The following is a 60,948-nucleotide window of genomic DNA, read 5'->3' on the forward strand; positions in this document are numbered from 1 at the left end:
CTTCCTGGATTGACAGATGAGATTTCATGGAATCTCACGGGAATACAGTGGCAAGTTCACACTGAAACAGGAAATGTAAAATGTCAAACACTTCCTGGATTGACAGATGAGATTTCATGGAATCTCACGGGAATACAGTGGCAAGTTCACACTGAAACAGGAAATGTAAAATGTCAAACACTTCCTGGATTGACAGATGAGATTTCATGGAATCTCACGGGAATACAGTGGCAAGTTCACACTGAAACAGGAAATGTAAAATGTTAAACACTTCCTGGATCGACACTTCCTGGATTGACAGATGAGATTTCATGGAATCGATCCATCACTGTGGCTTAGCCAGATCCTGACCAGGAGCAGAGTCTTAATGATGTGAAGGCTGTCCGGCATACCCCGTGGTACTGATCCATGCGATGCCCCAGCATAAGAACATACAGCTTCACCACATATCCCACAGTTCTCTGTCACGCTGCCGCCATAATAAGGTCAGAGTCACCACAGAACCTGTAGCTACAGCTCCAGGCCCAAAAGCTTCTCCACTGCACTCCTTTTGCCTGCACTGAGAACGAGGGATTAAATATAATGCTCGCATGTCAAATCTGCAGCACGAGAGGGAGCGAGGAGGAAGGAATTTGTCAGAACTCCATAAACACATAGAAGGATTTGGTTCCCGATGGCAACGGTTGGAGCGGGGAGAACTTTCCAGAGGCTTGCGTTGCGACAGGGAGGCCAACGGTGAGAGAAAGCAGGGCTGCTGAGTGAACCCAGAGTTTACACAGAGGCCAGCCAAGCAGCAATGATACGCCGCAGTGAAAGGACACAAAGGAAGGGAAGGAGGAAAAGTGTCAGAAAGAGAAAGAAAAAGCCCTGAAAACTGAAATAGATACATGCAGTATCAAAGTGCGGCCCCAGCCTTTGTGTAAAGAAATACCTACAGAGAGAGAGAGAGAAGGAGGGTGGAAAGACGGAGGAATTAACAGGACATGCCCACTGAAATTTTCCAATGTCTGCCAGAGTACAAAAAAAAGAGGTCAGTCCAGATGCCGTTCACTGACTGTTCACGTGGTCCAAGTTCTCAGGAGCTGCAGAGATCGAGAGAGAAAAGAGCTGCTGAAGAAAGATGTAAGAGGAGGGATGTTACCAGGGTCTGGCAGGGCACAGCAGTGTGCTTCCACAAAAATATGTTTTAAGAGCTAAAAGTAGCACTTTAGGCAACTCAGGGGTGTCAGATTGGCAATCTGAGGGCCAGATGTGGTCCACAGTCCACCAGACTGTGTCGTGTTAGGTGCTATTAAATATGTCTTACAGTTGTGCATTTAAACATCAGACAGTCAAAGCAGTTGTTGCCAATTGCTTCTTTCAGCCATGCTTTTAATTTTTTTGGATGATGTGTACCTATTTAGGGCAGCATGGTGCCTTAGTGGTTAGCACTGCTGCCTCACAGCAAGAAGACCATGGGTTTGATTCCCATCTGTGGCCTTTCTGTGTGGAGTCTGCGTGTTCTCCCCGTGTTTGCGTGGGTTTCCTCCGGGTGCTCGGGCTTCCTCCCACATCCAAAGACATGCAGGTTAGGTGGACTGGAAACTTTAAATTGTCTGTAAGTGTGCGTGTGAATGTGTTCATTTGTCTGTATGTAGCCCTGGGACAGACTGGTGTCCTGTCCAGGGTGTACCTCACCTCATGATCTATGACTGCTGGGATAGGCTCCAGCTCCCCCGTGACCCTTAATTGGAGTAAGAGGTTGAAGATGAATGTGTGTGTGTGCACCTACGAGGTCTGTTAGAAAAGTGTCCGACCTTTTTATTTTTTTCAAAATCCATATGGATTTGAATCACGTGTGATTGCATCAGCCAAGCTTGAACCTTCGTGCGTATGCGTGAGTTTTTTCACGCCTGTCGGTTGCGTCATTCGCCTGTGAGCAGGCTTTGTGTGAGCACTGGTCCACCCCTCTCGTCTGATTTTTATTGCGAATAAATGTCTGAACGATATGGAGCTTTGCTGCATCATTTTTTTCCAGAAACTTTGAGAGACCTCCAGGTGGACACCATTCGGAAAATTCAAATGGTTTCAGGGACAATTTTATGTGGATCACACAGATTAAGGAGTGCTCCAGCCGGTTTAAAGACCACCCACAGCTGCTGAGAGCGCGCCACACTCTGAGTGCCGATCGACAGGCTCGAACCCCGCTGAAACAACCAGATCATTTCCAACGTGAAGACTTTGTTGATCCGGGACGTCGTCTGACTTACACAAAAATGGCAGGAGACGTGGACATCAGTACTTTTTCGGCACATTCCACTGTTACAGGAGTTGTTTTCATGGAAAGAAAAGCGGACGGATGCGCCACGGAGCCGTTCATGGTGCGGCACAAAACCACCTCGGTGTTGGTCTCACAGGACGGCTTTCAGACGGCTGTCGGTGGGTTTTCAGTCGTGTGACTAACAGAGAAATTGTGCCTGAGCTGGACATGCCCTAACATGTCCTGTGAGGCTTCATCACGGCATTGCTTTGTGCCATGCGGCTCCACCGCAACGCGTGGAATTCCTCCGCACGTCTGTCTCAATGTGCCGAAAAAGTGCTGAAGTCCACGTCTTCCGCAATTCCTGTGCTAGTCAGAGGACGTCCCGGATAAAACACAGCGTCCAGTTTGGAAATGAATGGCACATTCCACTGTTACAGGAGTTTTTGTCATGGAAAGAGGAGCAGAGGAATTCCGCGCGTCGCGGTGGAGCCGCATGGCGCAAAGCAACGCCGTGATGGAGCCTCACAGGACATGTTCTGGCATGTCCAGGCTCATCCACAATTTCCCGGATAGTCACATGACTGAAAAACCACTGAAAGCCATCTCAAAGCCTTCCTGTGAGACCAACACGGAGGTGGTTTTGTGCCGCGCCATGAACGGCTCCGTGGCGCATCCGTCCACTTTTCTTTCCATGAAAAAAACTCCTGTAACAGTGGAATGTGCCGAAAAAGTACTGATGTCCACGTCTCCTGCCATTTTTGTGTAAGTCAGACGACGTCCCGGATCAACAAAGCCTTCACATTGGAAATGATCTGGTTGTTTCAGTGGGGTTTGAGCCTGTCGATCGGCGCTCGGAGCGCGGCGCGCTCTCAGCAGCTGTGGGTGGTCTTTAAACTGGCTGGAGCACTCCTTAATCTGTGTAATCCCCATAAAATCGTCCCTGAAAGCCAACAGAATTTTCCGAATGGTGTCCACGTGGAGGTCTCTCACAGTTTCTGGAAAAAAATTGATGCAGCAAAGCTCCAAATCGTTCAGACATTTATTCGCAATAAAAATCCGACGAGAGGGGTGGACCAGTGCTCACACAAAGCCTGCTCACAGGCGAATGACGCAACCGACAGGCGTGAAAAAACTCACGCATGCGCATGAAGGTTCAAGCTTGGCTGATGCAATCACACGTGATTCAAATCCATATGGTTTTTGAAAAAAATAAAAAGGTCGGATACTTTTCTAACAGACCTCGTATTTAATAATATTAAAAAAACTTTTCTGAACTGCACGTCTGTTTGGTCACATGGGAATACATGCTGGAATCAATGACAACGATAAAACTCGAAAAAGTAAAAACAAGGGAAATATTAATCCATATAGTTAATTACCGGGTTTTTCCATCAGGATACATCAATAGAAAAAAATTATCTCATTGAAGTGCCCTTGAGCAAGGTCCAAGTGGCCTTGCATGGCAGCACCTTGACACTGGTGTGGCTGTTTTACTGGATGAATGTGAGGCAACACTGTAAAGCATGTTGAGTGTCTGTATCAGATGGAAAAAGCCTGGAAAAGTCTCCTCCGTTCAAACCTCAACCAAACCAGGTAACCACTAAGGGCTCTTGGGCAAGGTCCTTAATCCCCTAGTTGTTCCCAATGTGTAGTGTGCACCTCGCAGAGCACCCTGACATTGATGTTTGTGTGTGTGTGTGTGTGTGAGAGAGAGAGAATGGGTGAATGTGAGGCATCAGTGTAAAGTGCTTTGAACTTCTGATTCAGATGGAAAAAGCTCTATAAATGCAGTCCACTAGGAAATGCAAATTTTGCCAAACACTTCTTTATCCTTGGGAGACAGTAAAAGTATTTGAACTGTGACTTTATTATTATCATTATTATTATTTATGATTTTGCCTACATGCCACCAGAATGAAGTTGAAATAAGATGTGCTTGTAATGTCAACTTTCATTCATTTTCTGCTGCTTTTCTGGGTTTGGGTCACAGTGGCAGAAGACCAAGCAGCTCATCCCATACTTCCCTATCCATGGCCAAGCCCTCTAACTCTTGCTGAGGGATCCTGTTCTCAAGCCATCTGGGAGATATAATCCCTCCAGAGTGTTCTGGGTCTTCCCCGGGCCTCAGCCCAGTTGCATGTGCATGGAAGCCCTCCTTATAGGGAGACAACCAGGGGACATCATCACGAGATGCCCAAACCACCTCAACTGGCTTATTTTGATGTGACAAAGCAACGGCTCTGCTCCTAGTCCCTCTCGAATATTCAAGCAGTTTATTCTTAGAGTTTAAGGCCAGATACCTGACGGAGGAATCTCATTTCTGCCGCTTGTATCGGTGGCCTTCTTGTTTCAGTCATTATCTAAAGTTCATGACCATAGGTGAGGATAGGAGTGTAAATCGACTAGTAAATCAAGAGTCTCACCTTTTGGCTCTGCTCCTTCTTCACCATGATGGTCTGGTACATCATCTGAAAACATCAGATGTTCCTCCAATCCAGCTATCGATCTGGCACTTCCAATAAAGTTGGGATGTTGTGTGGAATGTAAATTAAAAATATAATGATCTGCAAATCCTCTTCAACTGATATTCAATTGAAAACATCACAAAGACAAGATATTTAATGTTCAAACTGATAAACTTTAATGTTTTTGTGTAAATATTTGCTCATTTTGAAATGGATGTCTGCAACACGGTTCAAAAAAGCTGGGACAGTGGCAACAAAAGACTGGAAAGTTGATGAATGCTCAAAGAACACCTGTTTGGACCATTCCACAGGTGAACAGGTTAATTGGAAAAAAGTGAGTTTCATGATTGGGTATAAAAGGAGCATCCTCAAAAGGCTCAGCCATTCACAAGCAAAGATGGGGCGAGGATCACCACTTTGTGAACAACTACATGAAAAAATAGTCCAACAGTTTCAACAGTTACAATGTTTCTCAATGTTCAATTGCAAGGAATTTGGGGATTCCATCATCTACATAATATAATCAGAAGATTCAGAGAATCTGGAGAACTTTCTATACGTAAACAGCAAGGCTGAAAACCAACATTGAATGCCCATGACCTTCGATCCCTCAGGTGTCACTGCATTAAAAAACAACATCATTTGTGTAAAGGATCTTACCGTGTGGGCTCAGGAACATTTCAGAAAACCATTGTCAGTTAACACAGTTTGTCGCTACATCTACAAGTGCAAGTTAAATCTCTACCATGCAAAGTGAAAGCCATACATCAAGAACATCCTTCTCTGGGCCTGAGCTCATTTGAAATGGACAGACGCAAAGTGGAAAAGTGTGCTGTGGTCTGATGAGTCCACATTTCAAATTGTTTTTGGAAATCATGGACATCGTGTCCTCCGGACAAAAAAGGAAGAAGACCATCCAGATTGTTACCAGCGCAAAATTCAAAAGCCAGCATCTATGATGGTATGGGGGTGTGTTTGTGCCCATGGCATGGGCAACTTACACATCTGTGATGGCACCATCAATACTGAAAGGTACATCTAGGTTTTGGAGCAACACATGCTGCTATCCAAGCAACGTCTTTTTCAGGGACGTCCCTGCTTATTTCAGTAAGACAATGCCAAGCCACATTCTGCACATGTTACAACAGCGTGGCTACGTAGTAAAAGAGTGCGGGTACTAGACTGGCTGCCTCCAGTCCAGACCTGTCGCCCATTGAAAATGTGTGGCGCATTATGAAGCACAAAATACGTCAACGGAGACCCCGGACTGTTGAACAACTGAATTCGTCCATCAAGCAAAAATGGGAAAGAATTCCACCTACAAAGCTTCAACAATTAGTGTCCTCAGTTCACAAATGCTTATTGAGTGTTGTTAGAAGGAAAGGTGATGTAACACAGTGGTAAACATACTACTGTCCCAGCTTTTTTTTTTACAGCTGGGGTACAGACAGTGTGAGAGGTGTAGTGTAGTACCTGAGCAGCGCACCACGCACATACAGAAATGTCCCCTCTGTCAAGGAAATAAAGTCTGACCATGTTCCATGTGGCAGAGGAGTCAGATGAGCCCAGTGGATAACATTTTCAGCACACACACACACACACACACACACACACACACACACACACACACACACACACACACACACACACACACACACACACACACACACACACACACACACACACACACACACACATATATATACAACCCCTGGCAAAAATTATGGAATCACCGGCCTCAGAGGATGTTCATTCTGTTGTTTAATTTTGTAGAAAAAAGCAGATCACAGACATGACACAAAATTAAAGTCATTTCAAATGGCAACTTTCTGGCTTTAAGAAACACTATAAGAAATCAAGAAAAAAAGATTGTGGCAGTCAGTAACGGTTACTTTTTAGACCAAGCAGAGGAAAAAAATATGGACTCACTCAATTCTGAGGAATAAATTATGGAATCACCCTGTAAATTTCCATCCCCAAAACTAACACCTGCATCAAATCACATCTGCTCGTTGACATTGACCCTATGTCATGAAATTGACCCTATATCTATATGTCTTTTTGCAAGGAATGTTTTCACAGTTTTTGCTCTATGGCAAGATGCATTATCTTCGTGAAAAATTATTTCATCATCCTTAAACATCAGAAAAGTGTCCTAAATATCACCGTAAACTTGTGCATTTATTGATGATGTAATGACAGCCATCTCCCCAGTGCCTTTACCTGACATGCAGCCCCATATCATCAATGACTGTGGAAATTTACATGTTCTCTTCAGGCAGTCATCTTTATAAATCTCATTGGAACGGCACCAAACAAAAGTTCCAGCATCATCACCTTGCCCAATGCAGATTCGAGATTCATCACTGAATATGACTTTCATCCAGTCATCCACAGTCCACAATTGCTTTTCCTTAGCCCATTGTAACCTTGTTTTTTTCTGTTTAGGTGTTTTTATGGCTTTCGTTTAGCTTTTCTGTATGTAAATCCCATTTCCTTTAGGCGGTTTCTTACAGTTCGGTCACAGACGTTGACTCCAGTTTCCTCCCATTCGTTCCTCATTTGTTTTGTTGTGCATTTTCGATTTTTGAGACATATTGCTTTAAGTTTTCTGTCTTGACGCTTTGATGTCTTCCTTGGTCTACCAGTATGTTTGCCTTTAACAACCTTCCCATGTTGTTTGTATTTGGTCCAGAGTTTAGACACAGCTGACTGTGAACAACCAACATCTTTTGCAACATTGCATGATGATTTACCCTCTTTTAAAAGTTTGATAATCCTCTCCTTTGTTTCAATTGACATCTCTCGTGTTGGAGCCATGATTCATATCAGTCCACTTGGTGCAACAGCTCTCCAAGGTGTGATCACTCCTTTTTAGATGCAGACTAACAAGCAGATGTGATTTGATGCAGGTGTTAGTTTTGGGGATGAAAATTTACAGGGTGATTCCATAATTTATTCCTCAGAATTGAGTGAGTCCATATTTTTTTTTCCTCTGCTTGGTCTAAAAAAGTAACCATTACTGACTGCCACAGTCTTTTTTCCTTGATTTCTTATAGTGTTTCTTAAAGCCAGAAAGTTGCCATTTGAAATGACTTTAGTTTTGTGTCATGTCTGTGATCTGCTTTTTTTCTACAAAATTAAACAACTGAATGAACATCCTCCGAGACCGGTGATTCCATAATTTTTGCCAGGGGTTGTGTATATATATATATATATACAGCTGCTAACATTAGCACAAGCTTTGGTGAGGACAGGGCAGTGCAGTCTTGTTTGAACCCTGCGTGATACTGCAGAATTTGACCACTTATGGCGTTAGCACGTTTAGCAGCCATCGGTAGCATCAGCCATTAGGTCCATTTAATGCACATTTATTGTGGAAAATAAGTGGCTCATAACTTTTTATATCCACACCAAAAGTAGACCCCCAAATACACTCAACAAAAATATAAATGCAACACTTTTGGTTTTGCTCCCATTTTGTATGAGATGAACTCAAAGATCTAAAACTTTTTCCACATACACAATATCACCATTTCCCTCAAATATTGTTCACACACCAGTCGAAATCTGTGATAGTGAGCACTTCTCCTTTGCTGAGATAATCCATCCCACCTCACAGGTGTGCCATACCAAGATGCTGATTATCAATCAATTCAATCAATTTTTTTATATAGCGCCAAATCACAACAAACAGTTGCCCCAAGGCGACACCATGATTAGTGCACAGGTGTGCCTTAGACTGCCCACAATAAAAGGCCACTCTGAAAGGTGCAGTTTTATCACACAGCACAATGCCACAGATGTCGCAAGATTTGAGGGAGCGTGCAATTGGCATGCTGACAGTAGGAATGTCAACCAGAGCTGTTGCTCGTGTATTGAATGTTCATTTCTCTACCATAAGCCGTTTCCAAAGGCGTTTCAGAGAATTTGGCAGTACATCCAACCAGCCTCACAACCTCAGACCACGTGTAACCACACCAGCCCAGGACCTCCACATCCAGCATGTTCACCTCCGAGATCGTCTGAGACCAGCCACTCGGACAGCTGCTGAAATAATCGGTTTGCATAACCAAAGAATTTCTGCACAAACTGTCAGAAACCGTCTCAGGGAAGCTCATCTGCATGGCTCGTCGTCCTCATCGGGGTCTAGACCTGACTCCAGTTGGTCGTCGTAACCGATTTGAGTGGGCAAATGCTCGCATTCGCCGGCGTTTGGCACGTTGGAGAGGTGTTCTCTTCACGGATGATGCGAAGGAGATGTGTTTCACTGCATGAGGCAAATGGTGGTCACACCAGATACTGACTGGTATCCCCCCCCAATAAAACAAAACTGCACCTTTCAGAGTGGCCTTTTATTGTGGGCAGTCTAAGGCACACCTGTGCACTAATCATTGTGTCTAATCAGCATCTTGATATGGCACACCTGTGAGGTGGGATGGATTATCTCAGCAAAGGAGAAGTGCTCACTATCACAGATTTCGACTGGTTTGTGAACAATATTTGAGGGAAATGGTGATATTGTGTATGTGGAAAAAGTTTTAGATCTTTGAGTTCATCTCATACAAAATGGGAGCAAAACCAAAAGTGTTGAGTTTATATTTTTGTTGGGTATATATGATTGTATAAGCAACCTGAACTGATGTTAGCCTCTTAGTTTAGCTGGTTCAGACTTGAAGAGAGGGGCGTGGTCAAGGTTCTTTTGTCAGACAATGGAGCTACCCATGCTCCACCTCTTTATCCATTTATGGGGTCACCGTGATATTGTCAGAGTCAGCAGTAACAGTGATGCCAACATGGCTATGCCCAGGTATGCGTCTTGTATCTGTTGTTCTGGGTCTCTATAGAAAACGTATGGGTGATGTTACGTAGTCTTTTCCTGCATATAAATACAATGCCCATAGGCTTGGACAGAATCCAGCAATAAACTGTGTGACATGTAAATGGTAGTTCATAATCTGGTTTGTCCTTCTTGCTGTAGAAAGCAGAAGGCTTAAAATTTTTACATTATGTACTGTAGCGGTGTGTGGCTGCAGCTCTCACAGCCAGCCGCGGTGGAATTTCGCATCACCCTCTCATTGAAAATATATATAAATCATATTTCATTTTTTGGAATTGTCTATCATCTTCACAGATAATAGAACTACAAGAATCAGCAACTGAGCTGTAACAATGACTTTGAGCAGGGCGTAAATGAAGATGGAAAACAGATTGCTATGAACCTATTGCTAGCATTTTCTTTTAACCTCAGAGATCTCGCAAGAGCCTGAGTGTATCAGTAGTTACTAAATTATGCACACAGACCCACAGAACCAGAGCAGTGTGTTTTCTGTGAACACATGAAATGAACCCTTCATAAGCATTTTAAGTGTCTTATCAAAAAAAAAATGACAAGAATCTTTTTCTGTTAAACCTATTAGCAAAATGCAGGCAAACACAAAAGCATTCCTGTCCGGCTCCAGCAGAGAAAAAGCTCTTTATTTTGATAGTTGTGCGATAGCTGAAATGTTTTATTGATGTTGCTGCCAGAAACGACTGCTTCTTGCAACTCAATGTGCCGAGCAGAGATAGAACCAAGCACCGCGCTGATAAGGAGGCGTCCCGGGCGGACTGAACCGTGGCGAGACCAAATCTGTCAGCTCTGACCTGCTGATAAAGAGTTCCGTCAGCCTCGGTCCTCCTCTTCACAGTGACCCACATTCAAGAATCGACAATGTATTGCCGGGAAGTCGTCGTTTTGTTTGTATTCAACACCTGTCACGACGTGTGTAAGCTAACATTTGGGAGAATGTCCATGTGGTGTGAGATCGTGAGGACTTTGAGGCCCAGGCTAGTGTCACGCTCACTGGCAGCTCGCTCTCACTCCTCCTGGATGAGCTTCAGAATAACTGAAGCTAACTTGAAACTGATAACCCATGTGCTATTTATACTTCATTTTAAATTAACAAATACTTAACCGTGGTGCTCCAGGCGGCTTAGCGGTGTCTGTCTGCATCACTGGCACTGGGCAGAGCAAGTAAGATAAATTGTCAGATAAATTGTCAATCTGAACAGTAGCTGTCCTTCACAAAGGACAAGCAAACTTTTTCTTTTTTGACATTTTGGTTGCCTGCTTTTTGAAACTTATTTTGACTGATTTACAAGAATAGACAAGTTTATTGGAGTCATATTCACAGTACCAGGTGTCTGTCATGACAGTCACGCTTTAAGCAGCAATCTCACGCTCTCACGCACAAGCAAGAAATGTCACACCAAAATAAAAATATCTGTTTATTTTCTGTTGATGACTACATTAGACCAGACCAGACCACAGCGCATTGTGTCTTAATGAAAGGAGTTTAAGCAAGACAGCTGTTAACATCTGCTGACAGCGTTCTCACTGCAGTATTCTGTGATCACTGATTCGCTGAAAACCGTGTTTAGAGAGAGTTGGAGAAAAGCTTCGGTGCTTATTTCAATTTCAATTTATTGTATAGCGCCAAATCAGAACAAGGTTGCCTCAAGGCGCTTCACACAAGTAAGGTCTATCCTTACCAACCCCCAGAGCAACAGTGGTAAGGAAAAACTCCCTCTGAGGAAGAAACCTCAAGCAGACCAGACTCAAAGGTGTGACCGTCTGCATAGGCCATGCTACAGACACAAAATACAAAACAATTCACAAAACGAACATACAGGAAATGTTGTCGATGCACAGGACAGTTTCTGGAACAGATACCACACCCATCTCTGGATGGAACCGCACCTCAAGCATCAGAAAGACAAATATAGTGCAATTTGTCAGCATTAAGCAACAAGAAAAACAGAAGAAATACTAAGGTGATCACTGGCCACTAGCCCTATGCTTCACTAAAAGACCAGAATTTAGATAAAGTTGAGGCTACAGCATGCTCTGTTTCCTAATAAAATGAATTAAAAGAGTAAAAAGCATAGAAACATACTATGACAGTATGCTAGCCATACGAAAGGGAAAATAAGCTTATGGTTCTGAGTCAGCCACTGATGTGGCCAGAAAGTTTTGGATAACAAGGTAAGCCCATCAAAAGCCTAAATTTGGGTCCCTTGCCACTACAGACGGAGCCTCGTCAATCTAATTGTGTGTTGAGAGAGTAGGCTATGGACTTCATTTGCAAACTAGGCAATTTAAAAGACACATGATACGCTATTTAATATCCTAGTTAGCAAGTATTTGTTGAGAAAGTGTAACGACACGGACCCACAACAGGGGGCGTAAATGAACGGACAATAGATGAGCCAAAATACAACACTTTACTGTTGTGAAATGTGCACAACGAGAATACAGACAAACACAGAATTTGGGTTACAATCAAAATGTACAAGGTGACGTGTGGGCAGGCTCGAGGGTAGGAGACGTCTGTCCCGAGAAGAACCGGATCCCACACGATTTCCACTGCCACCGAACCCGAAGGATACTGGAGCCGCCAAGTCCTGAGTACCCAGGTGGTCACTGTCTCCGACTGTCGGATCTGGTACTGCTGGCAGGAAGCAGAGAACAGATATAATGATAATAATAAATAATATAAACACACCCAGTAAACAGTCAGCTGGAACAATAGTTTCTGTTACGGTGGGAAAGACACCTCCACCTCAAGTACACAGTTTATGCAGAGTCTGTATTCCTACTTATTGAAGTTCGGAGTGAGGAGTGAAGTGCATCACTCCTCCACCATCCGCGAACCCAGCCTCCAGCTGAAAGTAGCGAGCAAGACACCTGCAAACAGTTCAACAAACACGAAAACAAGTAACGTGCGTCAGCACAACAACAGCTGAGAATTTACCTCGTAGGTAGACGATATCTCGGCGACGAGGTGGAGATGTCGTCCGGCTTTTGTAGGGTGGTTGACGACCTGATGATTGGTGACAGCTGTCATAGTTGATGAGTGACAGCTGTCACCCCCGGCTGTTCTTGTGAGGCGGCAGCGCCCTCTTGTGCCTGAAGCCCGCACTTCAGGCAGGGCGCCCTTTGGTAGTGGGCCAGCAGTACCTCCTCTTCAGCGGCCCACACAACAGTATTCATGATTTTAAGTCTATCTGTGCACATGCTCTGAAAACGTGGTTGCTGATGCATTTTATTGATAAATATTACTGACGAAGCTGAAGCGTTTTGAACCACTGAATCAATATGAAGCAACTGTGTTGAAATGGTTCATTGTTTGAAACATTTGATACAATTAAATATGGCAACATCTGCTGGCCAGTCTTTATCGTAGCACTCGCATGGAACAATTGATTGTTTGATTTTAATTCATATAAAATGTAAACATGCAAAAAATTAATTATATTAACTAAACACATAAATACATAAAAAACAGCATAACACAAAAAAGAAAAAGGATGCTTGTTTCCATTGTGGCCCAACAAAATACTCACAGGCAAACATACATACACACATAAAACCCATAACAGTTAATAAAATTAAAATGTGTAGTATTTTTTTTTTTTTCTCTGTATCGTTGAATGGTATGTTCCATCTTTCACCTCATGAAATATTTGTAAACTTAAACATTCATTATTTGTATACTGTATTGAGTTCATGGTACTGTGTTTCAGCCTCTGGCCAGACTTGGAGCGCACTGATGCCTATAACTGTCACAGTTCATGGTCGAGTGTGGCAGTGAGAAGCTTCTCGAACTCGTCGGGTGAAACACAATGCAAATTCTTCCCGTCATCCTTTGATAAAATCTCCTTAAACAGTGCAGAACTTTTCTTGATACTTTTCGCGGTAGTCTCACTGTCTTTCTTGGATAGAAGAGCGTTTATCCCATCAGTATCCACGGACGCAAACCTTCTGCTCTCCGCCATGATGTCGTCTGCGACACATCACCCCTGTGCGAAACATTGTTGCCCTGTTATGACAAAATAGGCCCACAATCGCTCATAATATTGCCCAACATGGTGCAGAATCAGTCAGTAATGTGGCTATTGTTAATTTTGGATGATTTATTGTGAAAAGCATTGCAATTATTACATGCAAATCTGCCAATCAGAACAAAGGATTTCAGTCAGATGAACATAAAATACTGTGTGTAATAGAGATATAAATTGTGAAATGTTTGTTCAACTATGGACTGTTATGACTATAGTTGTACAAAATGAAGGGGGTTTGGGGGCTTCAAAGGTTTATATTTAAAAACAAGATCATTTCAGGGGTGTTAAGCTTGAGTCTGTCGAAACGGAGGTGTTCCTTTGTCTCGCTTCCAAAGCGAATCGGTCTTTACGCGCGGCTTTCCATGACAAAATCTCTTGTTAAAAGTGAAATCTGCCGGAAAATGGCTGATGTCCAGCTCTTGTGATAACCAGAGAAAGAGCACACGACGGTCTCGTATCCACAGAGCCATCCGTTTAGAAATGGTCCGGTGGCTTGTGCCGCATCGTCGCAGCTCGGAGCGCGGTGCGCCGAGCGTCCTTAAAGGGGTCCTTAACGCTGTACTAACAGACCTTATTCTCTGTGAAGCCCGTAAAATTTTCACCGAAAGCCAGATAAATTTTTCAAATGGTTTCCAGGTGCCAGTCTCTAACAGCTTCTGAAAAAATTCTGATGGAAAAAAAGTCCTTTTCATTCCGCCATTTCCAGACAATGAAAATCTGACGAGGGGGCAGGACCACTCCTTCCCAAGGCGTGCTCACAGGCGAATGACGTCACCGACAAGCGTGGAAAAACTCACGCATGCACACGAGGGTTCAAGCATGTCTGACGTAAAAACATATGAATGAAATCCATATAGTTTTTGAAAAAAATAAAAAGGGCTGTTACTTTATTGACAGACCTTGTACATGTGTTTTGTTCATTTAGAAAAGGCCTACGACTTCTATGATTCTATTGGCCTCAGACAGTTGCCTCCAATGTGCAGATTTGAGGTGAATTTGATGTGGATAAACACATCCAAATCAGAGCCCACAGTCCTCATTTGGAAAAGGGTGGATTGTCCCCTCTGGGTCAGGGGACAGTTAAACATCCCACGTGGAGTTCAAGTACCTTGTATCTTCAACGATCTTGTTCAGGAGTGGGGATAAGATGTAATGTAAGATCGAGTAATGGATCAGTGCTGCGTCTGAGGTCATGTGGAAACTGTACCTGTGTTGCCGACTGAACGGTCTCTCCTAATAATTGCCCCCCCGCCTTCACTGTGCATGCGTCATTTTGGCGCGTCAGCAGCAATTCACCGATTATCGCCTCATTTCTGCTTTAAACTGACTTTAGAATGATTTAAGAGGTTTTACTTTGTTACCTGATGGTTAATAATCACATGATTCCCTTTGATCGCTTTGGGTGTAGAGCAGGGGTGGCCAAGTTCGGTCCTGGAGAGCCACCTTCCTGACACTCTTCCAATGAGATCATCCAATGAAAGACTTGTTAGTAGACTTTTAATGAGCCTTTCCTTGGATTCAGGTGTGTTGGAGCAGGGAGACAACTAAGAGTGTCAGGAATGTGGCTCTCCAGGACCGAACTTGGCCACCCCTGGTGAAGAAAGTCAGACTCTGCTTGTGCCACGATGCATTCTGGGAAGCGCAGGGGGATTATGGGAATCGTTAAAGTACCGAATTATGTGTATACTGTGAGGCTAACAGCAACACAGTGCCATGTCTTTAAAAAATGCACGTCTATTTCAGGTGATCAGCGTGGCTCCTTCATTTTACTCAGTGTCTTGCTTCTGTTGCCTGTTACAAAACGCTTCTCCATTTTTTGTGGGAACATTACAGTGGGCCACATACAGGTCTGGCATATAGTTTTCAGTGTTCCAGAGCTGACATAGGACATCATTAACCGGTTCAAAACAGGTAGTATTTTGTTCTAACCGTTTCAGGAATGTCAGTTTTGGGGTGGAACCAAAAACCGGAAATGTTAAAATACTGTTTCAGCCCGGAACAAACCAGTTGAGGAAAAAAAATGGTTTTAGTACATGTATAAGCTTAAGTAGGAGTCAGTCCCCAGTTTCCCTTCAAATGGGCACTGTGTGCATGTGCTTCCTCCCAAACTCAATATATTTGCCCCAATACTTTAAATCATCTGTAATTTTGTTATAAACCACAGAAATAAAAGTACTTTACAATACTTACACTATAATACGAAGTAGATTTTTGTTACTTTTAGGAATAACCAACTATTTACTGTACTAAAGTGTGATTTTCCTTTCTTTGGAAGAGCGGCACAGATAGTTACAAGAGTCACTGACTTTTTCATAAAAGCGTCAAACTTGGCCGGTGAAGACATCTAATGGACCTAAACAAATTCTGATATAATGCCAAGCTGAAAGTACCCCCTGAAGGCCACAATCCAAGATGGCTGACAGCCACCAATTCTCACACTTTTGTAGAAACATCAGTTCTTCTACAAATCATTGGCACAGGAAAGCTATAAAATTAAGATGTATTAAAGCACTCCTGGTAAATCAAAGATGGCTGTTGGTGGCCATGTTGAAAACTATAAGTCAGTCGGTGTTTTTTTTTTTTTTTTAATAACTATTTTGAACTCGTCAGATTCTTTTGATAGTTCTACATTTGGGGGTTGTTCAAGATGGCTACCAGGTCTAAATCTGGAAATTGTATTCATCTTGTATTCATGTTGACCCTGACTGGGGATGTTGTCGGGCGGTGGAAGGAATACTTCAAGGATCTCCTCAATCCCATCGTCACGTCTTCCGAAGAGGAAGCAGAGACTGGGGACTCAGAGGCAGACTCATCCATTACCCAGGCCGAAGTCACTGAGGTGGTTAGAAAGCTCCTCGGTGGCAAGGCTCCTGGGGTGGATGAAATCCGTCCTGAGTACCTTAAGTCTCTGGATGTTGTGGGAATGTCTTGGCTGACATGCCTCTGCAACATCGCGTGGCGATCGGGGACAGTGCCTCTGGATTGGCAGACCGGGGTGGTGGTCTCTCTGTTTAAGAAGGGGGATCGAAGGGTGTGTTCCAACTACAGGGGGATCACACTCCTCAGCCTCCCCGGTAAGGTCTATTCCAGGGTACTGGAAAGGAGCATTCGACCGATGGTCGAACCTCCGATTCAGGAGGAGCAGTGTAGTTTTCGTCCTGGTCGCGGCACACTGGACCAGCTCTACAAGCTTCATCTAGTGCTCGAGGGTTCATGGGAGTTTGTCCAACCAGTCCACATGTGTTTTGTGGATCTGGAGAAGGCGTTTGACCTTGTCCCTCGGGGCACCCTGTGGGGGGTGCTTTGGGAGTACGGGGTCCGGGGTCCTTTGCTAAGGGCTATCCGGTCCCTGTACAACCGCAGCAGGTTCGCATTGCCAGTAGTAAGTCAAACCTGTTTCCAGTGCACGTTGGCCTCTGCCAGGGCTGCCCTTTGTCACCGGTTGTTCATTATTTTTATGGACAGAATTTCTAGGCGCAGCTAGGGTGTAGAGGGGTCCTGGTTTGGGAACCACAGAATCTCGTTTCTGCTGTTTGCGGACGATGTGGTTCTGTTGGCTTCATCAAATCAGGACCTTCAGCGTGCACTGGGGCGGTTTGCAGCCGAGTGTGAAGCGTCCGGGATGAAAATCAGCACCTCCAAATCCGAGGCCATGGTTCTTGACCGGAAAAAGGTGCTTTGCCCTCTTCAGGTTGGTGGAGTGTCCTTGCCTCAAGTGGAGGAGTTTAAGTATCTCTGAGTCTTGTTCACGAGTGAGGGACGGATGGAGCGTGAGATTGATAGACGGATCGGTGCAGCATCTGCAGTGATGCAGTTGCTGTATCGGACCGTCGTGGTGAAGAGAGAGCTGAGTAGGGGGGCAAAGCTCTCGATTTACTGATCGATCTATGTTCCGATCCTCACCTATGGTCATGATATTTGGCTCATGACCGAAAGAACGAGATCGCGAGTACAAGCGGCCGAGATAAGTTTCCTCCGCAGGGTGGCTGGGCGCTCCCTTAGAGATAGGTGAGGAGCTCGGTCACTTGGGAGGAGCTCGGAGTCGAGCCGTTGCTCCTCCACGTCGAAAGGAGTCAGTTGAGGTGGCTCGGGCATCTTTTCCGGATGCCCACTGGACACCTCGCTGGAGAGGTGTTCCGGGCACATCCCATTGGGAGGAGGCCCCGGGGAAGACCCAGGACACGTTGGAGGGACTATATCTCTCGGCTGGCTTGGGAACGCCTTGGGGTTCCCCCAGAGGAGCTGGGGGAGGTGTGTGTGGATTGGGAGGTCTGGGTGGCTTTGCTTGAGCTGCTGCCCCCGCGACCCGACTCCGGCTAAAGCGGAAGAAAATGGATGGATGGATGTATTCATCTCATAGGTGCAGCATTTGTCATATATGCCTTCAGTCTACGTCCTTAAAATGTAATTTGCCTTTCATTAACATCCTTATTCCTTCAGCCAGATGTGTATCCAAGATGGCTGCTGGCGGCCATGTAGAGATGAAAAAAAGAAAAAAAAAAAAAAAAACAGAATCCAGGACCAGAATGCTGTACAGTGTATCTGTTCATGTAATATGTCTTGTTCAACTATTTTAGGTCCTCAATCAGTTATGGGTGATTCTTAGACTACGGGCACTTATTATGTCCTTTGATCATATTGTATGAAAAACAGAAAAAAGGGGAAATTTCACACTTTTATAGTTATCTTTACAATGAAAGTGTGTTAAGAAATTTGTTCTAGTAGTCTATGATGACTTTTTCACCTTTTTTCAGCATCATTATATGCAAATATTGCCTTTTGGTGCTTGTCCCACACCGACTTTTGATCTTCAATGATAAAAATGAATGGTAAAGAAACGTTTTTTCTAATGTTTTAAAATATCTCTGAATAAAATATCAGTAAAATAATCAAAACATAATTGGGGTATTCAATGTCATACAAATGTAGTTGTCCCACACTATTGCCGTAATTTCCAGCACAACACTGTAATGTCCCTAAACAGTTTGTATGAAAGATTGTTTGAGTAGTTTCTATGGAGATAAACAGTGACATCAGAGCACATGTATATAGCACCAAATCACAGCAAAGTTGCCCCAAGGCGCTTTATATTGTAAGGCAATGATGTGGTGGAAATTACATTTACAAGGCCAATAATGCCCGTAGTTAAAGAATCACCCATATAGCGCCAAATCACAACAAACAGTTGCCCCAAGGCGCTTTATACTGTAAGGCAATGGTGTGGTGGAAATTACATTTACAAGGCCAATAGTGCCCGTAATTAAAGAATCACCCTTATATCCTTTCACTATCTAACTGCTAAGAAGGCTTTCAAGATGATCTAAAGGAATCATATAATTCAAAAGTCAGCAATGTTAGAATGTGTTTGAACACTCTCATGGATTTCTTTTTGGAAATAATGACTTATGAACGGTGCATCCACAAAGTATTCACAGCGCTTCACTTTTTCCATTTTATGTTACAGCCTTATTCCAAAATAGAGTAAATTCATTGTTTTCCTCAAAATTCTACCCACATAATGACATGACAAGCATTTTTTATAAATACAAATTTATTGAAAAAAGAAAAAAATCACCTGTCTGTAAGTATTCACACCCTTTGCTCAATTGAGCACCGCAGTCTCGTTTGAGGACGCACACCAAAACGTAATTTCTCTACTTCCGTGGGAAAAAACCCCCAACAGCATTTTCTGAGTTTTCGGGCAAATTACATACAAAGTGACAATGCAAAGAAAAAAATGACAATGCGGTGGGAAAGTGGACATGTGTTGCGGTTTATGACAAAAAACAAACAAAAAAAACAAAACAAACAAACAAAAAAAACACAAAGATGTTGAAGCAGTTTTGCAGGCGAGAGAACGCAGCCACCCTGGTTAGCTGTGTAGGCTAACACTTACAGAAGCGATGAGTTCCATTTGCTTCATCTTCCTTTCTCCACAGGGAACCCCCCCCCCCCCCCCAAAAAAAATCCCCGACTGCTTCGGTGATTGCAGTCAAAAACAAAACAGTACACCATTTTTCCATGTGAAGTTATACTGTGTATATATTGCACAACGGGACTGGCTGTCCCCATACATGGTCAAATCCCACAATATCACACGGGGTTCAAACAAGACTGCGGTGCCCTATACTTTGTTGGCAAAAAGTGCTCTATAAAGTGAAGTCATTATTCTTATTATTATTACTATTAATCTCTCTGTACAAATAAAAATGAATATTAAAGACAAAATATATTTGATGGACATAGTACGAAAGCATATATGACAAACACTGCAATTCATTACACTATTTCCAGATTTGGACTTGACGGCCATCTTGAAAACCACCTTTGATGACCCCAAAATGCAAAAATATCAAGGGAATATGACTTGGGGACCACATGGCTGCCAGCAACCGAGTGCTTTGCTCCTGAAACTTCTGTGTTCCTGAACTCTTATGTAGTTATTAAAATTTAATAGTATGTTTCCTGTGTCAATGATTCATAAAACAACTTATGCTTCCACCCAAGTTTCATATTTGGTGGCTGTCGGCCATCTTGGATTGTGGCCTTCAGGGTGTATTTGTTTGGGTCCATTAGATGTCTTCACCTGCCATGTTTGATGCTTTTATGAAAGAGTGAATGATTTCAATCTTTTCTGGTTAATCATCCGTATGATATGAAGGCATGGACCTGAAAATGACAAAACAAACTTACTTCTGTTACAATCATGAACACACTGTAATCTTGTTAGCACAAGTAATCTTGTTAGCACAAAGTTGGTGAGGCAATCAAATTGACTGTGTCAACAGGAATTTCTGTTATCAGCTTAACACTGAGTAATTTGTATGCATGGGACTTAACACTGTTCTACCAGGGCTTTTAACAAGCCCAGTTCATACAGTTACACAAATACAAACATCCAGGTATTTTGTGTTGTTTCTTCCTCCCTTTCTAATGGTGGATTGCTGCCCGTTTGTACCGTGTCAATACTGTATAGGTAGTTGCCATCTAACTTCTCGACATACAGCTCTGTGGTCAGATACTCTTTGGGGGGAATACATTCAATAAAATTCTGTCTTCTACATGCTGAATATTTTCAGTTTTTTTTTTAAGTCTCACACAATAAATAAATATGTCATGAGAAACATAGTTGACTTGACATATTAGTTTTAAATGAAACAATGCTGAAATTAGGTTTGCAATAACCCACCACCCTGGTGATGTAAGTTAAATCAAACCAGATTCTGACCACTTCAAAATCTGAATATGGAGCAGAGGCACACGCACACTGCTTACACAAAAGAAAAACATACAACTGTGATTGTTACATCATGTACCAGTGTGGGTTACACTTACGGTTTTATTTGGAATTGTAAGACAATGAAGCAAAAGCCAAGCACCAAAAGTGACAACTACAAGTGTCGTATCATACGGCTCTTTAACATGAACAGGTTACACTGGAAAACTGTTTTTTTTTCTTCCCTCTTGCACAGTGAAGCGTACAGAGGACACTGAAATGTGAACACAATTATGCCATGTACATGCTCAAAAATCCTAACAGACACCAGTTTAATAATAAAAAAAAAAGGGGGGGGGGGGTGCTACAAAAAGCAAGATGAAAATGGAAGTGCGGCATTTTATGAGAGCCTCGTCTGCAGCCAAAGATTTTTTTTTTTGGGGGGGGGGGGGGGGGGGGGGAGCCTCTTGTGATTGGTGGGAATGAATAAGACAGTTTGGGAACATGGCGGTGCTGTCAAGTCCCGTTGCCTCAGTGCCCACATCCACACACACTAAGCAATGTGCACATACAGCATTAAAAGTGACGGACGACTGCAGCCATCATTACTCTGCACTGTTGCATATTAAGGAGACGCAAAAGCGAAAAATAGTTCTCTCATACATCTTTCTGTTTGCATATAGCACTGAACCCAGCTTTCTAAAATATATATTGGGAAATATGTACCCCTACCACCCCATTTATCCTCTTGGGGCTGAAACCACGCTGATGGGTGGGTGTTCCACATTCAGGGGCGTCTAATGAGAGCCAGCATCATCATGCCTCATCCAAACCACACCCAGCGGTTTCACGGCCCCCCCCCCAGAACATACCCATTCTTCCCTTCATGGGGGAGTCGCATAGGGAAGGTGGTGGTGGCGCAGGGTGCAGTAGTGCAGGTAGCAGAAATGTGTGCAATGCACATGTGAACCAGACAGAGAGTGGATCACAGGTGAATAAAACGTCTCTTTTTAAGTCTCCACTTATACATACAATGTTATTTGTCCCTAAATATACAGGTTATAGTTTTAAAAGTGTGCTATGTTTAATGTCATATTTCCCATGGGGAAAACGTGGAGGAGATGGCCCTGGGACTCGCCTGAGTATATGGGGGTGGGACGAGGGCAGAGGGACACTTCGTGTGTGTGTGTGTGGGGTGTCAATGTCATTGCCCCTCACCGCCTGCTCTGGACCACGCCCACAGGACACCACCATGCTATTCTGACCGTACACCAATACTCCAAAGCATACATACGCGCCACTGAATCTACATCATGGCAGACAAAAAAAAAAAACAAAAAAAACAAAACAAAACCCTACTGCATGGACACAAGTTGTGTAATGAATAAAAATGAAACCATTTAGGACCACTAGCTTTGTGTTTTAACACACTCACAGTCTCCCCATTTCAAGTCAACGTGCATACAGCTTCGTAATTTGGGGAAGTGACATCTTTATGTTTAGCGATATGGTTGTGTGCTGGATATGAAAGTTATTAACTGAGGCCATAGTGCTTCAATCTGAGGGTGTTCACAACCACAGTGTTGCACTTTTTGTGCTCACTTTTATTTCAGTGTTACAGCCTAAAACAATGGTTTTTTTTTGAAGGTCAAACATGAAAAAGTTCTGGATATCTGATATAAATGCAACAGAACATGTTGCGACTGCAGAAAAGAAGGGCACACGCTTAACAGAGTGTTACCAGAGACAAACCAAATTTCTTTATCTGTCCTGTAACTTTTGGTTTCCTAAAACATGAGGCCCTGAGAGAAACCAGGGGAGGGGAACTGGAAATCAAACCAACCTGACTTCATAGCTGGAGGAACATTCCATATATTGAAGCCCCTTTAAAAGAGGCTTTATGACTGGATAATGTGGCCTGGTGATATCAAGTCAACTTTTGTCTATTTTTCACTTCCTGCCCATTCATGGCTCACAGTGACAATCGATACGTTTTAAACACTTCAGTTTGTCACAAGTCTCCAGCAATAATTATAATTTTTCCCAAAACTTTGATAAATATAAGTTGATGATTAAATTTATATACAACATTCCAAAAATTCTGTGAATTTTTTTTTTATTGTTGCAGTGAAATAACTTGTAGCCTCACTACATTTAGCTTGAACAGAGAAATAAAACTGTAGGTCATTATGTAGTTTAATAAGTGTTTGTATATGTGGATGTTTGTTAAACTGAAGGGAGAACAGAAAAATTTCAAATCTATAGTACTGCAAAAAATACCTACGTCATCATTTGAACGGTATGTCAGACTGTGCATAAATAAAAAAGCTCATATTCATATGCCCCGACAGGATTTTGAGGAATGCTTCATCCCAGCATTTTTATCAATAACAACTGCTGTGCGTGAGTTTTGTTTCTGTGAGAATTAACAGCTAAAACATTTACAATACACATGGCAACAAAACTGCAGTGATAAAAAGCATGCACCTCACCAGCAGCATTTAGTCCATCCTATCTGCTCCCACAAACATACCGTTTTTAAAAGTCTTTATTGTGATGACAAAATGGCCAAATTTTGCCCCATTTGAATGGTTGCCTGAAAGGTGCTGCAGTGACGATACAGACTCCTTATTGAAAAGGTTAGAGACTTGTGCGAAGCAGCTGCCCAATGACAGAGCGCAATGAAAGAAATAAAGAAAGAGGTGCCAGATGGTTGCGGAGAGCTATATGTACATGGGCTCTGTACTCACAACAGCGGTTAGTTGAACAGACTGATCCATCAGAAATGGATTTTGCTTCTGATGGCACTTTGCCTCTGTACCCCCCCCTCCCCCCAAATTTTCTTGAATGTTTTCCCTCAAGCTGATCCAAGACATGAGGGTAAGATGTGAAGGGTCAGAATGTATGTTGTGTATAATAATAGTTTTAAAAAGGCTACAATTCCTACATTGCTGACCAATGTTTGATGTGAACACCCTCAAATAACAGCTCAGAGTTGCCACCAGCCATACTATCATTGGGTCAAATCCAATGTGCTCCAGGGTGGGGGGTGGTGGTGTTCACCAGCTAAGTACATTCAGACTGCACTGTGAAACTTAAATACAGAATTAAAGTGCTATTTAACAAACAGCTAGGCCCATCCGCAGGCACACTGTTGCTACAACAGGAAGACGGAGCATTCAGCGAGCCACTGTGTGATCCACCGCTCTTTTAAAAGGTCAACTTCAGTCTAAAGGAGGGTCAGACAGCGCAAGTTCACTGTGTATGAATTACTTCAGCATCGATAAAGCGAGAATTAGGATGCGGAGCAGTTGGACAGTGGCAACACGTCTTGGGTACCGAGAAAATGTTTGTCCCTACTTGGTAAAATTAGCCTACGCTGTGCCTGGACACCAGATTGGAGCACTTGTCAGGTGTTCTATGACTGTAGCAGGACAAATATGGCAGCAGGGGTTTTTAAACACATAATTCTGCTTGCCAACAGTGTGGATGCCATCAGTCGTGAAACATAAAAGTGCAAATGCAAGCGACTTAAATGTGAATTCGTCCCCATCTTTTTAACACTTATTGCTATTCTTTCAAACACAGAGACCATTGAAATGACATGTTCAAGTTTTCTGAGAACAGTAGAAAATGGTTTGGACTGTCAGGAAATGCTTGGTGAATTTTGACCAATTTAATGTGGACCAAGATGACATTGGCTTATACATTATCTAACGATGTACACATTAAACCAATAATCTATTAATATCTGCTCTCTGACTATGCACACCTACTACACGGCTCTGAATCGACCACACTACAGAACCACTCCATGTTCTGATTGGCAACCACACATGCAAAAAAGTAGAGCTCTGCTGCAACTAGGTGAGAGGTGGGTGTTCTGTTGGCATCCCATGGCTGTAATGACACACCTAAAATTACCTCTGAATTTGTAAAACCCCTTATCTCTTGATAGTTTCATTATATATTATATATATATATATTTAAACAAAATAAATTGTTAAGCTGCCTGCCTTTTAAACACAAAAACATGATTATGGTTTTGGCAGAGAGATGCCGAACACTGAATATCAGCTTAGCAAAGATGTGCAGCATAAGCTTTAAGGACCTGAAGTTTTTGTGAAGCTGAATGTATCTTAACACCACTGAAAAATTATGAGCCTACGAGTTAATAGAAGTAGCAGTGTGCAAGGGCTTTGGTCAAAGACAGATGTTGAAGAGCACAGCCTGCAATGACACTGGTTCTGGATTCATTCTAACATATGAAAACCAAATACCCTTCAACATACTGAAGGACAATGACAGATGCTCACACACAAACTAAAATAGTAACTAGATTGACGACTTCATAGAATAACCTTTCCAGTGATCTTGAACTCGTGTTTCAACTATAATACTTTAAACCAACACATTAGAGCGGGGTTTTCATAGACACTGCTCCCAGTGAACGTACTGTACATGTACAAACCCATCTAATCCTCCAATACTTTTGTACACAGCTTTCTTACAAACAAAATTCCATTTTAAAAGAGTCAGGTGATGTGATTTAATTAAACTGATAATTCGCTAAACTGGGCACTGCTATCAGTCACATGAGGAAAGAAAAAAAAAGTTCATTTATGAATTAATTTTCACTTGCTTTCATTAACAATCTACTGTCAAAATGCAGACTGTGCCCATGGGGGGTGTTACACATGTACAGGGTCAAGTATTACCAGCAACCTGCACTGACAAAGTTACAACTGGGCTGGAATTGGACCCATTAGAAACTTTTTTTAAGCTAATACACCAACAAGGTGGCTATGTTAAATGTATAACTTACAAACCAATAACCTGCCCTATTTAAAGCCAAAAGAGCACCGCTAAAATTTTATCCATTACTAAATCCAAAAAATAAAATAAAAAGATTTAATGTGCACCATAAACAAATGAGCTTTGCGCTCATGCACCTCTTCATTATTGTCTTCAGTCTCAATATTCAAGTGGACTGCACCGAAGCACCTACAGCTCCAGTTTGGCCTGAAAAGCAGCTGAGTATCACGCACCACAAACGGCTCTCTAAAAAGGCACACAGGTTACACTTCTTATCTCTTCACGATGTAAACAACTGAAATGACTGGCTCCCTGCCAGTGTTTGTGACATAAAAATCTTTTAGATTGCATAACAAAAACCTCTCAGAGATATCCCGGCCCTCTGGAGAGATGAGCGCCGCCTGCACTCAAATCACAAATGCAACAAACTGTAACAAGGGGATCTGCTGGCTTTACAAAAGCCAATGAGATCAATCCAGGTGTGTGTGTGTGTGTGGGGGGGTGGGGGTGGGAGGGGGGGGGCGCAGTATGAACTTCCAAGAAAAGGGCAATACAACATCACTTAGTTGTTGGCTGCACAGTGCTATTCTCTTTAAAAAAAAAAAAAAAAAAAAAAAAAAAACAGCTGTACACTGACAATTTTTTTTTAAAATATAGATTAAAGGAAAAACAAAACTCCAATTTATTTCTGGGAGCAGTTTCTTAATTTCACACATCAATTTTTCTTGGAACTATCATGTGAGGTTAGCTCCTAATTTTGACTGACTACAAGGAATCTTGCAGTACAATATCACACTCCCACACTGACAAAAAGGGAGTGCGGCATTTTGCGTTTTCATTATCCATCTTCACGTGTCACCTGCGCTGTGGAAGGACTCATTCAGGAGGCTGACTGTAATCAAAGTGTAAAGCTAGCCACATTATCTATGTGAAATGTCTTGTCATAAATCATATTTAAAAGAATCAAATCATCCAAAAATGAAATGACAACGGAACATTTTCACTCTCGGAAAACTACCACCATAGATGCCACAAATTCCTTAATGTAACACTGCAAACAGACTGCTCCTGTTACCTGAAGAAAAAGATTTATTTTAGAAAGAAAATGCATGCACTAAACCATGCCTGTGGCCAGCAAAGAATGACAGAAAGCTTAGAAAACTGTAAAACTGGCAAGAATTATCAGCTCATTTAGCTATGTTCTGTTCCCCCGTCTTACGAGCACACTCAGAAGGACACTGACAGAAGTGGTTTATCACCAGATAGGACACAGACATGATTTGGCATGTAGTGCTTATAGTCCAGTCAGGTTTTTTAAGGACCAATCTATAGTCCTCAGAAAAGGCATCTCTCCCTTGATATACTTTCCTGAAAACTGTAGACCCTCTCAAATCCCTCCCCCTCTCTTGTGTATTGATTTTGATGCGTGCAAAGAGACCGCTAACATATGGCTGCAACATACCAACAATACCCAAGATGCCCACTCAACCCACACACACCCACCCACACCCACCTTGGGACATACTCTTGGGAAGGTGCATCACTGGATGCTTTGTCAAAAAAAAAATAAAAAATAAATAAATAAATAAAAGGAAGAAAAATCTGATGAGGCAAATACTGTACAATGTGGCCATGTTGGGTTTAACAGCAATTTGTGATGAACAGGGACGCATGCAGGCAGGGCGATGATGTGGGATCAGGCAGACATTTAGCACAAAGACAAAGCACCTGATATTTGTGCCTTCCCACTTTCAAAAAACAAACAAACAAAAACACATACAAACATGTGCTTGCCAAACAGCTTTACGCTAACTATAACCATGTTTTTTTTTCCTGTAAGTAATAACTAAAAGATTAGAATGAATTCTGTATAGCTTGTTACATTTAAATTACATCCCCTATCAGAAAGACAGCCATGTCATCATAGCCTCTAACTAACTAATGAGAAATTTTTCAAGTTCTGTAGTTCTACTGTAGTATCCTCTAGAGTTCATGGGAGCGCCATATCTATTTGACTTTTGGTGGCGGTTCCCTCTCCAGCCAGCGAACTCGTACTTTTTGTTTATAATGATACTCCTTAAGGAAGTCTTGCATGGCAGGGGGCAGGGGCAGTGCACCAATACCATCATAAGTGGTCCAGCGACAAATGGCGGCTCGTGCCAGGTGTTGCAGGCCAAAGGGGAAGGTCCGATGGAGGGGTGATGTAAGCAGCGGTTCAAAAAACATACAGGCGCTGGGGTCTTTATAGTGTTCCAGCAGTCCTGTGATCGTGGACGAGTGGAAAACGCAAGGGTCATGAGCATCAAAGCTGAAGTTGTGGTTCCATTGCTCAATGCGGGCGTGGAGTGAGCGGTTGTAACGGCGGAAGCTAACTGAGAAGAGGTAGTCCTCTTGGGCTGAGTCACGCAGCAAAAAGGTACCTTCTGGCCGTCCATCTAGTAATGCCTCAGCCTCATAGCGGTCCATCACACCCCAGTAGCAGGGCAGAGCTGTGATCTGTAACAGGTCCGGCACCAAACAGTGGATGTAGTCAATCTGCGTATGAACTTTCCAGGGTCCAGGTTGCTGTCGACTCTGGTGACCATCCCCAGATGCGTGCCTCTGCTTTGGTCTCCTGGCTTGTAGACAGAGGGTGGTTGAGTCCTCTTCAGAATCACAGTCCTGTGCTGATACTGCAGTCCCTAGCACATTCCCACAGGCTCCTGATGACCCAACACCAACAGAAGTGCTGGGGACTGAGGCCCAGCCCTCCCCAGAGGCCTCTCCCATGCCAGGAGCCATCTTTGGTCCCAGTTTGTAGAGAGAGGAACCTGGCACTGAGGCTTCTAGAGTGTGAATCTGCGCGTTCGGTGGTGGGTCCACACCCTCCTCAATGCTAAGCCTGCGGCGCTCACGCAGACGTTCCTCCTCATCCTCAGGAGAAGGCTGAGCTGAGTCAAAGGCATCCAAAAGAGCAGTGGAGGAATGTGGGCTGACTGGTGCTGTGTGTTGTTTGATCAAGTGCCACTTGTGTGCAAGGTCTGAGCCTGGTGGAAATGGGCAAGTCTCTAACATGAGCTCTGTTAAGTGGATTTTACGTTTGGGGGTAACAGGAGTCTTAGATGAATTTGAGCGTCTGCGTGCTGGCAAGGGTAAGCATAGACCTACTGTGTCACTTAGCCGCTGGCGTAAAGACCGAGCACTGAGACTACGTCCTCCAGACACAGAATCATTCATCTCTTGGATGGAGGTGACTCCATATCGTCTGTCCCTTCGGTTCCCACAACCACGCATGCGCCCAGACCGTCTATCTGCCTCCAAAGAGCTCTGGGTTTTGGTGGAACAAGAGTGTTTTTTCTTGCCACCCCATGGAGCATGGCGAGAATAAGAGTCCCTCCGTGTAAGGAGAACACTGCCTGCGCCTCCCCACACATCGTCAGGGTCCTTGTCCACTGTAATCTCTACTATTTGAGGGATATCCGACACACAGTTGTGATGACGGCGTCCTGCACTTACAAATGGCACTGGTGAGAGGTTTCTTGAAGGTGTGGAGGTTCCAGATGACGGGGTCTCACCTGAGTCACCACCCTGGCCAACCTCCACCACACAGTGGAGGACATCTGACTCAACACTGCTGTCACTGGGCCCAGAACTGTTGTTGTTATTGTTGTGGTGGAAGAGTGTTTGGCATTTGCTCTTCAGGTTACTCCACATGTTGCCCACCTTTCACAGGAGCCTCTGGGACCTGCAGACAACGATTAGAGTACAGGTCACAAGAAGTATAACAGAGCTGACTTAAAGCTACATGCACAATGTATCACTTACTACATTACTGTGCATCTAATAATTTGACATGCTGTTGGCATAACATGGCAAATGTGTCTGCGAGGTGTGAGAGTTTGAGTAACTGGAACAGCAGTTAGGAGTTGCCAGGCAGACATGCAGCGACACAAGGCCACAGCTATAAATGAACCAAAGGATCTGCTCACAGCTGATCTGCTGCTATGTACTGTATTACAGAGCCAGTCTAGACCTGACCAAAAGCATTCCCTGTAACAGCAGCACAGAGGGCATAGTTGCATTCACATACAGTCAATTCATCACAACAGTGTCAAGCAAATAGCTGTATGCAACTTACATACACTTTATAGTAAATCACACATAGAATGTAGGGCTGACACAGTTAGATGAGTAACTTGAATAATTCGATTACAAAAAATGTTCAAGGCAAATTCTGTGCCTAGAAGCGCCGTTTAAGGTTGTAGTACATATGCCAGGCCTGTGTGTAGTGCTGTAATGTCCCCAGAAAAAAAACCCCAGAAGACTAGAGCATGCACATAAGCCGTGTAAGAGCTAATCTGTAGCACCAAAAGCTACAGCTTTCCAACACGACAACAAAGAATAAAATAAAGCCTTTTAAGAGAGAGAGGGTCCATGGTGATCATCTGAAATAGACTTACTGTGCATTTAAAGCGAAACTGACTCAAAATATGACTAAATGAAGTACTTTTATTTATTTTCGGAAATGCGCTCCATTCTCAAAACAGTACATGAAAAAAAAGCAACCGGCGCTCGCCTTTGCAGACGTACAGTGGGATGCACACTGCTGCCTCGTCAGGACTCGTAACATCAGATCTGAAAGTTCAGAGTCCGCTGTATGCCCCCCCCCCCCAAAAAAATTGCCAGTACTCACAAACGTACTTAAACATCCCTTGTTTATTGTTTCAGCATTCTAAAGACACAGCGAGACGGAGGGATTGCGAGAGGGAGCGAGAGAGCGCAAGAGCTTCATGGACTGTTTTGAGAACGGAGCGCATTTCTGAAAATAAATAAAAGTACTTCAGTTAGTCATTTGGAGTCAGTTTGAGTAAATTGTTGGAGTCAGTTTGGGTAAATCGTCTCACCCCTCCCAGAGAGCACTTTTTCACAGGCTGTGCTCACGTTCACATGCAGCCTAACTGAGCTTGTGGCACCGGGAAAGATCCAAAACTTGTTAAGATGTGAAAAAATGAATAAATAATTACCCAGGAAAACAGAAAGGGATACACTAAGTTTGACAATCTGCATGGTGATGCAGCGACATTGTGCCATTGCTTAGGGACAGCCCTGGACTATTGATGATGTTTAAAAATGCAAAAGTACTTTTAATCCAATTACTCGATTAATTGCCAGAATAATTAATAGCATACTCAAATACTAAAATAATCGATAGCTGCAGCCCAAACTGCCAGCTAGTTGGGACCAACATAGACAAGAAATCTACTTTATGCAAATGCTGAGTGAGCTATGACACACAGTGACTGTCAATCCAAATGAAGTTAGCGTGACATACATTAGTTGGAGGTTGGTTATCTTTATAATTATTTATAATAAAGTTTGTGTTTAAGCTGTAAAGCATCAAGCTTCAATTACATTTATCTGTCAGGAGAGCTTAATAATGAAATGTTAGGAATAATTTCCATCGGCACATATATTGGTATTATAAATTCTTTTACTCACGAATATCAGTTTTGTACTTATAATTTGTGTGTTGCGCAAAACAACGCACAAATGTGTGTCATGCCAATAACTGACTTTTAAAGCATGTTTTTACAATCTGAAGTAAATTCTTCCCAAAGACAGATTTTGAAACATGATAAAAAAAATAAAAATAAAAAAAAAATAAAAAAATCTTACCAGGAGTGTTAGCTTTTGTGTATAAACGATAATTGTTTTGTAGTTTCAGCATGGCGCAGAGTTCATTGTAAAATCTGTAATGTCGCCTCTCTGTTGCTGTGTGGACGAGCGGCAGCACATAACATTTATACTTCGGTCTCCAACTCGTACATTAAAACATGAGACTTAATATCTACTGGGGCATCTCAGAGATGTTTCCAAACAATTTTACAAATACAAACACCACAAAATCAAAGCACAGACCCAAGGCGTGCCAGGAAAACAAAATAACCCAGAAATGTTCAGCACTAGTCACATGAAAATTCAGTAAGGTATATCTTCTATTATACACTCCAATTCTAAGGTAGAACTCTACTACTGTATACTACAGTATATCTAAATATCTATCTATCTATCTATCTATCTAAAAAAAAAAAAAAAAAAAAAAAAAAAAAAGAGATGACAACCAACCAATGGGAGGCTAGCATAGTGCAATGCTTTGATCCAAGCCTTGTGATTGGATACCACGTCCAGTAAACATCAAAATGGCCAACAGGAACAACTCTGACAACATTTTGTTTCAATTTCCACATTTTCCTCCCAAAACAGGAATTTTCATCACCGTCATCATCTGCTGGATCATGCTGGAACTTTTGTTTGGTGCCGTTCCAATGAGATTTATAAAGATGACTGCCTGAAGAGAACACGTAAATTTCCACAGTCATTGATGATATGGGGCTGCATGTCAGGTAAAGGCACTGGGGAGATGGCTGTCATTACATCATCAATAAATGCACAAGTTTACGTTGATATTTTGGACACTTTTCTTATCCCATCAATTGAAAGGAAGTTTGGGGATGATGAAATCATTTTTCAAGATGATAATGCATCTTGCCATAGAGCAAAAACTGTGACAACATTCCTTGCAAAAAGACACATAGGGTCAGTATCATGGCCTGCAAATAGTCCGGATCTTAATCCAATTGAAAATCTTTGGTGGAAGTTGAAGAAAATGGTCCATGACAAGGCTCCAACCTGCAAAGCTGATCTGGCAACAGCAATCAGAGAAAGTTGGAGCCAGATTGATGAAGAGTACTGTTTGTCACTCATTAAGTCCATGCCTCAGAGACTGCAAGCTGTTATAAAAGCCAGAGGTGGTGCAACAAAATACTAGTGATGTGTTGGAGCATTCTTTTGTTTTTCATGATTCCATAATTTTTTCCTCAGAATTGAGTGAGTCCATATTTTTTTCCCTCTGCTTGGTCTAAAAAAGTAACTGTTACTGATTGCCACAATTTTTTTTCCTGATTTCTTATAGTGTTTCTTAAAGCCAGAAAGTTGCCATTTGAAATGACTTTAGTTTTGTGTCATGTCTGTGATCTGCTTTTTTTCTACAAAATTAAACATCTGAATGAACATCCTCCGAGGCCGGTGATTCCATAATGTTTGCCAGGGGTTGTATTACACAAGTCAAACAAGTGCAGCTTAAATTTGACAAAGTTTTATGTTTTTTTTCTCTCGAAAATAAAAAACCTATGTATTCATGTCATTGGTCTGTCGAGGTCTGTCCATAAAGTATCGTACCTTTTTATTTTTTTTAAACTATATGGATTTGATTCATATGTTTTCACATCCGACAAGCTTGAACCCTCGTGCGCATGCGTGAGTTTTTCCACGCCTGTCGGTGACGTCATTCGCCTGTGAGCACGCCTTGGGAAGGAGTGGTCCCGCCCCATCATCGAATTTTCATTGTCTGGAAATGGCGGAATGATTTGGGTTTTTTTTCCATCAGAATTTTTTCAGAAGCTGTTAGAGACTGGCACCTGGAAACCATTTGAAAAATTTATCTGGCTTACGGTGAAAATTTTACAGGCTTCACAGAGAATAAGGTCTGTTAGTACAGCTTTAAGGACCCCTTTAAGGATGTTCGGCGCACCACGCTCCAAGCTGCGACGACGCGGCACAAACCGCCAGACCATTTCTAAACGGATGGCTCTGTGGATACGAGACCGTCGTGTGCTCTTACTCTGGTTATCACAAGAGCTGGACATCAGCCATTTTCCGGCAGATTTCACTTTTAACAAGAGATTTTGTCATGGAAAGCCGCGCGGAGGCTTCGCGCGTCACGACTGATTCGGTTTGGAAGTGAGACAAAGGAACACCTCCGTTTCGGCGTGTCATGGGACAAGTTTGGACATGCCTATCTCAGCTTTCAATGCTTACCAGTCGAGTGAGTTATAAGAGAACTTGTGGAGAGCTGGGCATGTCCGAACTTGTCCTCTGGCACGCCGAAACGGAGGCGGTCTTTGTCTCGCTTGAACAGTGAATCGGTCATGACGCACAAAGCCTCCACGCGGCTTTCCACAACAAAATCTCTTGTTAAAAGTGAAATCTGCCAGAAAATGGTTAATGTCCAGCTCTTGTGATAACCAGAGAAAGTGCACACGACGGACCCTGCTCCACACAGCCATCCATTTAGAAATGATCCGGTGGTTCGTGCCTGTCGTCGCGGCTCGGAGCGCTGCGCGCCATTGTGGGCCATCCTTAAAGCTGTAGTAATAGTCCTTATTCTCTGTGAAGCCCGTAAAATTTTCACCGAAAGCCAGATAAATTTTTCGAATGGTTTCCAGGTGCCAGTCTCTAACAGCTTCTGAAAAAATTCTGATGGAAAAAAAACCCCCAAATCATTCCGCCATTTCCAGACAATGAAAATCCGACGACGGGGCGGGACCACTCATCCACAAGGCGTGCTCACAGGCGAATGACGTCACCGACAGGTGTGGAAAAACTCACGCATGCGCACAAGGGTTCAAGCTTGTCTGACGTGAAAACATATGAATCAAATCCATATAGTTAAAAAAAATAAAAAGGTACGATACTTTATGGACAGACCTCGTACTATGCATTTGAAATTCACAACACTTGTTATTCCTGATGTTAACAACAAGTGTGACAAATTTTATGTCTTTGGGACAAAGTATCTTGATACTGTAGGTGTTTTTATATGAAATGGCTCCATTCGGCACAAGTGTGCCAAATTTTGCCAAATGTGCCAACTTTGGTACATGCATTTTACTACTCATTTCATCATAAAAAAGGGTTTTTATCATTCAGATAGCTATAAAAATAATCTAGACAATGTTTTTTTTTCAGACTTTTTTCAGACTGGTTTTCAGTCAGATCGCTGTGCGCTCACCGATAACAATAGTCTGTATTCATCCACTTTACGCACGCTATTTACATGTCTACAGAGTGAAGAACCCCCCAAGACATGTGACGTGATGTCACATGAGAAAACAAGGAGAGAGCATGCGCAATGCCGTTCAGCAACAAGAGCGTTTGTTTTACTCAAAGGGGTGGAGAAGTCTACTCTTTTCACATAGACTTAAGAGGATTGCGGTGGCGTGGAGTTAATATTCTAACAAACACGGCCATACCAAAAACATGGCGGCCATGTATGGACAAGAGCCTCTTTTTCATTCCAGAAAGTACATAAAGACTTTTTTTTTCAGTTGTTTTAACGGAAGAAAAACATGTTTTGAAGGATTATATCTGCACAGGGAGCATTTTTATGGAAGAAACGATTATACATCGTGATTCTACAGGATCTAACGAGTGTTTTGACACCAAATATGAGTGGAAAGGACGCATTACGGAGATTCTACACCTCGTTAGATGTAAGTAAAATGTTTTTTCTATGCGTAATCCTCACACAAACTTGTTTGTTGTATTTTGTGGGATGTTTGTGTCATATTTTGAGTGATATCATCGTTTTCTTGAGAAAGAGGTGAAAAGAATGATGTATGGTGAGCAGGTACTGGGAAAGATTTAGACCAACTTATAACTCGTGAACTAAATAAAAATGCATATATCCCGCCGGCGGTATAAGGTAGGCTGCAAGAGGATAAACAGACACGCAGAACACAATGCGCGTGCTCTTCCTTCGCGGTGCCGTGACCGGCCTGCTTGATGAGGACGCAGAACACAATGCGCTGTAAAAAAAAAAAAAAAAAAGCATGCAAAATTGGGCTAAAAAAATCTGCGAAACTGCAAGGCCGCGACAGGTGAACCGCGTTATAGTGAGGGACCACTGTATACACACACACACAGTTACCAATTCATTGAACCTGCACGTCTGGAAGTGGAAACCGAAGCACCTGGAGGGAAACCACATAAACACAGGGAGAACATGCACGACACAGAAAGGCCCAGGCAGGAAGTGATCCCATGACTTTCTTGCTGTGAGGCAACAGTATTAACCACTAATCCACTGTGCTGCCATAAATGAAACAGGTTTGGGGAAAAAAAAAAAAAAAAAAAAATTGTTTCACTATTTTTACAGCCTCCATCCCACTTCCAGGAGATTTTTATTTATTTATTTATTTTTTTGCACGGTTGGCACTAACGAAGAGCTCAGCCATTAGCTGCACTTGTATTCTGAAGCTCACCCTCAGAAGTGGCAGACATGGCTAAAGCAAACATGCAAAGTTTGGTTTGGGTTTTTAATTAAAACACATCTTAAGCCTAGTGTACACTGTGTGATTATTGGATGTCTTAGATGAACGCTTAGCATTGTGAAAGAAACATGATCATTTCTTTGATTGCTGCTCTGAAACTGTGGTCTTATGTTGCATTTTGTGGCAGGTTCAAGGACAGCCGTTGTCACACTCTTGTGATCAAAGACACCCTAGGAAGAATATTGCAATGTTTGAGTATTATGTTGTGGGGATCCTTCATTGTGTATGAAACTGGGAATCTCCTCAAGGTGGAAATAATCATGAAGAAAGAAGGATATGTGAAGATTTTGAAAGAAAACCTCAGTCAGTGAGCAGAAGAACTGCTCATCACTTTGTCTTCCAACACGACAACAACCCAAAACATACATTGCTCCTGGTGTAGAACGACCTCCACAAGACCAAAGTGAACGTTGTTGAGTGGCCTCCACAAAGCCCGGACTTGAATCCCGCTGAAAATCTGTGGGGTGAACTGAAGCCCAAGCTCCATGCCAGAAGATCATAAAGTTTGGAGAAGCCTGCGAGATTAACCAAAGACAAATGGGCTGGGATTCCTCAGGAGACATGTCTGAGACTTGTTAAAAACTACAACAAATGACTGCAGGCTGTTAAACAAGCAAAAACAACAATACAATTGGCTATTAGCATCTGGGGCCAATAATTTTGATCCTGGTATTTTTTTCTGTGAAATAATTCTGTTTCTGTGTGCAAAGTAAAAAAAAAAATGCAAGTATCCAAAATAAAAGTAGTATGCTGTGTTAAAAATTCCTTGCTTTGAGAGCACAATATCCCCCGCTGGCAAACGCTGAAAAAAGGAAAAAAGGACAGAAATCATTGGTTTTGTCTGTAGTAGTACTACTGGAGTTTTTAATATTTTCTATTCACCACCCTGGCAATTCAGAACCAAAGTACCGTAGGCTCATCACATCATGTATTTCATTTGATGATGTGGGGAAGGCTTGGACCGAACTGCATCGGTCCTATTCCAATATGTGAATAAGGTCAATAACTGATGCAATACAGGATTGGGGCCAATCCCAAAAAGGTGCAACAGAGCAGAACGTATCAAACAGAAAACACAATATCCACTACTTTTTTAAATCTTACAGTCCAATTGAATAAACTTAAAAATAATAAGCCAAATAGAAAACAAAAAATTTTTGGTTGCAGCCCTAAACAGACACACACACAGACAATGGGCACCGGTTTGAGTTCAGCTAGTGATAAATGAAACAAGGCCAAGTTTGTCTCAGACAAATACACCTCAGGCAAGCTGGCAAACTATTTGTGCTTTTCAGAAGAAAACGCAAACTCAGCAGTTTTACATGTTAAAGATGACTCCTTTTTCTCACGAGGCCCACAAGCAACAATTGCATAATCTCAGAGAGATATAATAACGAAGACCTACTTTCTGCAGGATTAAGACAGTGTGTGTAGACTGTTTTAGTTTCCACCCCAAATATTTTTATGGTGTCCACTTCTTGAATGGACACCTTAACATAGGGGAGGGATTTGTGAACTCCAGTGATCCTGGGAGCTGTGTTGTCTGAAGCACCAGCTAGGGCCGACCATGGCAAATTGGTCCCACCTTAGGAAATACTAATGCCGCGTTCAGAACGGACGACACGCAAAGCCACAAATTCTCTTCCCTCGCCTGGCGATGGATGCGCCACCATCGCCCGGTGTATTGCTCTGCTTTCACTGCGAAAATTCACCCCAATGCATCATCAAATAGGAAGAGCTTCCATTCCACTCACCGTCTAGTCAACATGCCGGACCTTGATCACACGGAGCAAGTTGCTGTGCTCTATTTGTTGTGGAAAGCTGACAAACGTCACCAGGGGTGCCATCCCTGGGTTCACAACATCCTCATGAGACGTTCCCAATTCGGGGAGTTTCATTATTTGTTGCAGGAGCTGCGTCTGGATGACGGCCGCTTTCAGCGGTACTTCCACCTCTCCAGGACCAACTTTGAGGACCTCCTGTCCCATTCGCGTGCGCACGTGAACAAAAAAAAACAAACAAAAAAAAAACTGGCTGCCGCTGCTGCTCCCCTCAAACTCTGTCATAATTGTCTTATAACCCAGTCACCATTTGTTTTATTATACACCTGTGTAGTTAATAAAATAATCTTCACAGACGATTCCTTCGCGCTCGCATGTATTAAAAAAAAAAAAAACGGCTGCTGCCGCTGCTTGCTCTTCCCTCAATCTCTGTCATAATTGTGAAATAAAGGACAAAAGGGACATACGTCCTGCTCACAGCCTGCCTGCCAGAGACGGGACATGTCCACATCAAGTATAAACTACAGACATCTCCACATCACTACATATCCAGTCCCTGATTGGTCATCACAACGCAACAAGACAAAAAAGTTCAGAATTTTCAACTTGGGGAGGAGGGCAACGCGATGCAATATCGCGCCGCAATATCGCGCCACAAACGCACCAATTGTTCAACATCGCTTCATTCACGTTCATCGCGTTGCATTGCGTGGCTTCAACTTTTGTGGCGCCACAACGCATCCTTCCATAGGGATTACATGGCAACCTGTCGCCGCCGTCGTCGCTCACGTCCCGTGCAGTGTGAACGCGGCTTAACGGACAAAATTTGCTGATCCACCTGAATCCACTATATGCAAGTTTTCCACATAATGTGCAATAAGCCTATTTTATTCACACAGATCAATATTCTATTGTCCCAGAAAAACAAACAGAAGACTAGAGCATGCACAAGCCATGTAAGCGCTAATCAAATTAGCACAATACCTATAGCTTTCCAACGCGACACACAGAGCGAAATAAAGCCTTTTAGGAGAAAAATGGTCCACGCTGATCATCTGAAATAGTTTACTGCGCATTTAAAGCGAAGCAGTGTGTTTGTTTGTTTTTTAAAACACCCGTTTCATCCGGCGCCTACTCTCTGCTCTACTTGTGGAGTGGCTATTTGTGCGGCAGCTGGTGGCTGCCTCTCTCTGCCCGGTGTGAGCGGCTCAGCACTGCCCTCACACTAGGTGAATCACAGCTCCGTCCCCGGCCACAGACAGTCTCTGGAAGAATTCCACTCGTCCTTCTGTGTTTTGCTCAAACTCGCACTGAGTGTTTCGCTTTTTAATTTTCGCTTTTTTGGACAACACACAACGCTTCAGAAGCACGGTAACGCAAATAAAATAATAGTAATAATAATAATAATAAAAACTGACTGCGAGGCTTGCATGTTCAACCGCTGAGAAAGAGGGATTAAAAAAAAAAAAAAATCACGCAGGGACCCAGTTCACCAACCTTAAAAAGAAAAAAAAAGAAAAAAGAGAAAAACTTAAAATGGTTAAATTTTACAAGTTGGGAAAAACAAAAAACAGAAAGCCACATTCCATTGCCATCTCAGCAAAATGTCAAGACTTTGGCCTGACTTTGGCTGAACTCCTAACACAAGGGAAGATCCAAAACTTGTAAAGATGAGAAAAATAAATGGATTACCCAGGAAAACAGAAAGGGATACACTAAATTTGACAGTCTCCGTGATGACGCAGCGACATTGTGCCATTGCTTAGGGAGAGCCTGGGACTGTTGATGTTGTTAAAAATGCAAAAGTACTTTTTATTATATTACTCAATTAATCGATAGTAGGGCTGAAACGAGTAGTCGAGTAACTCGAATAATTCGAAAAAATCTTCGAGGCAAATTCTGTGCCTCGAAGCTTCATTTAACGTTGTAGTGCATATGCCAGGCCTGTGTGTGGCACTGCAACGTCCACAAGAAAAAAAACAGAAGAAGACTAGCATAACAGCTAATCAAATTAGCAACGATAGCTACCACTTTCCAACGTGACAGAGTAAAATAAAGCCATTATTGTTAGAGAAAGATGGTCCACGTTGATCATCTGAAATAGACTTGCTGTGCATTTAAAGCGAAATGACCCGCTTTAAATGCACAGTGGCCGGCTGCTCTCTCTCTCTGCCAGTGTGAGGGGCTCTCAGACCAGGTGAGTCACAGCTCTATCCCCGGCTACACTGACAAAAAGCAGAAGTCCACTCTTTCTTCTGTTTCCCTCAGACTCACACTGAGTGTTTGACTTTTTAATTTTTGCGTTTTTGGGCAACACACAACACTTCACAAACACGGTAACTTAAATAAAATAATAATAAAAAAAACTGACTGCGAGGCTGCATGTTCAACCTCCAGCTGAAATGCATCTGCTGAATTACAGAGAAAGAGGGATAAAAAAAAATTAAAAAAATCACGCAGAGACCCAGTCCATCAACCTTTATAAAAAAAACTTAAAAAAAAAAAAAATAAAAAAAATAAAAATGGTTAAATTTTACAAATTGGAGAAAACAAAATAGAAGCCGCATCCCATCGCCATTTCAGCAAAATGCCAACACTGTGGCACAGTGACATTGTGCCATTGCTTAGGGACAGCCCTGGACTATTGACGTTGTTTAAAAACGCAAAAGTACTTTTTATCCGATTACTCGATTAATCGCCAGAATAATCGCCAGAATACTCGATTACTAAAATAATTGATAGCTGCAGCCCTAATCGATAGAATACTCGATTACTAAAATAATCAATAGTTGCAGCCCTAATTTATTCAATCAAATCTTTCAAGACAATAGTGAACAAAATGTGAAACATTTCTCACTCATTACATTTGTGATCATTTTCAGTCACACTGATCCCAAAACTCATTTTGAGTTTTATATACTATTAGAACTGAAACTTACTTACTTAAAGAAGACATCACATCAATTGTCTTTGTAAACCAGATATTAAAGACAAGTCACAATGTCACGGTCACTGAACTGTTCAGAAAAAAAGAGAAATGTGTCCCAGTACACTAGTTCTTATGTGTTTGCATAACTACATTTGCATTTTCCACCACTTTCCACATTTTAGTGTTTTTCAGTTTTTTTTTTCTTGTTCAGTGAGAGAAATCTAGTCTTTGTTGATCTTTAACCAGTGTATCAAAGTCAGGCAATTGTCTGAGGTGGAGATGCGAAGCACAGCCGACAGATGATCATTAGTGAGAGAGGATATGTACCTGGATTTGTTAAACTTCTTCAACATTCGGCATTCAGCATCCACCTCTCTTTTTGGCATGAGCGGACATTTTTGAGGAGCGGTACACATCGATTGGATTAATCATTTCCGAGAACAAAAACAAACAAACAAAAAAAAACAGGATTCAAAATAAAAGCAATGCGGTTTTAGTTCAGTCATAAAGGCCCGGTCACACGACGATGGCAGAATGAAGGAGAAAAAGTCAAAAAAAAAAAAAAAAAAAAAGGGGGGCAAATCCTCAGGAATAGGTAGACAAAATAGAATAGGTAGGCACCTTTCCCATCACTGAAAAGCCTGCGCATCAAGAGCGCAAGAGTGTGAAAATGAAACATTCATGATCACGGGATCAAAAGTGGGTATAAAACCTTCATGGGAAATTAAGCAACAAGAAAAACAGAAGAAATACTAAGGCGATCGCCGGCCACTAGCCCTAAGCTTCGCTAAAAGACCCAGAATTTATATAAAGTTGAGGCCGCGGCCCGCTCTGTTTACTAACAGAATTTAAAAGGGTAAAAAGCATAGTAACATACTATGCCAGTATGCTAGCCATACGAAAGGGAAAATAAGTGTGTCTTAAGTCTGGACTTGAAAGTCTCCACAGAATCTGACTGTTTTAGTGATGCAGGGAGATCATTCCACAGAACAGATGCACTATAAGAGAAAGCTCTGTGACCCCGCAGACTTCTTATTCACTTTAAGGACACAAAGTAGTCCTGCACCCTGAGAACGCAGAGCGACGACCCGCTTGCTGCGCTGGCGAGCGGGTCATCGCGGTAACCCCGACCCCAACTCTGCCCCGTGAGAAAATACTGGCTTGCATGGAGTGCCTCCGTCACGACACCACTCAATCAAATGGGTGTATAAAAAAGTCCCCAAAAATAATTTTCAGGCAAAAATAAATGTATACTCACCAAACTTACCACAAGACAATATGAAGTTAAAAAAAAAAAAAAAAAAAATCGATACTTCCGTATAAGACAATAAAAAGATGCTTTTGTAAGAGATGCAAACTGAGGTAAATCCACAAATTACAGTTTACACTGCTATATCCGCCATGGCGCGCACAATGCATGCTGGGATAGTGTCTTCTCTTACGTCACGGCAACGTCTCAGATGTGATGACAGTTTTGCGGAGGGCCAAATTTTAGCTGTAAATTTGTCATTTTTTTAAACAAAGATTTCTCCACTGAATGACAGATCTGGGCTTGCAGATTTACTTTACTACATTCACAAGGATCTTATGTGTAAATATAAGTCATTTTTGGTCCAAAGATCTGACTGCATTTATTTCAAAGCAGGTCTACTTTAATGAGAGATTAATTTCCAGCACAGTCTGCCCAAGAATGGGCCACAGGTCCTTTAACAGTTGTGTTGGTATGGGATCAAATAAGTAGGTTGTGCTTTTTGTTGACGTTACAAGTTTTGCCAGCATGCTTAGTGAGATACTATCAAATTCTGTAAATTCAGGTAATACCTCAGTAATGGCACCCACCTCAATAGCAGGGTGTAGTGGCTGGGTTAAGGTATGCTGGGATATGTTTAACCTAATGTCATCTATTTTCTTCTTGTGAAATCTTGTGCTGTAAAAGGAGAGCGACTTACAGGTGGTTGTCCATGAAAAAGTGCTGCCACCGTGTCGAACAAGAACTTTGAGTTATGCTTCTTTTTGTTGATCAAATCAGAGTAATAGGTCCGCTTTGTAGCCAGTAGCGCATGCTTACAGTTTAAAACAGCATCACGCCAATCAAGGTGGTATACTTCTAATTTTGAACTACGCCATTACTTCGGAGGACACGCACACGCAGCACAAACGGCTTGGGAGGTGGGAGAAGGTCACCCGCAACACAACCTTGAGAGAATGGTAAATATTTTATTCTCTAATTTCCAGGTATTTGCGGGCCGGTTCGAGTCAGCCAAAGGGCCGGATGCCGCCCGCGGGCCATAAAATGCCCAGGAGTGGTACAGGCAGTCAGCCAGAGAAATTAATTGAGGTGGGTGTGTTTTTTCTGTGCAAAGCACTAAAACTGGACAGGGTGGTGGCCAAGTGATAACTGCACTCATTGCCAGAGAGCATAACTTCCCCAGTTGAAGACCACCCCTACTTATTCTCCACGTAATGTAGAGCTACATCACATCAGGAAAGGTATGCGGCATAAAACTTTTGTCAAACCAACATGCAGATTCCTCTCTCATCTGCTGTGGCAACCTGGGGTGGAAAAAGGGAGAAGCTAATTGGACTTACTTACACAGCGCTAAAACTGGACACTGCTGCATGCCTCTGTGCAGTTGAGTCCAGCAGTACAGTCAGCGTCTCAATCCAAGACATTCTGCTGGAGCAGGCGTGTGCGGCTCACGACAGCCTGACATGCCTGCATCATGCCAGGCAGGAAAATTCTTGATGTCAGATTCAGCTTTTCTGTGTGTGCTCTTAAATTTAGTTGCTCTGTGTTGCATGTCCCCCAGGCCTCCCTGAGCTGACCAGCAGGACAAACTGCTGGAGTGAGCTCATCTGCTTGTGCATTTCAACTCATCAGCATCCTTTTATTGTGCACTCTGGCCAACACTCCTTGAAGTCCATATTCATCAGGACACAATTTGATCTGTGGGAAAAATCCCTGGTGCAAATAAATATATTTACATTAGAGCAGGGACAATGTGTGCATGACAAACAAGGGATATCACCAAACCAAGCCACACCTAGACTTCTAACAGCCTAGAATGTAATGTGTCTGGGGCTGAAACGATTAGTCGAGTAACTCGAATAATTCGATTATAAAAACTGTTTGAGGGAAATTCTGTGCCTCGAAGCTCTGTTTAACGTTGTAGTTACATATGCCAGGCCTGTGTGTGATGCTGTAACATGTCTCGGAAAAAAACAGAAGACTAGAGCATACACTTAAGCCGTGTAAGAGCTAATCAATGTAGCACCAAAAGGTACAGCTTTCCAATGCGACACACAGAGTGAAATAAAGAGAAAGAGGGTCCACGCTGACAATCTGAAATAGACTTATTGTGCATTTAAAGCGAAGCAGTGTGTTTGCCTATTTTTTAAAAAACACTGTTTGGTCCGCTGGCTGCTCTCCACTCTACATGCACTCTAAAGTGGATATGACACTTAAAGACAACATAGTCTTATTACATGTAACAAAGGTTATATAATTCGGTCAACCTAAACGTTTTGGGAAAATGGACACAGTTCTCCCTTTATATATAACATCTGAACGTCCCGCCACTGAAAAATGTGCACGCCCTGTGACCAGCTTCCTGCTGAGCACCAAGCCTAAAATACGTCACTACACGTAGACTGTATCGGCTCGTGCGCCTAGTGGCCGTTGTTTACACTTTTTTTAGAGGCAGAAACTTTGATTAAACACAGCTCTCAGGGACTTGTTTGTCGATATGCCTGACCAGTGTGTCGCAGCATATTGCACAAACACAAGGGCGAAAGGTTTTAGCTTTTTCAAGTCCAGGCAGATTGATCAAAAGCAGTGGTGTTGTGTGATGCACGAAATGTCTGGCTGCCGCTCACTCCACTCGCACACATGCATTTGCTCCCGACAGCAGACACTTTCCTCTACCGTCTCCATGTTCTCACCGCTCACAGGAACACCTAAAATGTCAACTCCAAATAATATATTCACAATAATCTTGAAATGGTCAAGGAACTTACGTAGTAAACACGGCGGCGGCATGTAAACACGACGGCGGCATGTTCGCTGTTGTTTTCGGCGATCTTTTTTGAAACCTTCGCCGAATATTTCCTATTCTTTCGTGAAAATAACGTAACTAAACACCGATGAATGCAATGCCAGGCACTCAAAAACGGCAAAAACCCGAAGGTAATGACGATGGTCCACAAGTAATAGCTACACTGTCACGGCTCCGGAACAATAACAAAGGCAGTAAACAGACGCTCAAATAGAAAATGCTATACAGTAATTATATTGTTATAAACAGCAGCAACAAAAATCAAAGCCTACCTTACCATTCCATATTCTGCAGCCTTTCAAAATCCATCGGAATTGGCACGTCTCTTGCCTCTGCGTTGGCTCCACCATAAACACCATCGGCATTATTTTCACTGCCAGAATGCTCCTGTTTGAATGTTCGTCCGAAAGATATGGCTCCAATCTGTAGGGTCTAATCACTGCTGCGCCATCCTCAGGATCCGAGTCAGAAATAATCCACACTTAAGAGGAGTCAGAAAAGTTCTTGATCTCGTCACTGTCCATGCTGAGGTCCATCTGTTCCTGTTGTTAATCTAACAAACAAAGACAGGACTCTACATTCTGTGACGTCACGGCATCACGTGACCGCTGATGGAATGCTACCAGCGCGCTTTCCAAGCAACACACTTTTGAGAAACTGTACAAACTTTATTTCTCAGTGATAATAATTAAAACCACTTTTAACTTACTATACTGTATGTATATTTTGATATTTATATCAGTTTTACCTAATTTTTTAGGTGTCATATCCACTTTAAGTCAAGTTTTCATCGACAGGGTGCAGAGTGGATTTATCAGTGTGACTTTTGCGGAAAAGCTGCACTCCAGAGCCCAATTTTTCACAGGCTGTGCTCACGTTCATGTGCAACCTGACTGAGGATTACACTAGGGTTGCCACCTTTCAGAGATGAAAATAAAGGAATCATTTCTTAATGATACCGGAAAAGAACCAATTTTCGATACCCATCCCTACTGTTCGCTGCAACAGAAACGTGCTGCTGCAGAGCTCGTGGAAAAGGAAGTATTCACTGGAGTGGAGTCTATCAACTCCACACAAGTTTCACATATGCAAACTGACTGTAGACAGAAAGCAAACGTAGTATGATTCAGCACCTACAGCCAAAATTACATCACATCTAATCTGTTGTAAGCCATTTAGAGAGCGTGTAATATATAGGTAAATAATTAAGAGCCATAGTCTGTAACTGTGGAATGGTTTATAGAAGGGGGTGATATATCATGTTTCAGTAAGCCACTGAAGTTTTTTAAGGGGAAGATATATTGCCCAAATGGACAAAAATGACTTTTTTTATCCAAAGATCCCTTCAGCGGAAAATTACGGCCCTTTTTAGGGTAGGGGTTAAAGGGGCCAAAACAGTGACAGTCAAAATGTGGATTTTGACCTTTGAATATCTTTGTGCGTCCTCAGTAAGCCTCATTGATCTTATGGTATATGAATGTATGGATGGGGTTCTCCCATTTAGCATTATATTTTTCAAGGCTAAATGAGGGCGCCGCCTATAGGTGGCACTTCAAGTCACAACGTTTGGCATTTTGGGCTACATTTGGGACCCTCCCAGGACCTGCACCCTGAATAAGACTTGCTCATTTATGCATATTTGGATACACTGGGACAAGTTCTGTCCAACTTTGCATAAATGGCAGTTGCTTAGTTGTGGCCCTTTTGCATAGGTGGCGCTCTTTATGTTAAGAACGCGATATTTGGCAATTTCCATCTGGCCATATCTCGGTGCGCCCCTATAGATTTCAGTGAAACTTGTTTTATTATGTTCCTCTGTATCTCTGCTATTCATGATAAAGATATCAGGAAGGTTTTTTGCCTCATTAAACTTAATGAGGCAAAAAGCCTTTCTGATATCTTACAGCGCCACACACAGGCCTGGCATATGTACTACAATGTTAAACGGAGCTTCGAGGCACAGAATTTGCCTCGAACATTTTTTGTAATTGAGTTATTCAAGTTACTCGACTAATCGTTTCAGCCCTAGAGATATGTATTGTACCGTGGAGCCAGTGCACTGTTACCCTCCTACTAACTGGTTGAAACTGTATTTACATTACAACAGCATCATCTGTCAGAATCATCATACATTTACAAACACCACAGGGGATGGTCCTGTCAGCCTTCCTGTTCACACTCTACACCTCAGACTTCAGGTTCTGGTCACATTCCTGCCACCTGCAGCTCAATGTATCTAAGATGAAGGAGCTGGTGTTGGACTTCAGAAGAGGGAAGACCTGTCTAAACCCAGTTTCCATCAATGGAATACAGGTGGACATTGTGGACTACTACAAGTACCTGGGTGTCCACAGACAACAAACTGGACTGGCCTGAAACACAGATGTTGTGTATAAGAAAGGTCAGAGCCGACTGTACTTCCTCAGGAAGTTCAGATCTTTCAATGTCTGCAGAAATATGTTGCAGATGTTTTATCCATCCGTGGTCATAATCTTCTACGCTGTAATGTGCTGGGGCAGCAGGCTGAAGGCAGCTGACATGAACAGACTCAACAAACTCATCAGGAGAGCTGGCTCTGTCCTGGGGGTTGAGCTGGAGTCTGTGGTGGAGGTGTCAGAGAGGAGGATGTTGAGGAAACTGCTCAGCATCCTGGACAACACCTCCCACCCTGCCAATTTTTTTAACTTGTCAAAATGTGTGGCAAGTATGCCACACATTTTGACAAGTTAAAAAAAATTAATTAATTAAAAAAAACTCACACTCAGTGTCTGTGCTGTTAAAAACTCTAAATAACTGGTTTCACACTAGAATAATTGCTGATAAAGCAAGCATGTCATTAAAGAATAAAACTATGATTACGAAAAATGAGCACATCACTTAACTTTAGTTTGTGGATTACCGGGTGCCTTACATTCTTCCACAGAACTCAAATTATTTTCTTAGGGGGATGGGCCTGAATAAAATTCTAGGAGAAACACTGGTGTCTGCCAAATCCCTTTTTTGTCCCATTTTGCCTGTGGTAAAGAAGCTGCCTAACTGCACACATCTTGATATAGGGTGTTCTTCACTGTAGGACACACCCTCCTTCATTTAACAAACCCATTAACAATTAAAAATGCTTAAACCTGATTAGCATTGATGGTTATAGAGCCTGGAGATGGAAAACATGCATAGAAATTACAATGTCACAATTGTCAACGTGTCTAATAATTGTGCACATACTGCATATTTAGGATAAAAGCAAAATTAAATTGTTTGTCTTGTTTTGTTATTATCTACAACAACAGGGTTTCTCCTGCATAGAGAAATGTTTAGCCCCCCCACACATAGCAAGAATGTGCCCGAACCATGCGAGACAAGGCAAATACTGCCATAATCCAACGCATTTGGGAGGAAAATAGGAGTGGTCAGTAGTGTAGGAGCTGAGACAGACTGCCTCATCCACACCTGTCAGATCGCATGCTGTCAGATGGCCATAAAAGTTGCTGCAGACTGCCCGATCTCCAAATGTCTGGATGGCAAACACGGGACTGGAGCACTGTGTTCCTCACACGCACGTGTGATGGTTGGATTATCACATGGAATTAATTTTTGTCTTTTGAGTGAGAGGATTTTAACTGCAGGCTGCTGTCCCGGCTTTACGTCCATGTGCGCACTGTGAAACATCCCTGGACCGCTGTTGGAGGTGAGATTCATGTTTATTAATGGTGTAACGGCCTGACAAGTTCCATGTCATATCTCCTACAGAGGTAGACGGTGATCATTTATTACAGTGTGAGATCCGTCCAGCTCTGAGCCTGACGCGTGCAATGACACGTAACTGCACACGACAGAGAGACACAGCTGCCCATGTTATGATGGACACAATAGTTCACATTATATATGTCGCCCATGGGAAGGAATGGACAAATATCTGTACTGTAAGGCGTATTGTGGATATCACAGCCTGTTCAAATTTGCAGCGGCGTGTGCACAGTAGCGCAAGGAACTCTCGGTTTGATAGCCGCAAATCACATTCACTGTACATGATAACAATTCACAATTATTAACATGATGAAGCGTGCCACATACATTTCAACAGTTCCTTTGTGCTCGGGGGGTGGGGGGTGGAGGGCATTATTATATGTGGCACGTGTTGGTCATATCGGCAGGCTTTGCCAAGCTATATCCATCTCTAGGTTCCCTCGTATGCGCTCAAATCGTTTGGGATCCTGTTTTGCTGCCATCGGAATATGTAAATTACGGTCAGATGGACCCCAGGCTGCACATGGACCGCTGTCAGACAGGTGTCCCATCTCGACGGAGAGGAGAGTTTTGAACATGACCATCACACTCGGGGCTCCGGCCGATTCTGACCAACTGTGTCGACTTCCACACATGGCTGTCAGAACGTTTTGGAACTGAAATCTGACACTTTTCGGAGTTCGTAATTCTGGCTATGTGTGATGGGCGTATCAGGCAGTCACCTTACTAAAATTCTGTCCCACCTCACTCAGCTGGTATCAAAACTGGGCTTTACTCTGGGAAAAAGGACAAAAATATTTTAATGTTTTTTCCCCTGTCGAGCAGAAATAAGTCAATCTCCCTCGTTGTTCAATGACATTTTTGTTGTTGTCCGGCTTCAATAACATTGCAGGCTCGCATGCACATTTATTTGATCAGTACATGTGATGGCAGAATGTCACTATCAGATTCTGCTCCCAGGTGATGCGAGTAGTGGGATTTATCAGCACCAGAATCAAAATATTTTATATAAAAGGGGAAAAAAAAACTGCAAATAAATGTAAGAATAATTCAATTTTGTGTATTCCAAAAGAAAATAGCTTCAGTTAGGATAGGAAGCTCTGATTCAAGAGTCAAATGGAATATTGTTCTTTTCCTGAAATGCACTTTCTCAAGAGGCTTCGTAGTTCTGTCTGTTCCTGTGGTTTTGGGGAGGTGATATTCTAGAGCAGGGTTGGACTGCGAGGGCCGAGACTGTGCAGGTTTTCCTTGCAACCAGTCACCTCAGCAGGTGGGTTGCTGATGAGCTTCTCCCCTGAACATAAATACCTGATTGTCAATGAAATCACTTGCTGAGACACCTGATCATGACTGAAATCACCTGCTGAGGTGATTGGTAGTAAGGAAAACCTGCAGTGTCTCAGCCCTTCTTGGGACATGATTGCCCACCCCTGTTCTAGAGGTTGCCGAGGTGGCCATCAGACCAGAGGATCCTCGGTTCACATCTCTGATAGACTGGAAAAATCACAAAGGGCCTGTGGGCAAAGTCCTGAATCCCCAAGTTGTTCCCGGTGTACAGCCTTGCATAGCAGCATGCCATCGATGTGGATGTGTGTGTGTGTGTGTGTGTGAAAATGGGTGAATGTGAACCATCAATGTAAAACATTTTGAGTGTCTTCTTCAGATGGAAAGGTGCTACAGACAGACATGCACTCCATTTATTTATTTTGCAAATACATGAGTTTTTTTTTTCCTCCTCTGCTTCTGCTCGGTGTTGCCACAGTGGACCCGCTATGCACAAGTTTTATGCTGGATGCTACGAATGTCCCAATCTGATCTCAAAGATCAGGATCTCAAGTCTCATCCTTCAAACACACAGGATCTGTCTGCTACCCATTTCATAAGAAACGTGTCAACTGCGCTGATACCCACCACTCTATTCAATGCTTGCTCGCTCCTCAAAGATGTTACGATGTGTTCGAGAAGCATATTTACGCCATGCTTTTCTAAAAATATGCGCAAAACCCACTTAAGTCACCTTGACACTCACACGCATTTAACCCTCACACTGCCACACAATTCGTCCTGCAAATGCGCCCCACTGTGTTCTGCTGGATGCTACGCTTTGTGCCGCTGGACGCTGCGTTATATAAAATAATTATTTTGTAGCAGATTAATCATTTGCTCTCAGCTTGAGTGATGAAACCAAATCTAATTGCTTCCGGAATCACAGTGGAATTTTCTACAGCTGCAGCTTTTTTCTCTCTCTCTCGTGTGAGCTCCATGACGTGGAGAACACATTTAGAATCATCTAAAAAAGCAAATATTTGTAATATTTATATCGTAATTGCTTTGTAAAACAGCTGCATTTTCATTCCTTCTTATGAGTATCTGTAAAATTATTACCTCCGCCAAGGAGGTTATGTTTTTGGTCGCGTTTATTTGTTTGTCTGTCTGTTTGTCAGCAGGATAACTCAAAAAGTTTTGAACGGATTTTGATTAAATTTTGTGGAGTGGTTGGAAATGACAAGAGGAACAAGTGATTAAATTTTAGTGGTGATCCGGATCTAGGAATTTTTTTAAAGGATTCTTCACCTTTGCGGGATAGGGGGAATTTTGACATTCTAGTTTCTAACTCCACAAAAACAAGGCAGAAAGGCTTGAAAAAAAATTAGGGTAGGGCTGCTCAATTATGGAAAAAATCAGTATCACGATTATTTAGGTAAATACTGAAATCACGATTATTCAAACAATTATTTTTTTTAGTTACATAATGCATTTATTCAGCATTTCTCACTCTAAAAAGAAGTTATAGACAATGTGCGCAAAACCTCCAAATTGAAAATGTACTGTACCTTACCTGTATAAAACATAAAATGAATAAAATAAATATTAAAAATATCATATTATATATTATTTTTCTGTTTTTCTCTCCCTTCCCTGTTGTCACTGACCAGTTGGTCAGTGTCTTTGGGCATCTCCCTGACTTGTGCTACTAGGATATAGTGCAGCTGCATTGTTTTTGTTTCAATTTATGTTCATTAGTTTGTTTTTGTGATCATTCCCTTGACCACGTCTCCTTATCTCCTTTTGGAGAAATTTACAAGAAACAAAGTAAATAAACATAACCATACATAACCAAACAAAATAATAAATATAAAGAAACACTAAACAGATTATATATATAAAAAAAAGAAAAACGGGGGAAAACGATGGAAAAAAAACGCCCGAAAAAATAAGTTATTTAAAGTTAAGCTTTTGTGGTGTCTGAAAAAAGCTGTAGCTTTATTTGGTAAATATAAAAAAGACTGAACCATTTACAAATTAAAGCGTTCACTCAGATCAACTGTGCTAAAAGGCTAAGCTAATGTTAGCCGATCATTAAACCTTCACAGCAGTTCAGTAAACGTCACGTTTTATTTTTACACTATTCTCACCTCGATAAAGCTTCAGAACTAAACTCCGTTGGGCAAACTGGGACTTCTCATATATCCAAAAAGTGGGAGATTTCGGACTGTGTGGGTTTGCTCCATCACCCCGGCTGCCTGCTTTGCTCTGCCCAGGAATGATGCCTGAAGGCCGGCTTCTCCATGCGGATTGGCTCTCTGTCGCGGTTCGATCAATATCCCACCAAGTCGTCAGTCCTCCCTCGGTGGCGTCACTCCGAAAAGTAGCTGAAAAAAAGCTTCTCCCAGCAGGGTCATGGGAGAATCGTTCTACTGCTGTTTTTTAAAGCTTTTTTGTGGTTCAGGTGACACGAATTCAAGAAGGCGATCGCTGAATATTTTTCAGGTTGTAGAAACAGCCAGAGTGTGACGTAGCAATCCCGCCCCCTTGCTGCTTCCGAAGGGCCGTGTCTGACGTCATGCATCTTGGGACATGTTGATGGATTGGCCTGATGAAAGGCCCTTAAATCGTTTCACTCGTTTATACGAGTTTGGAGATCATTTGATACAAATATCGATATCGCGATCAAAATTCGGTTAATTGCACAGCCCTAAATTAGGGTGTAACATAGTCAAATGTTCTATCAAACAACAAAGTTAGGTGATGATCGGATCCGGATTCCGGATCTGGTGATCCAGAATATGCAAAAATATAGGGAAAATAGAAAATGTGTCAGTGTGAGGTTACAAATGAAGCTAGAGATGCACAACTAACACCAAATTGTAGCTGAATCTGTACTAATTCAGTAAGGTGTCATCAGATTTGATGTGGCTTCAAATGTTATGGAGCTAGATCCAGAAGAAAACTGCCATTACCGAAAAAGTTTTTTTATACAAAAACTTTTGAACTAATAAAGACATAAAAGTGATTCCAAGTTCTAGTGGTATGTTTTCATGGTCAAGGATGTCAAATATAAAGGAAAGAAAAGTGTATGTATCATAGTTTTGGTTGTAACACTGAATTGCTGAATAGATCATTGTGCCAAGGAGGGAATCTCTTTAGGGTCAGGGACCCTATGGCCTTGTTTAGAGAAGTGTTTCATGAATGTTAAAAAAATTCATATATTTGCAGTTTAGTTGAATAATAAATTGAATTTTGTCTCTTATTTGTTTTTGTCTATAAGCACATGCAATATCAATATCAGTGCTCAGATGACAGTAGCTTCTGGTTAACGGTGCAAGTTGCAATAAACTGTGATGCCAAGCACTAAGGATACATGCTATCCAGTCACAGCAGATGAAACGTTTTTTACTACTGAGCAAACATCATTGTTAGACTTTTTTAGGTTCAATGATTCCACGGCGTGTAGATGTTATGGCGTCAGTGACCCCATGGCCTTGGCGGAGGTCTCTCTGAGTGCTTCTAGTGTTTATTATAGATTTAACATCTATAATCATTATAAACATATAAACATTTTTCTTTTTTAAAGGACATGTCGCACATTAATTAGTTAGCAACACAAAGTGGCCCTCAAAATGCAGGAAATAGTGTTTCAAAGGGTTATAAATTTAAAAAATTTTGTTGGGGGGGGGGATGCCCCCAGACCCTCCTATTCCTACAATACTTGCGCCTGCAACGCTTGTCAAGTATCTATGCCCCACTAAGTTCCCCCTATGCTGTGAAAAAAATGCTGGTGAAAACTCTGGATACCATCTGTGCCAAACATTTTACTGGTGTGAGAGGTTCAGCACTCTCCTTCTGATCATTCCCCCTGCGTCATTTCAGAGCATCAGCAGCAACTTACCAAATATCGCCTCGTTTCTGCTTAAAACTGCACTCCAGTCATCTATCTCACGACAGATCTCTGAAGCTTTTGTACAACAATCATTTCCACACAAATTCAGAAATAATTCTAATAACAGATGGGGGGACCGATCACTGTGCAACACCAGCACTTCCGAGAGACTGACTCTCGGAGTCTGAAGGCAACCTGACAGGACTTTGATCTATGCACTTGCACGCACTCTGCCGTATAGGAGAATAAACTCATCTCAAACTTGTTGGAAACTGTGCGCGGCTTGGTGCACATGCACAAAGAAAATTTTCAAATATTCAAAATCTCCACCACGCATTAATTATGTGAACTTCAAGTGAACATTGCGCAAACAATTCAATAATGCTGCATGTGACTGCATCAGCGCACTGCATCACAGCTCATCTGAATGATTATAACGAGATGTTAAATCTATCATAAATGCAGTTTTACAGCTACTCACAAGAAGGAATGAACATGCAACTGTTTTACCAAGCTATTACAATATAAACATGACAAATAATGACCTTTTAGATGGTTCCAAATGCGTTCTCCACCTCATTAAATGAAAAAAAGCAGCAGCTAGAACAGTCCTCTGTGATTCTAGAAGCGATTAGAGGCATTTGCAACAGCCACCTTGGGGAGAAAATGATTAATCCGCTACAAAATAATTATTTTATATAAGCAACGTCCAGCGCACAACACGGGGCATTCAGTGGAACAAAGCACGGCGTCCAGCTGGGAACACATCGGGTGGGATCTTCACAACGTAGTGCGTGCAAGTGCGCGACTCAAAGTCGTGCAAGTGTCAGGGCACCTTGACTCTCTACAACCAAACCAATCAAAAGGAATAATGTGATTATTAACCATCATGTGACAAAGTAAAAGCTCTTAAATCATTCTAAAGTCAGTTTGAAGCAGAAACAAGGCAATAATCTGTTAATTACTACTAACGCTTTGACATAGAGCATGCGCAGTGAAGGCAGTGGGGGTGCTCAGTCTGGGAGAGTGCTGAGTCCCTGACACCAGAAACTGTTGCGCACCAACTTTCAAACCAAAAATCACAGTGCATTATGGAAAAATTACAGTCCATATAAAGACGCAAAGTCACTGGATTGGCAGACACTCAATATGAACTGACTCAGATCTTGACTGGGTTGGGAAGACCCGATGCAGACATCCCTAGTGGATGTTCCTCCTGCCACAACCGCTTTGCCAGCTTGCTGCCCTTATATAAAACATTATTACAGCATAACTATTAGAAAAAAGAAGTAATAACATAAGAAATATTCCTAGACGTTTACACAATATTTAATAATATTAAGTTGGCTTGCTAAAAAAAGAAAAGAAAAAAAAAAACACTCTTAGTACACCACTTTGTCAGATTACAGACAGCAGTAGTGTCTAAAGGCTGGAAGAAGACAGCTCCTTGCTCACTCCCTGCATTACAGTCTGACTGGAGCAGCGGTGGGAGGCCTTTCGGGATTCTGGAGGCCCCACTTTTCTGTAGTCCCAGTTAACCAACTCGCTAACACCATCTTAGCACCTGAGTAAGGCTCGGTGTGTTTTCTCTTCTATGGGAAGCTACCTCGCAAAGACGAGAAATAAGTGACAAAGTGCATTTTCCCTTGTTTGCAGTAAAAGTAATTCCATGCTGCCTAGCTACGGTTGTCAATGATATTAGCTGTTAGCTTTCCACAGTTTGACAGTTTCTAGCTTTTTTTTTTAGCTCGCCTTGGCTAACCAGCCAGCTAGCCAGCAAAGATAGCGTGTTAGCATGTGACAAATCGACAAAAAAATACACAAAAAGCCAGGGGTGTGGTGAAATTGAGGAAAACTGAATTTAAAAACAAAACTATGACATGCCGGATCATGATGTTATACATATCTTACCTTTGTCTTTTCTATTCAACAGCTCTTTGTCTGCAAAAAATGGCCATTAAAAGAAGGCTGGCACACATCTCCCTGGCGGACCTCGGGCTCAGACAAAAGCGCTGAAAGTATACGGATAATCCTTGGTATCATCGCGAATAACTTTTTTAAAAAAGCTATTATATAATGTTAATCTTTTTGAATCCCGTTATTCACCATCGTGGAGATCCTCTTTACCACCGTGGCCACTCCAGCCGCTACGCTAGCAGCCAATATGACGGCAGACCGAGCAGCGGACAGAGAACCGAAGAGGCGGCCCGAAACTGGCTGACTGACAGCCACAGAGACCAATGATCGCAAGGGAGAGGACGGGCACTTCCGACGGTACGATAAACTCTGTTTGATAGACACTTGGCTTCACCAATGAGCGAAGAGGAGGAGGCGGTACTCCGCTGGGAAACGTGAAGAGATGAAGTGATGCTGGTGGAGTCCCAGACCATCACCGGTCTGATAACAGCATAGTCAACTGCTTTATATTTTTCTAGCAAAAAGAACCAGAAACATCTGACACTTCACTTTTAATTGTTTTTGTTTGTTGTTTTCACTATTGGTTGATCCTCAAATGTCACACGGTAAAATCTAGACTGTGATTTTTCAAATGTACTTTACGCTGCTACTTTACATTACTTTATTCTACCTGTGTATACCTGATCTATAGTTCCATAGTTTTCATTTTGTTCAAATCAAGAATAAGCAGAGGAATTTGTTTTTTTGTTTTTTTGTTTTTTTTGGGGGGGGGGGGTGTTCAGTATCACATTTCATGATACGCAAAAAGTTGCCTTCCTTGTGGTTTATAAGTTATATCTCGGAAGAAATTTCTCTTTTCGGGTTATTACTAACTAAATAACTGAATAAATGAAGTAATTCTCAGATTAAAAAAAATACACTGATGTATGAAAGTGAATTTATTTATTTGGCACACAAACTCAACAATAACAAAAAAAAAAAAACTGATACACAAGACAATTCCACAGTGACGTGTGACCAAAAAGGGGGGTAAGCAGAAGCAAAGCTTATAAACGCCCACCCCATATATACATACATACATATATACACATTACCAACCCCCAGAGCAAACACACAGGCGACAGTGGTAAGAAAAAACTCCCTCTGATGTATTGAGGAAGAAACCTCAAGCAGACCAGACTCTAAGGGGTGACCCTCTGCTTGGGCCATGCTACAAACATTTAACAACACAAATTCAAATCTCATTATCATAAACATATCTAGTGAACACCGTGTCTTCATCAGCATACATAGATACATACATATACGAGGTCTGTCAATAAAGCAACGGTCCTTTTTATTTTTTTCAAAAACTATATGGATTTCATTCATATGTTTTTACGTCAGACATGCTTGAACCCTCGTGCGCATGCGTGAGTTTTTCCACGCCTGTCGGTGACGTCATTCGCCTGTGAGCACTCCTTGTGGGAGGAGTCGTCCAGCCCCTCGTCGGAATTCCTTTGTCTGAGAAGTTGCTGAGAGACTGGCGCGTTGTTTGATCAAAATTTTTTCTAAACCTGTGAGACACATCGAAGTGGACACGGTTCGAAAAATTAAGCTGGTTTTCAGTGAAAATTTTAATGGCTGATGAGAGATTTTGAGGTGATTCTGTCGCTTTAAGGACTTTTCACGGTGCGAGACGTCGCTCAGCGCTCTCAGGCGCCGTCATCAGCCTGTTTCAAGCTGAAAACCTCCACATTTCAGGCTCTATTGATCCAGGACATCGTGAGAGAACAGAGAAGTTTCAGAAGAAGTCGGTTTCAGCATCCAGATCCAGCCGCCTGGATTTTACAAATGGTTATCAACACGGAGGTGTTTTTCCTGTGCCGCCGCACTGCGTCGGCTGCGTCCCGACGCGCGGACCCGTCCGCACGTCTTTCATTAAAAAAATCTCCTTTAACAGTGGAATATCCGGATAAAATGCTGAAACCGACTTCTTCTGAAACTTCTCTGTTCTCTCACGACGTCCTGGATCAATAGAGCCTGAAATGTGGAGGATTTCAGCTTGAAACAGGCTGACGACGGCGGCTGAGAGCGCTGAGCGACGTCCCGCTCCGTGGGAAGTCCTTAAAGCGACAGAATCACCTCAAAATCTCTCATCAGCCGTTAAAATTTTCACTGAAAACCAGCTTAATTTTTCGAACCATGTCCACTTCGATGTGTCTCACAGGTTTAGAAAAAATTTTGATCAAACAAAGCGCCAGTCTCTCAGCAACTTCTCAGACAAAGGAATTCCGACGAGGGGCTGGACGACTCCTCCCACAAGGAGTGCTCACAGGCGAATGACGTCACCGACAGGCGTGGAAAAACTCACGCATGCGCACGAGGGTTCAAGCATGTCTGACGTAAAAACATATGAATGAAATCCATATAGTTTTTGAAAAAAATAAAAAGGACCGTAACTTTATTGACAGACCTCGTATACACACACCTACATACACCTACACATACATACATACATAATTACACACACACACACGCACACACACACACATATATATATATATATATATATATATATATATATATATATATATATATATATATATATATATATATATATATATATAAGTAAGTCCCTTCGGCTGCTCCCTTGTTTTGCACTTGGGGTCGCCACAGCAAATCCAAGGTGGATCTGCAGGTTGAATTGGCACAAGTTTTACGCCGGATGCCCTTCCTGACACAACTCCACATTACATGGTGAGATTTGAACCCGGAACCTTCTAAAATGAAACCAAGCGCATTAACCACTTGGCCACCACCCCTGCACATATATATATATATATATATATATATATATATATATATATATACATACATGTCTCTGTCAACAGGGATTTTTCCAGATGAAATGAAAATTGCCAAGGTAGTCCCATTATATAAAAATGGAGACAAACATAAATTCTCTAATTACAGGCCAGTATCATTGCTTCCACAGTTTTCTAAAATTATGGAAAAAGTTTTTGTGACAAGGTTGGATAAATTCACTGAGAAACATCATATTTTAAATAATGCTCAGTATGGATTCAGAACAAAACATTCGACAGCTATGGCAATTATGGAATTAATAGAGAAAATATCAACAACAATAGAAAATAAGGATTATTTTGTAAGTATTTTTATTGACTTGAAAAAAGCTTTTGATGTTATTGACCACTCAAGATTGCTTCACAAGTTACAACAATATGGAATAAGAGGTATTGCACATCAGTGGGTAAAAAGCTACTTGGAGAACAGAAAACAGTTTGTTCAGATAAATAATATCAAATCAGAATTGTGTAATATTGCTTATGGAGTACCACAAGGATCAGTACTTGGACCCAAACTGTTTATTTTGTATATCAATGATTTTGTGAATGTATCTAATGTGCTTGGTAGCATTTTATTTGCTGATGATACAACGCTGTTTTACTCTGGATCAGATATACAGGAAGTAGCACAAGTGATAAAAACAGAATTGGAAAAGGTTAAGCATTGGTTTGATATAAACAGACTGTCACTAAATATTAATAAGACAAATTTCATATTGTTTAATGACAGAGCAAAAAAAAAAAAATAACGTGTCATTACAAATAGATGGAATGGATATACAAAGGGTAAAAGAAATGAAATTTTTAGGAGTCATAATTGATGAAGATCTTACATGGAAGTCACATAAATTACATAAAAGGAAAAATAGCGAAAGCCATTGCTGTTTTGCATAAAGTAAAATATTCATTAAATAGTTATGGTTTATTAACATTGTACAATTCATTGATTTTCCCATATTTAAATTATTGTGTAGAAATCTGGGGATCAACATATACAACTTATATACAACCTTTGTTTATTCTGCAGAAAAGGGCTTTAAGGGTGATTAGCAACAGTGGTTTTAGAGATCCATCTAATCCATTGTTCATTAAGTACAGGGTACTTAAATTTCGTGATTTGGTCGATTTGAAAATATTACAAACAATGTACCAAGCAAATAAAAATACTTTACCAACAAACATTCAAAATATGTTTGAGAAAAGAGTATGTAGTTATAAACTGAAAGGAATAGAAGTCTTTAGAAAACCAAGATACAGAACCAGAGTAAAAGAACGGAGTATTGCAGTAAATGGTGTAAAATTATGGAACAATCTCAACAAAGAAATTAAAGAATTAAGGTCACTTAAATTATTTAAAAAACGTATTAAACTAGATGTATTAAGTAAGTATGAAACTATAAAATAAGTTAGTGGGCTGTAAGGAAGTTAAAAAAAATGTAATTTGTTAATAATGTATAAAATGTTTTAAGTTTAAAAATGTAACCTGTCAGAGATGTAATCTATTTAATAATGGTCATAATTATGAAATAAGTCAGTGGTATGTGACAAGTTAAAGAAATACAATCTGTTAAATAATGTTGAAAAATGACGCTGGATATTGAAAGATTGTATTGTAAAAAGGGGCAGAAAATATAAGACTTGTTCTTCTCTCTGCTCCTTTTCATTCTGGTAATGGAGATGTTTTATTTCTGCTTTTCTGTTTTTTTTTTTTTTGAATGAATGAAATAAAAAAAATAAATAAATAAAATTTTATATATATATATATATATATATATATATATATATATATATATATATATATATATATATATATATATATATATATATGTGGGGAGGAAACACTTTCTAAATAAATAAATAAATATGAAGTGACAATTTCACTTATTTATTAAAAGTAATAATTTGTATTACAAAATGTACCAAATAAACCCATGCAATGACAAAAATATAATGGGTGGGAAAAAAGTGAAATCTAAAATATTTTACATACAGCATTTTACAAATATTTACATATTCTAAACTGTGGAATCTGTACACTGACTATCAGTTATCATATTCGACAATCAATCAATTCATGCATAATAATCAGGATGTGGAAACTTTAAATCCTCAAGACAGATGATTGATTTTGTAAGTGTCCGGGGGGGGGGGGTTCTGGAGCCTATCACAGCAGTCATAGGGCAATAGGCAAGATGCACCCTGGATGGTATGCCAAGCTATCACAGGGCCATATACAGACAGACACACTCATTCATACTCACACATGCACACCTACAGTTAAAGTGAAGTTTCCAATTCACTAACCTGTGTGCCTTTGGATGTGGGAGGAAGCCAGAACACCAGCTGGGAACCTACTCGAACATGGGGAGAACATGCAAACTCCACACAGAAAGGGCCAGGTGGGAAGTGGCCCTAGGACTTTCTTGTTGTGAGGCAACAGTGACTAATTCCATCTTTTGAAATGTTGTGTATGTCTTTTTATTCTATACTTTTATGAGAAAACCCAATGTATGTGCCACAATTTGAACAGTATTGTGACGCTGAAACCGTGATTCATACCTAATTGTGAGGGAGTTGAGATGCACACTTAAAAAAATACATTATGAATTACTAATATTCCTTTGTGTTGGAAATGCCTAGGCATGTACCCCCAAAATACAGTGAGACATTACACAGATAAAAGAGTCCATCCACTCCAGGTTGTTGAAATAATAATGCAAACAAAATAAATGTTATC

The 60,948-nt window shown here is 41.8% G+C and overlaps 1 protein-coding gene across 2 annotated transcripts; it reads right to left on the bottom strand.

Moving 5' to 3' along the window:
- Positions 1-27,453: 27,453 nt before the first annotated feature.
- Positions 27,454-55,645, bottom strand: socs5b (suppressor of cytokine signaling 5b). Of its 2 annotated transcripts, XM_034184473.1 has the most exons (3): positions 55,552-55,611; positions 55,357-55,457; positions 27,454-29,348 (listed from the first exon to the last, which is right to left on the bottom strand). In XM_034184473.1, exon 3 carries the CDS (start codon positions 29,315-29,317, stop codon positions 27,632-27,634), a length of 1,686 nt encoding a protein of 561 aa, XP_034040364.1. In that variant the 5' UTR covers positions 29,318-29,348; positions 55,357-55,457; positions 55,552-55,611; the 3' UTR covers positions 27,454-27,631. The 2 variants fall into 2 exon arrangements, with proteins under 2 accessions (XP_034040364.1, XP_034040363.1); XM_034184472.1 differs by having other exon boundaries at positions 55,357-55,645.
- Positions 55,646-60,948: the final 5,303 nt, after the last annotated feature.

This window comes from Thalassophryne amazonica, chromosome 13, assembly GCF_902500255.1.
Source record: "Thalassophryne amazonica chromosome 13, fThaAma1.1, whole genome shotgun sequence".
Taxonomy (NCBI): Eukaryota; Metazoa; Chordata; class Actinopteri; order Batrachoidiformes; family Batrachoididae; genus Thalassophryne; species Thalassophryne amazonica.

Excerpts from the sequence above, each read along its gene's own strand:
- socs5b (XM_034184472.1), bottom strand. The coding sequence starts at position 29,317 with ATGTGGAGTAACCTGAAGAGCAAATGCCAAACACTCTTCCACCACAAC.